Genomic DNA, 72,089 nt, shown 5'->3' with positions numbered 1-72,089 from the left:
TTTCCAAATTATTAGTGGTTTACAAAGAAAAAAGATGTGCTAGTGAAAAATATATTTTAAAAGGAAAATTGTACTATACCTTTTGGTGTCACAATCCTGAAGCCATTTATACTGTTATAGAATATTGAATAGTCATACCTCAATCCTGGGAATTATACCCCAAATCAATACATGCTTAGCTAAGCAGCCATTAATTTACCCCCCAAAATCAAGTGTGATAGTTCTGATTCTTTCTTTCCCCATATCCCATGTTCTCTATGCTAGGTAATATAATTTGCCATTATCTACTTTAACTTTCACATGATGTCTTATACCTTACTAAATATGTATTGGAATCTGCAGGAATTTCAGTAGGATATTTCAAATCAAAGAAGGATTCTAGGACATTGTTGATTCTACTGCTGGTGTCTTCCACCTTGGTATGCTGAGCAGCAGAGTTAGTAGTAACAGTAAAGTAAAATTGGAAGGGACCTTGGAAGTCATCTAGTCCAACCCCCTGCTCAGGCAGGAAACCCTATACCATTTCGGACAAATGGCTGTCCAGTCTCTTCTTAAAAACTTCCAGTGTTGGAGCATTCACCGCTTCTGGAGGCAGGTTGTTCCACTGATTAATTGTTCTCCCTATCAGGAAGTTTCTCCTTAGTTCTAGGTTGCTTCTCTCTTCGGTTAGTTTCCACCTGTTGCTTCTTGTCCTGCCTTCAGGAGCTTTGGAAAATAGCTTGACTCCTTCTTCTTTGTGGCAGCCCCTAAGATATTGGAACACTGCTATCATGTCCCCCCTGGTCCTTCTCTTCATTAAACTAGACATACCCAATTCCAGCAGCCGTTCTTTATATATTTTAGCCCCCAGTCCCCTAATCATCTTCGTTGCTCTTCTCTGTACTCTTTCTAGAGTCACAACATCTTTTTTACATCGTGGTGACCAAAACTGGATGCAGTACTCCAAGTGTGGCCTTACCAAGACATTGTAAAGTGGTATTAACACTTCACGTGATCTTGATTCTATCCCTCTGTTAATGCAGCCTAGCACTGTGTTGGCCTTTTTGGCAGCTGCAGCACACTGTTGAGCAAGGTGCCACCTTTGTTGTACTTGTGCATTTGGTTTTTCTTGCCTAAATGTAGAACCTTGCTTTTTTCACCATTGAATTTCATTTTGTTAGATAGTGCCCAGTGTTCAAGGCTGTCCAAATCCTTCTGTATCTTAAGCCTGTCTTCTTGAGTGTTGTATTCCTGCCAGCTTGGTGTCATCTGCAAATTTGATGAGTTCCCCATTTATCCCCTTGTCCAAATCATTGATGAAGATGTTGAAGAGCATTGGGTCCAGAACAGAGCCCTGGGGCACCCGCTACACACTTCCCTCCATGTAGATGCAGTTCCATTGAGGACCACTTGCTGAGTACAGCCAGTCAGCCAGCTACAGATCTATCTAGTGGTGATGCTGTCTACCCCACATTTTTCTATCTTATCAAGTAGTAGGTTGTGATTTACTTTATCAAATGCCTTGCTGAAATCCAAGTAAATTATGTCCACAGCATTCCTCTAATCCACTAATTTTGTCACTTGGTCAAAGAATGCAATAAGATTTGTCTAGCATGATCTATTTTTGACAAGCCCATGTTGGCTTTTAGTAATGACTTTGTTTGCCTCTAGGTGTTTGTTGATTCGTTGTCTACTTGTATTTATTTGCATGAAGGTAAATTTCACCACCTAGGGAACCTTGTTTTCTTAGCGGGAATGTTTTCATTCATGTTGACCACCAAGGGAAACAAATGCAACATTGTTTGCAGCCCTGACATATTATCCTTTGATATGCTGCCTCAAGTCTGAAGATAATATTAAATCTTGAAAATAGCACTTGGTAAAACACCATGAATTTATTCAGTCCCCTTTCAAAGCCATCCAAATTAGTGCTATGACCTAATTTTATGGTAGTCAGTTCCACAACTCAATAATGGGCTGTGCTGCCTTTCTTATTTTTTTAACCTTCTTCCAGGCAGCTTTATCAAATGATTAGAAGTACTAGTATTTTGGAAGCGGTGAAAAAAAAAATCCTTATCCTCTTTTCCATTGCCATAGACCTTGTGGTTCTCTGTGGTCTTTTAATTTTTTTACAAACTCAAGAATCCCAAATGGTCCAGCTTCTTATTATAGAAAAAATTATCTCCCATTTATTTTGGTTGCTGAATTTCTTTCCAGGTGACTTATATCATTTTTAGTGTGGTGTCTCCAACTATATACCCTATTCCAGATATTAATGCATTATAGATTTATAAAGTATTATAACTATGCTAACTCTTTTGTTTTCTGTCCCATTCCTAATGATTTCTAGAGTGGAATCTGGTGCATCTTGGCAATTATTTTTTTTCACATAAAGAAAAATGATATTAGCCTTAGTTGGACCCTACCTTATACAACTCCCTGCTTATAGTAAAGGCCAAATACCAATCATGTTTGACACAATTTGACCAATCTTCTGTGTGTGCAATCAAACCCAGTTTTGCTCTAAAGATTTTCATAATATCTATGCAAGCTAGAACCTGTAATCTAGAGTCCACCTTGTAAATTAATATATCATTTCCTACATTCCACCAACTAGGACATACTTGCAAGTGGTCTGTCTTGCAAGACTGAGAAATTCATGGTTGGATGGAGCTAATCAGATTCTCAAAAGAAGAGAGATGTTTAAAGAACAAGATGCAATATTTGAAGCAGTATATAGATGTAGTGGAAGTAAAGATGGTTTCAAGGATAGAAAGGCATGGAGAGTTATACTAAATAGTGTTGCTTTAAATTTAGGATTGGGCTAATATTATTTTTGACTTTAATTTATTTTACTTCTATTTCTTATTCTCTTTTTGTGTTATGTGTAATATTGGAAAATGATGCAGTGAATAGACTAAAATTAAAATTAGGACTATAAAGTAGTAAAAAATGCTATAGAAATGATAAGAAGAAAAAATGTGATATACAAATACCAATGGATTTAAAGAAAGCAGCACACTTCTGTAAAATCTACAAAGGATGGGTGATGTCATAAATGTATTGTGATACATGTTCACAAACCTCCTAAACTTCCTTAATGAGGATTTTGCTTTGAATCTAAAAGTTATTTTGTTAAGGTAATGATATAAAACAGCTTTAAATGATACTAAAATATCATGTTGGATGCTTCCATGAGTTTTTCCATAAGATTCAAGACTGACTGAACCACCACTATTAAAAATTATTTCATTTGTCTTTCGGTATTTGTACTTCTCAAATGAAGTATTGTGTTTCCTTCCCAAATGAAGCCTCAAGGGCCTGTTATCTATTATCTGCTATAACACTGTTTTCTAAACAAAAAGCAATGTAAACAACAAAAGGATAAACAATCTGTAAAAAGCTCGCATTAATAACAATTACTAATCACATACAAATTAACATAATGTAATTTAATACAACTATGCTTCCCTTACAGACCTATCTACCCATTTTACAACATTCTGTGGATTCTTGGTCAACCATTTTTATGGATCAAATATTATATTTGCAGATATTTCAGCAAAATCATTTTTGATTCTAGATTCTAGATGTCACAAAATCATTTCCAAGTTTATTTCCTTATTTTTCATGATACTCCGTATATTTTTTAAAAACACTGATGATCCTCACAGGCATCCTTCCCCAATATTCTTCCATATAGTTAAGTTCTTATAAATATTGGCATGGCATTATGGCAGGATACTTGGTGAGAATGGACAAAATGGTGATCATTAAATTAAAGAATTATACTCCCAATGGCAATACATAGTTATGGTCTAGTGTAATTAAGGAATAAAATACTATTAAGTTCATGCATGATGTCTAAAATTGGAATTGCTTTATTTGCCATTCATTTGGAAAATAATGGCACTTCAAATTAAACATAATCAGAAACATTCAATATGTGGATCGTCAGACATTACTGAACTTCAGCTTTTATCATCATTCATCACTTGCTAGCAACAGAGGGAGTTGGAAACCAACAATATTTTCAGGACCACACAATATCCATCATTGATGGAGTTTGTTAACAGAATAAATACTGGTCATTCTGTAAATATAGGAAATCATTCCAGATTGGGGAACCCTTTGGTATTATTGGTCTCGTCCGTACTGCTGCATTTTTATAGAATATACAATGCCTAATGAGGATATGGGGGACCAAATGCAAAAAAGTACTTCTATACATGTGGAATGTGATAATTACATCTGCTCTCAGAATTAACTCCTAAACGAACCTGGCAATTTAACCCAAGACTTAAACTAAATAGTTTTCATATTTAAAGAATTATTTCATTTTTTTTAAAAAAAACATCCAGATTATCTCAGGGAATGTAATTATTCATCTTTCACTCTTCAGAAGGGTGGGGCATTTTTTTTCCAGGTTTGAACTGACTGGATGTCACCAAGTGGGAGTGTTCTGTATTTGCTAAAAACAAAGTCAACATGAGTTAACAGGTAGTTTTCTAGGAGCAGCCATGATAACATTCAAATGTTCCAATGGGTGCAGTGATTAGTATCAAAGACATGTTTGTCTGACAAATGGCTGATAAAAAAGGTGTGGGTTGCTGAAACTGGGATTAGGGTGTGGTTTTCCGACAAAGAACATGCCATATGAATTTGAATGTACAGCACAGTAACTGTTGCAGGATCCAGAACAATTCCTATCTGCAAGGGTAACTTCAAAATGAGACTCTTCCACCCTCACTCTTCCTATAATTTGTTAACTGGAACTCAGAATGAAGAGTACCTTGTTACTTAACTGTCACTGTTTTCTAATAAGAGTTTTTACATATACTTTGATTTAACTTTACAGAATGCCTATTTTGCATAGGAAACAACTTAGTGTTAAATCTGACCATGGAGACCATAAAATAGAATTGTCTCAGCAAAAGGATAAAATAATCAGATATCAAATGAGCATCCCTTACTGCACATCTTTCTCCTGTGATCTCAAACATGGGCTATCTGCAGCTCTTCCACAGTCTCGTTCCAAGTCCATTTAAGTCCAGTCAGATCTGCGTATAATATTATTTACAGTCTTTCACCAAGTTTCAATAACAGAATGTATTGTTTAAACATTAAAAGTTAAGATGAATCCTTTTCACCTTCAAAATTGAAAGGACAATTTGTTTCTGTACCTGCTTCCTTCCAATAAAGCACAGAGTTTAATGCCTGGCAACAGATATTTGAACAGTAGAATTGGCTACGAAAATGTTTGTAATTTACACTAAAAAGTTTTGTTTTGACTAGTCATCCACCCACTGTTGCTGATGTTAGCGCATGGTATTCTATTATTTTAGAGCTATGTTCTTCTCCCTTGATTAGGTTTTCTTATGGTCTTATTCATCAACACCATCATAATTAGGTTTTACATAAGCTTTCACATAATTTGTTATTTTGTAACAAATAGCAATAGTACTTAGGTTTATATACCACTTCACAGTGCTTTACAGCCTTCTGTAAACAGTTTACAGAGTCAGCATATTGCCTCCAACAATCTGGGCTCTCATTTTACTGACCTCAGAAGGATGGAAGGCTGAGTCAAATTTGAGCTCAGGATCAAACTGCTGGCAGTTGGCAGAATTAGCCTGCAATACTGCATTCTAATCACTGTGCCAGAAAGCATTCACAGAAAGATTAAAATTGTCCTCTGATAAATATAAGTTTTTGAATGACTAAGACCATTTTTTGGTTGTATCCAACACATATTCTCAAAATTTCAAATAGCCCCAAAATTTGTCTACCTTAAAAAATAGCCATATGAGTACATTAAATATGCTTTTATTGGGTTCTCCTCTAAGAATTTATTTCAACCGTTTTTTACCAAGATTTATTGATTCTCACATGCTTTAACATTTAAACTAGTATTTGTTAAAGACAAGATTAAGAACCATGTGGCTGGGTGGGTCCATTTCCTCTTACATGTGGCTAGATAGCCATTTAATTTGAGATATATGCAAAAAAGGTTAAGATCTGACAATGGTTCATTTGGAAATAATAAGAGGATCCACTACCATTTCACTAGGTTCATATATTCATACAGTGACTGCCCATCTCAGTTAGTTCTGGTTAGTTTACAACAGTTAAAAACAACCGCCAAATAAAACAAGTTATGTATTTATGTATCACAATTATAAACACTTAGCCTCAAGAGCTGGATTTGTTTCTGGGTCAGAGTTGAAGCACTGGAGTACAGATGAGCTGAAATCCAAGGGTAGGGGAGGCCTTTAACTCACCTCAAAGCTGTTTGACAAATTTATGTCAACTTGAAGAGCTACTTACTGAGGAAAAGAAATAGACTTCATGTCCTAATTCCTATATCTTTATGTTTTTTCAAAGAAGTCTTTATATAAAGATTTCTTTCTCAATACATGTGAGAGAATTTCTCATTCAGGCCAATGACATATGATGTGTCAGTAATTCATCTGTGGCTTTATATATCTATATTTATGGAACTATGGACAAATCATGTAGTTGTGCATATTTTTTATTTTCCAGTTATATGATGTTGGCATTAAAATCCATGTGAGAATTCATCTGCTGAACAGAAAAAGAATTCTAAGATCTTCCTTTAAAAATCACACAAAAATAAAATAAAATAGCAAAAAGGGAGTACCTGATCAGAGTCATTTTCCAGTGCTCTATAATCCATGGTTTATAAACATGTAGTCTGAATATATGTCAAAATACATTCAGTTATTATTACTACCATAATATAGTTGAGTTACTATGGCAATTTTCTGATGTCTTTATATGTTAAATTTCTTTAGTCTGAATCACAAAAACCCATTTCAAGTCAACCCTCTCCCATGCAGCCTCATTGGGTGACTTTGGACCAATCACTATTTGTCAGGCTAAGTTATTTAGAGAGTGTTGTGGACAAGAATTGGAAGAGAGAATGCTTTGTATGCAATCAAATTGGGCAGTATCTTACCCCAGTAACCTTGAGGTAAGATACTGTCCCATTTGAATCAATCAAGTAATCAGCAGGTACAATTGTTTCTGAAGAGCTAGTTTAGTGTAGCAGTTAAGGTACCAAGGTTGAGACTGGTTGATTGTGAGTTATAAAACTAGCTGAGATTGCTCAGCCCTAGGAAGAAGGCAACAGTTAACCAATTCCAAAAAGTCATGTCAAGAAAATGGCAGGAACTTATCCAGGCAATTGCCAGGAATAAATGCTAACTCAAAGTAATCTCTCCACCATAGGTTTTATTATTAATTTTTAATTAAATACTAGATAATTTAATTTCATTTTGAATAGGTACAATGTTACACTTCACAAAGAATAAAAACACTCTCAAAGCAATTCTAACCATGCACACAATATTAGGAACAGAAATGAATAAAAGCAGCAGGGAACATTAAACATATATTGAGTTCGGTAAAAGTGCTAAAGTCTAGCATCTAATTACAGATTATTTTGTAAATTCAGTAGAAAAGCTAAGTGAATGCCATGGAAAATAAATAATTTAGAATTTTAAAAAAGCAATTAGTTAATGAGGCTTCCCCTATCTTTGCTTTAAAATTGCTCTTTCTATCAGGCTGACCAGCCAAGTTTCTTTCATGGGGAGGGAATGTTAGTAAGGTTTTGGGTGCTGGTTTCAAAATGTAAGTAAACCACTATGGGAGAAAATTGTTTTTAAAGTAATTTATTTAAAATTAATCCCAGAATTTTAACAAGCCATGCAACTAATACAATGAAGGCTAATCACATGAGTCTATTATTTAGAGCTCATTAATATCTGCATTTTGCATTAAGTTACAGTTTCCAAAGTGACTAAAACATGGTTCAGTCTGAATGTCATGAACATACTGATAACTTAGATAAGGCAAACGCTGTACAGACAGGACTACAGTTAAATAACTAATCATAACTAATAGAAAGTACTTCTGACTATTTTTCGAGGTGAAAATCAGAGACTGTTTTATAATGATTTTAAATGCCTTCCAGACACTTACCATATGCAACCTGATCTTACTGAATGAGATCAATTGAAGGAATTATGGGATTGTGTAGGCATGAGATTTTTGTGGACCATAGGCACTTTTGCTTTCATGGGCAGCATTCTCCATAAATAGAATAGTATTAAAATTATACTTCATATGATTTTCTATATTCTCTTGGGAGCATTTAATATATGATTGAGCTCTTGGAATTATTATTTATTAGTATTTTATGTATCTGTATTCTATATATGTTTATATTTTCAATGCTGAAAGGCAAGGCATGAAATTAAATAGCTCAAATAGCTACTTAATTTTCATTCTTTCTGACTTAAGCAAATTAAAGTATTTTCCTGGGTCTTAGATACTGTGCTTATTGTGCCTGATAGAAATGTCAGCCCTAGTTGGAATACTCTCATGATCAAATGTCCTAACTGTTCAGCACGCCTACACAAGAGCAGCTATTGACACGTTAATGTTTAATTTCAGAATGTGCTTATCAAATGTTGCAGATGTGATGCCAATGAGAATAATTATAGCACAGTAGTGCTCTATGGGTGGGAAATTTGTGAATAAGCTTAGGGGAACTCCTAAATGGTTTGTTATACAGATGACTTTCCTTATTTAAAATAAGTTGTAAACTCCAACATATCAAGTTACCCTACACCCAGTATCTCCATCTTTTTGCAATTATTTTTATTGAAATCGTTTGTTTTTCATGTTTTTATGAGCTGCTGAGGATTGTGGTTCATAATATGATCAGCTACAGTATATAATTCTTATAAATGCATAAATAAAATTAAAACTCATTTTTTCATTGTTCAATGTTACATCAATGTAATTATACCACTCTAATTTAAGAATAATTCCCAAGATCCTAAATCACTCAATTTCTTTAATGTGGATTAGAGACTGTTTCACCCAAATAAGTCTCCCAAAACATCAAACTGCACATTATTTAACAGTTAATAACATGGACATAATGTTAAATTACAATGCTTTATAAAAGTAGAATAAGGCAAAACAAAATTAGGTTTTAATAACATTATTGAGAAAGATCATTATAACAAAAATGAGCATAAATATATTGTTCTTATCTCTTTTGTCATAATAATCTAATTCATATTGTGTCAGACTCATGATGCTAAACAAAAAAATTCAGTAGGTGTATGTATAATGAGTCTACAAAACACTTTATCAGAGAAAGTTGCCTATCAGTTGATCTAGATGGACTATTGGAGGAAATAGTAAGAAAAGTTCTAGTTTCTAGTCTAGCGCCACCAGCCTGAGACATTCAACACTTTCACCAGGAGTGAAACTGCTTTATCTTGTAAAAACAGGTTGAGCAAACAAAACTTATTAATGGCAACTGTTTGATAAGGGCTGCCACAATCACAATTTGCTAGTACAGTGAAGGGGACTTTGGCATTACCTTAAGCTTTGGTAGCAGAAGGAAATATGTCTACCACACTTTGTCAAGTGATGGGCTTTTTTGTCGCAGCCCTTGGGTTTGCGGGCTGTATTGTAGCCACAGCGATGGATCCATGGAGCACCCAGGATTTATACAATAACCCAGTGACATCGTTATTCCTGTATCAAGGCCTTTGGAGGACTTGTGTGAGTCAGAGTTCAGGTCTTACTGAGTGTCGGCCTTATTATACAATTCTTGGGCTTCCAGGTATGGCCAAAATTACCGCAGACATAAAATGAAAGCAAACGCTTTTTGTAACCTGGCAAATACAATATTTTAAACAGCTTGCTTATACTGTATAAATGAGCATGATATTGACTACAATAAGTAGATAGGTGTACTTATAAGGGTATGGTTGTCATTACAAAACTAGCGCATAGAAAATACTAATGTTTAAACCTAGTTACTATTACAAAGAAGAAGTCAAAAATGTTAAAGTTGTTAGGTTTCTTTCTGGGCCTGTTTTAATTTGTTATGTTAAGATTAATTTAATATATTATTGAATTATTATCTACTTATTTGAATAAAATGCATCAACTTTCTCCCTCCCAGGATAGTCTGATATTTTCCACTGTGAAAAGTAGATTGCTGGCCTTAAAATATTAGAGAATAAAACAATGTTATTTTAATTTTTTAAAACTTCTAAAGTTTTATCAGAATTTATCATGGTATTAATGTGCCTAACTCATGAGGATATGTACTTGACGGAAGTTAGATATACACACACATCAGTTATGAAAAAAGAACTTGATCTAACATTTGAGTTGTACAAATACCCTAGACATTATAAAACAACTCTGAGATCAATAAACTTTTAGAAAAAGCTCAATGAAATGCATCTATTAGAATAATTTTGTTTTTGTCTGGCATGTTTTTTTCTTCCTATGGGCGCATATCTCTTTTTTGCGGACTGTTCTTTTTTATTGTTCTAGATTTTTATTGTACAAAGTACCCTCAGTGGATGATTCTCATTATAAATATATGTATTTACATACATGTTAGGAATTTTAACTTGAAATTTAAATTACAAATCTAATTTACAGAAAGTCTTCTAGTGGTCTTATTTAAGTGCTAACATAAAATCAGTGTGATTTGGTTTTAGTTTAGTATGATACACTTTGTTTCATATTACTAGTTTTTATTTATTTATTTACTTATTTATTTATTATTTATTTTGCTGGATGTATTTGTTTTCTCATCAGAAAGATATTGTGTACTTGGAATTATTGGACAGGAGTATGATGAATAAAGTAGTTGTGAGCTAGACTGAGATTCTATTAATCTTAATGTTAGTGATTTACTAACAAATGTTATAATGGTTCCCTTTTTCAAATACATTTTGAGATTTAATAGGTTAGTTTTGCAGTAAACATTTCTATAAATAATAATTCTGAAATTCATCACAGCCCTATTTATTGAAAAGGATGCAAACCCCACAAAATATTATTTTGGTATCACAAAATGAATTTAGAAATGGCAGAGAGGGAATAACAATATATGCTGAAATGAAGTTCTACATCATTTTGGTTCTAAGTATACTTCTAAATAATAATTATCAAACAACAACATAATCTGTATAAAATGCAGTAAGTTTCTTATGTAATTCTATGTAAAAAGTATCAATTTTACTTGGTTGTTTACAATAATATCACAATACAATACAATAATTATTAAAAGAAAACAAACTATTGTATTAGGCACTGAGAAGTTAGAAGTTATTTTTAGCAAATGAGTTATATATTTTTTCTTTGTGAAGGAACAAATAAATCAATAGTAAAGATCTTTCATAACAGGAAGAATGGGAATAATATGAGTTCTTGATAAATATGCCTTCCAGAATTACTAGAGTCATCATCTCAACATTTATAAGCTATGCAAATCTAACTCTGGCCTTCTATTAATTTTAAACATTGAACTGTTACTGAAGCAACAGGAAAGAAGAAAGGAAGTCAACCCAAACTGAATTAAATTATGTTCATAACAGACAATTTACACATTATAATTTTGAAAAAATAGCACATAAACATGCAACTCATCTAGTGATTAACAAAGTATGCCAGAAAACTTCTGTTTTTTAGTTCTTGTTTGAATATGTTTTATTTCTGAATTTACAGTCCCGTGTTATACATGTCTTTACAGAAGTAGGATCCAATGCTTATAATTCCCCCTCAATTAAGTATATGCATGACTATGGTATGGCAGAACAGTCCAAAATTGGATTAAAAGAAGAGCAAAACAGTAGAACTTTTGCTTCTTTTCCAGTGTATGGAAGCAATAGGCCAGAAAATGCTTTTTATCTGGCAGATATATTTCCAGTTTTCCAGTTTTCATATTAGCAGTAATGATACAAAAGCTGAAGCTTGTGAGGTATGTACCCCTGATTTTTATGTCCCAGAAAGAGAAAGAGATTTTACAAATTAGGGACTAATGGCAAGATTTCCAAGGTCAGGAAAAAAAACAGCTAAATACCAGTTAAACTGAAAATGTGGAAGGAAGTTGTATTGGATTTATCTCTGCACGCTTTCCTATGTGCTGCTAGATGTACAACATTTTCATTTGAGAACTGTACTGGTTACTAATTGGCTTCAGTAGAATTCAAGGGGTTGGTTGTTGCCTTTACAGAACTTCAGGGTTCCAGCCCTGGATAATTGAAATATTAATATAAATATAACATTATATAAATGATTATTTAATCACCAAATAATTTGATTTTTTGGAGGAGAAAAGCATTGTAAAGCTGATATGATATAAGACTCCAAATGTGGTTATGCCAGGTTGCTACAAGTTGGAAAATAACAATAATAAAAACCAAGGGACATTTCAGGTTCCAGGTGCTATATGCAAACATAAAATTGATAAGAGATACACGTACAGACTTACAATCTAACTGTTGTTCTACCAGGAAAAATGGATACACCTGAAAAGAAGTTATGAATGTGAACATTGTTGAAAGAGACTTGGCATTTGCTTCCTAAGTCTAGCTGTTTCCTTCTTTCCTATGAATATTCTACACTAGCTTTGCCTAAATTTCAGCCTAGATCAGCATCTAGCTGCTGACCATTATGACCATTATGGCTATGACAGATACTTCCAGGGAATTAACATTCAGATACTTCTAGATACAAAAATCTCATGTGTGTGTGTGTGTGTTTAAAAATTAATTTGACATATTTTGTATCTTTTTTTGATGGTCACCACTCATAGTTACTTTTCATGAGATGGGCACACATATAAATTTGATAATTAAATAAATACATGCTTTGTTAGATAGTTCAAGGCAGCAGAGATTCTGCTTGTCAGCCTACCAGCAGCTGACATTCATTGAGAAAAGGCCTTTGAAGATGATAATAGTGAATAGTTTTCCTGAATTTATCTACTCTCTCCTTTGAAATTCCTCAACACTAATGTCCATTATCGTTGTGACAGCAAACTGATTATTCAGTTTTCTCTAAAGTAATTCCTACCAGTCCTGAGTCTATGGTAAAAGAACTTCATTGTTATCTTCAGAATTTTGAACAATTTTTTAATGTATTCATTCACTTGAAACTTTTTTTCTCCATGTTTTCTCTACTATTTTCTTCTTCTTTTTGATAGCTATGCTCCAGGCTGTAAGAGCACTGATGATCGTAGGCATTGTGCTGGGTGCTTTTGGTCTCTTGGTGGCTACTTTTTCCCTGAAATGTTTACGGATGGGCAACATGGAAGACTCTGCAAAGGCAAGCATGACTTTGGCTGCTGGAGTCATGTGCATTGTGTCTGGTGAGTTAGAGTTTCCATTGGGCTCAAAGATGCCATCTATTTTTAAAGAGGTATTTGAAATTAAGAGGTGGTGAACATTTTAAAATGTTTTAAGTAGTCTCAAGGACTGTTAGTTAACCATATCCCCCCCCCCGTTTCCCAATCACTAAAAATTGCATAAGGTTCCTATAAACTTACGTTAGCAGGCCAGTTTTCATATCCATTTCAAATAGGCATTTACGGCTTTAGTAATGAATCATCATTGGTCTTATGAGAACCATATCAGACGATCACATCTCAGACACCTTCTCATATTTGAGGCTGCAGAGAATTGCAATGAAAAAGATTTTTTGTGAAAAGGTCATCACATGTACTGACACCCACCCCTTCAGCTACAAATGCTGACCAAACTACCATCATCGCACCCTCCATTCACTGCTAGCCCATTGTGAAGATTTCAGGGAAGGGGGTAGAGAGGATTGTTGCCTGCTATTTCCTATATTGCTGTGTATCTTGCTTATAATGATTTCAATCAATTTCACAGTCTGTTTTAAAGTATTTATTGAGAAAATGACTGACAGAATTCCCCTGGATGTTCTAAATGCAGTACAATATCAGAGGATGCAAGAGTTAGAAGGGACTTTGAAAATCGTCTAGTTCAATCTTGTGCTGAGTACAGGAATCCACTATTATGCATGCCAAATAGAAGACCATTTAGACTCTACTTTAATAACTCTTTGGAAGATGACTTTATAATCCCTCAGTGCAGTCTATTTTACTTACTTCTTCTCAGGAAGTAAGATGTCCTGATGTCTAGCTCAATTTTTTTTAATGCAAGTCCATTGTTCAATGTTTTTATTTCCTTTTGGAACAACTCTGTACAATTGTGTCCATCTTGTGCATGATAGCTGTTCAGTACTTGAAGATAGGTCTAATGTCTTCTTGAATTCTTCTTAGTTGCTACCCTCTGAACACACTCCAGTTGTCATTGTCCTTCCTAAAATGTGGTGCCCAGTACTGGATGATAAATTCTAGGTCCAATTTGACCAACACAGAATAGAAGGGAACAATAATTTAATGTTTGGTTTCTAGCAAAACTCAGGGTAATGGTACTGATGTGATTCAAGGACAGCTGCATTTGCTCCTATGTAGTACTTCAGTGTATAGTGTATAATTAGAAATCTAGTGAACTGGACACCTTTTCATTCACTTGTGTTATAAATTGATAAAAGGTGTTCTTTGCTGGATTGGATCCATAGTTTATCTATATATCATTACCCAATTCAGTAATTGATAAGCAAAGCCCCCTGGGACTCTCATAAACAGAGTATGAAGATAATTGGTCACTGTTCCTTCCTAGCTATAGATGATCATGGTTTGAGGATAGACTATGTGACTAATAGCATGACTAATTTGTAAAAAAAAAAAATTGCTGGAACTCATGTATAGCTCTGGCTCCAGTCGAAAGCCCTTTACAGAGTGGGGGAGAGCTTTAGGGAGCTTCCAATGTACAGATCACGTGAGTAGCATCCGCTGACTGATGCCATTGCTGCGGCTTTTGAGAGGCTGCTTGTTTGGAGCCAACATGTCTTCGTTCTCCTCTGCCTCTGATGACCCAGAGGCTTCCTCCAGAGCCAGAGTGACCAAGGCGGTGGTGCTGCTGCTTTGAGAGCATGCCTGGTCACTCAAAGAGATTTGCTCCAGGAGTCAGTCTTAGTCCCTGGTGGCCAACATGGGGGTGAGGACAGGCAATGGTGGTGAGGGTGGCCCCATGAACCAAGGCAGAGATGAGGGTCTGCTTTCAGGGCATGAAAGTGTTTCCAGGTCGACCTTCAATGCCCCTGATTTTCCCGGGCAGCTTCCTTTTACCAAGCTAGAGCTTTACTCGTGCTGGCAGCTTAGAAGGAGCCAGTTCTTCCCTTCAAAGAAAGAATAGCTATGCTATTCTTAAACTTCACAAACATTGCAATGAAGTAAACTTGCCCAAAATAAATTGTGTCAGCATATTTCCTGAGAAATAGAGCTTTAATCTAGTAAAGTAAGTGGAGGTTAAAAAAAAATCAGTTGCATGATCATGCCCTGTTTGTAATTACATAGTAAATAAAAAAGGTTTTTAAAGTTTTGATAAGCTACAGAGTCGTTGGACCTAATACTAAGGATCTCTGTTCTTTTTGATAGGTATCTGTGCTATCTGTGGAGTATCTGTTTTCGCCAACATGCTTGTCACAGACTACTGGATGTCAACAGCTAATATGTACCAACCAGGAATGATGCAGTCACTCTCAGTAAGGTAATTTCAGCCCACAGTGCTTAGAAGGAAAATGTTGTTGCTGTTTTCCTAATATCAGCACTGAAATAGTAAGCTCATTTTAATAATCTTTTCACTCTCCGTGTAATGGGCTGTGAGAATAACCTCGAGGAACAGGAAGAAGAACCGCAATCAGGACTACAATCAGATAAATGAAATTTCCAAAGCAAAATTGTAATTCATCTATTAAGCCTTGGCTTTTCCCCCAGGCATTTGGACCCAGACTTGACAAGGCAGTGCCTTTTGGTCATCATTTTATATTTTATATATTGAAGTTTTATTAACATTGCATGGTTACTTTTTTTTCCTGTGTATTCTTTGTTTCTCTTATATGTTGCCCAGAGTCAATGCTTGAGTTTGGAAGCCCTAACAAACACATATTAAAATTATCTATTTAAACCCCATTAACATGATTAATATATGTAATATTTTTTTCTACCCTCTCATGTTAGAAATTATAATTTGGTAGCATTTGGGGAAGAGATTCTGGGAGTCACATTCAAGTTAATCAGGAGCTGCATACGATGTATGGGGGAGGGGCTGCTTTAGTCATATTGCAGCTAGTAGGGTAAATTAGACATCCCAGATTTAAGCCCATCTGATTTCAGTGGAATTAATCCAGAACTATTTTAGTTTGGCCCAGTTTATTTAGAAAATTAAGTCCTGCCTTTTAATTTTGCAGATACACATTTGGTGCTGCTCTCTTTGTGGGATGGGTTGCTGGAGGCCTGGCCTTTGTGGGAGGCATTTTGATGTGTGTTGCTTGCCGAGGACTGGTACCCGAGGAGACCCAGTGAGTGCCTATTCTTATATGTTGTATGTTGTGTAACAAAGGACTATGGAAGATTCTTTTCAGTTATTCTATCTTTTTTTAAAAAAAATATGATCCACTTCTACAGAAAGAGGAGAAAAAGTAGTTCTCAGCAATAATAATCAACAAGCAATGTTTAAAATCAGAAGCAGGAGATAATCAAGACAGTACTTAAATGACAGTTCTGGAAAAAACTACGGCATATAAATTTGTTTCAGTATTAACTGTCCGTATATTGCTTTTTCCTTCTAGTTGATTTCTTTAGTAGATATCCAGTAAAGGCCAACTTTTATAAACTCCTAGAAAGTCACATTTAATGTGGGAAAAAGATCAGATTATTAATATGTTTTCAAATGTAATTCAGGTAGATAACCCATTCAGATGGACAATGAGGTTGCTTATACAAATGAAGTTTTAGGCATGCAAATTTCTCCCACAATAACATCACAATAAGACCAGCTCTTTAGTGATGAAGCTTGACTTTATATGGCTAAGCCACCCTATTCCCTGTAAAGCTTGCAAAGCTCCAAAAAAACACCCCATTCTCCTCTCCTTTTCCAGTTGATTATCTATCATTTTAGTGTTGGAACATTTTGTTATTTTCATTGACTTTTTTCATTTTCATGTAATGCTTGGAGCAATGTTATGTTGGGCAAATGGGGCAATGTTAGAAAATTAAAGTAGTGAGTAGCTACTTGGCATTGGCATTGTTGCCCAAGCCTGTGAACAAGGATGGGACAAATTGTGACATTAGTGTGGAGTCTCTCAGTTGGGTGGAGATAATTGATTGCCTAGTTCTAAATAGGTATATAAAGCCTACATAGTTTTAATTTATTGTGACTGAGAGAGAATACTGGTAAGTAAGAAAGACCTTGGGAGACTGGACAAAGAGATGTTGCCAAAGAAAGGCAGATAAAAGACAGATTAACTTGTAACTCAGAAAAGACTCTACCTAGTTTCCTTGCTATAAAGGAGACAGGCAGAGAGAAATGTACTTTCAGATTTGCAAGATTCTGTCAAAAAAATTTGGAATAAAGTAAAATTAGATCATCTGGCTGTATGGTTTACCGTGGGAAGCTGACAGAGGGCCATTAATATTATATTTGTTATGTAGACCCTGGATATTTATGAAATGTAGAGAACTGTACTGAAAAGAACAGTGCAGATGTTGTTGTTGTTGTTATTGTTAATAATAATAATAATAATAATAATAATAATAATAATAATAATAATAATAATAATGTTGGAAGGGATCTTGTAGGTCTTCTAGTCCAACCCCCTGTTCAGGCAGGAAACCCTATACCATTTCAGACAAATGGTTATTCAGACAGATAACTCCAGGATAGGCTTCCACTTCCACTAAATGACACCTTGATTTACTTCTCTTTCAGTTACAAGGCAGTCTCCTACAAGTCTGCTGGGTATAAATCTGGAACTGCTTATGAAACCAAGAAGACTCCTGTAATGGATAATAATACTGTCAAAAGTGATGAAGGAAGACGTTCCTACCCTTCAAAATATGACTATGTATAGAAATTGCCTGTTATTATATGGCTCCACACTCAATTTGTTAAAACTTTAGCTTTAGTCCAAACTAAGAGCAAAGTGCTAATGGTACTGCTCATCTCTCTTTGAATTATTCTTGAGTTTGTCTTTATGATGCTGGAAATCTCTTCTCTAGTTGTTTATTAATGTTTGCTTTATGACTGTAAATATTGTGGTAAGCTTGAAATGAATTGATTATATCCCCCTGAAAATAATTGCTTTCTTTTCAAAGAGAGTTGAAAACACTCCATTGACAATTTACTATATTTTAAATAGGTGTAACTATATAGTAAAAAACCGGAGCATCATTGCAGTGTACAATATTGAATCTATTACAGGTTCATGCTTTGAGACTTTATAACAGTGTTTTTCAAAGTTTTAAAGTTTTGGGAACTTTAAGATTCATGGACTTCAACTCACAAATTCCCATGTTGGCTAAGGAATTCTAGGTGTTAAAGTCCACATATTTTAAAGTTCCCAAGCTTGAAAAACACAGCTTTACAGTTTTGGACATACTTTGATAAACTACTTGGATGTTTTTCCTAAATCGTTCAAAATTCAATCCAAGTTAAGAAAAATATTTTATTTTAATTTCTAAAAATAATATATAACATTAGAATTAATTTAGGGTGAATATGAAGTAGGATTAATTGCTAAAACAAATACCCTTGCTCTATTTCAACAAATATTATGTCCTAGTGTGTTTTCTTCTTATTTCATTCATTCTTAAAAAAACCTGATATAATAAGATGTCAATTGTTCTAGCTTGCTTATAGCAAATGTTTCCTTTATTTTTGAATACACTTTCAGCCATGCATCTTGTATGATACAATTATCTTGTCATTCTTACACTTGAGTCTTGAATACTCTACTGACAAAATAAATTTGCAACATTAGTATCACATCATATTTTCTTGAGAGTGTATTACTAAGGTAACATTGGTCTGCATCATCCTATCTTCTTGTTTAGGATGCTACAGATGGAAAATAGCAAACTCAAAAGTTAGACCATTTCTTATCCCCTGATAGTATTTTGGATGTATAGGTGTTTTTTTTTTTTTTTTTTGCTAAATTTCTCTTTTGAATTAAGTTGCAAATGTTTATAATCAGCAGAAACTTCAAAGAAATCTAGAGACTTGTATTCATGCTTATGTTTTCTAGTGCAGTTTTCCTTTCCCACATAATTTTGGAGGCATTTTTAATAGAATATATTTTGTGAGTTTGTTTTTTCCAATATACACTTTTTAACATTGTTTTATATTACTTCATTTTAAAACTGGCTTAAGTGTTCACATGGTTTTTTCTACATTTTATGACGGTTCAAGATCTGTATAATCATTCAGACATTCCGATGGGCCATATTTCTCACTCTATTCTAATGATCATCAACTTTCTTCAATAGCTAGTAGTTTTGAGTTTAAGTGCACATAAAATATAAAGGCAAAATAACTAAAATAAATGTTTTGAATTTGGGTTGTTTAACATGCATAGAATTGTAACTTAGTTAAAATTCTTTTGATAGATATTATCTTAATAGTTATTAATTTGACAAATGTTAATGCTACTGTTTTGTGTTCCATTTCCAATAATAAAACTTCATTATTGCCATTATTCCAAAAATATTGACTGCCACCTGTTGTGTTTAAAATTAATAACATGTCTGAAAATTGTGCAGTTCTATTATTTTCATAATGCAAATCAAACTTTACAGAATTTTCCATAAGAAGTTAAAAATCTGAGTGTCCATCTGATTTTTGAAGGAATGATGTGAGAGAGGTCTACAGTATGTGACTTCATCAAAATTACATTATATTCAATTTTGTCAAAAGAAAACAAAGCAAATGAACTCTTGATGGCCACTAAAGTTGCAGGAAGAAAGAATAGTGCTGTTAGTTTCTCTGTTGAAACTATGGACTGAAGGAATAAAACATGTTCCATAACTCATGGATTATCCAACACAAATCATATTATAGTAGAAAAATATAGGTATACTTTTTGAACTACTCTTTTAGTATCTCTTAATTAATGTAACAGCCTTTCAACATACATTAATTAATGTAACAGCTTTTCTTCTTCCAGCATTTCTTCTTCCAGTGCAGGCATGTCAAACTGCTGGCCTGCGGCCAGATGCGTCATGCAGAAACAGCGCCCACTCCATTGCCAGCAATTGGGAAAAAGTCATGATATGTCACGCAACATCATGTGACATCGCGAGTTTGACATGCCTTAGTTTCACTTTTTCTTACTCTTAACTTAGGGAGTCCAAAGCATAGTCATACTCATTCCAACTCATCCATTTAGTCTAATGTAATAGTTTAGCATTATATAATGAGTTGTGAATCTATGCTGGCAGTCATTTAGTGGTCTTTAGTCAAGTGACTTATGCTGACAGGATCTTTTATTATTTTATTAATACATTTCATATTGACTTATTTCCACAAAATTGATTATATAGGTCTCTTTGTATGTTAAAAATATTGAATGTTTGCTTACTATATTACTTTAAGAATCTATATTAGTGTTTCTTCTTTCTGAGCTAAACCAGCACTTTTTTTTTCTCTCTCTCTCTCTGTGTATGTGTGTTACTATTGTTATAGTCATGCATTTTGTACTACAGTAAAAAGGGAAGGAAATTTGCTTTTGTTCTTTGTGTCTTCCTTTAAAATTACTATAAAGTTCTTTATACAATGCAAATAATGGGACTCCAAGTTTTGGCAGTCATTGTTTGGCAGTATTAATTTTAAAAAATCTGAGGATTCTTGATCCCATAAGAAAACAAATATGTTGGATAATAGTAGAAATGTGGGCTTCCAAGCTTCGGTTTTCCTAGAATTTTTCTGAAGCGGCTGAAATAGTTTCAAGTTTAACAATAGGAATGCTTCTGCTGCATTTTGACATGCAGTAATAATAACCCTTTAAAATACTCATACTTCACTGTTTTGTTCCCCTTTAGGGAGCTCTAAACAGTAGCCTACTGAGAATCTGAGCATTCAGCCAATTACACTATGCACATTCCTCCTAGGATGTTACAAAAGAGATAACATGCTTATATTTTTGTCTTTAGCACTACAGATTTGCCATGGCACTGTTTGAGATACACTAGCTAGGTGCCAATAATAATCTCAATTCTGAGAAGTCAATTTCCCCTTCTTAAGGGTTACTAAAATGCTTTCTAACAATTAAGTGGAACCTCCAGCTTGTCTAGTCTTTTTTCTTTTTCCTTTCCTTTCCTTTCCTTTCCTTTCCTTTCCTTTCCTTTCCTTTCCTTTCCTTTCCTTTCCTTTCCTTTCCTTTCCTTTCCTCTCCTTTCCTCTCCTCTCCTCTCCTCTCCTCTCCTATCTCCTCCTCTCCTCTCCTCTTTCTGCTTTCTTTTTTCCTGCTTTCAGTCTATGTCAACTGCCTGACTAGTCCCTAAAGTTTTCTTGGCAAGATTTTTAGAATTTTTTTGCCGTTGCCTTCTTCCTTAGCTAGAAGTAACTGGCCCAAAGTCACCCAGCTGGCTTTGCGTCTAAGGCAGGATTAGAACTCACAGTCTCCCAATTTCTAGGCTGGTGCCTTCACCATTAGACAGACTGATTCATCTGTTGTACCTGTTATATCAGGACTGGTAATTAGATTTTATCTAGTTACCAATCCTGACATAAACAGGTACAACAGATGATAGTTTTTACAACTGAACAACTGGAAGAATTATATAGACCAGTGGTTCTCAACCTTTTTAATGCTGCGACCCCAACCAGTCATAAGTCGAGGACTACCCAACTGGTCATAAGTCGAGGACTACCCAACTGGTCGTAAGTTGAGGATTTTCCCTACCTGGGAGTGCCGCGCATGCGTGGTGCTGCCCCCTGCGCCGGCCGAGGTGTAGCTGGCAAGTGGCAGAGACGGCGCAGGCCGACCACCAGCTGGGCCACCAGCTGGCCCAGCCCAAGGGAGGTAAGGCACCTGCCGGGCCCCACACGTGCCAGCAACCCTCCCTGCGCCCGCTGGCCTCCCACCTCCCACCCCTGGCTCTCTTTTACTTACATTTTTAGTAGTTCCTCAGCAGGGAGGGGTGGAAACTTCCAAACAGCTTGCCTTCGCTGCAGACAACTTGCAGCACCGTTTGCAGAATGGGACTTTTGGCGGGCTCAGCAGGGCAGAGACAGCCTGCACAATTCCTATTGGCTTTTGAAAGCCAATAGAATTAGACTCTATTCAAGAGAGTCTATTCTATTGGCTTTCAAAAGCCAATAGAATAAAAGGGAGTAGCACAGCCAAGGAAAAGTGGAAAAAAAATGGCGGACTGCGTTGTTTGGCGACCCCCGTGAAATGGTTGTTTGACCCCAAATGGGATCCCGACCCACAGGTTTAGAACCACCGGTATAGACATATAGAGATTATATTCAGAAACAGAGACTTAGGGCATATACCATAGTCAGCCATTTTTGCTTAATTATTCTTACAGTAAGAAAATTGTAATTCAAAGATACTGCAAAATCCTGAAGTGAAAAAATAAGCATCTCAAAACAGAAGAGTGCATTAAATCATACAAAGCTCTATTTTGCTTTCTTAATGTAAACATAACTTGCTTCCTTTCCCCAGATTTAGAGAACACTGTTTGAGCCAGCAGTAAGCATGTAAAGTTGTTCTGCTTTTTTCTGCAGTATTGTGGGAATACAGTTTCCTAATTTGCTTGGAGTTTTGTAGCATCCACTTTCTCTCTGTTCTGTTCAAAAAGAGAATCAGTGTTCTTTTGACTTACTACATTCATGGATAGGGAGTTCTGGCAATTTATACCATACAAAAATCAAATCCAAAGATTCCAGATAACAGTTTTCTGAACATCGTTGAATAAAGAATGTATACAAGACATATTATATATTAATATCCCTATTTGAATAAAATGCATCTTCACATTGGGCACAGACCTACCCTAATCCCAATGGTATAAGCTGGTAATAGGATTTCATTGTCTTGGTTTGTTTTCAAGTCTCATCTTTGCAAAAAGAAAAAAAAAATCATTTGGGATTAAGCTTTTATTCATTTCTATTTCTCTTGTGGGAAGGCTAAATTTGTTGTCTCGTGTCATTACAAACAAATCTTTGTGTCAAAGAATTATCAGGGTACCTGTTTCTCAATTCAACTTGATTAAAAAATAAGTTCCCTCCCTTTAATGTCAATTTTAAAAAAACATTGTCTGCAATGGATTTACACATTTATCGTGCTAATTCTGTATTCTCTTTGTTTTCTTCCTTTTCTCAGAAGTATTACTAGCGAGCAATACACTAAGAACATGAAATAATTTAAATATATTTTTTTAAAAGCTGCAGTATTGAGTTTTCAAACATAAACAGTATTCAGTTCAGTTCATAAAGCAACAAAAATAGGATGATGAAAATATTAAATACATATAAAAAAATCCTAATAGTTGCCTCTAGTTTAAGTCAAACACAACCAAATTTAGGCTTCCTCCTGATCCTGTCCCTTTTTGTGGGTTTACAGGCCACCTATTACTGAGAGGTTGCATCCATAATAATAAAAGCAGAGATGCTTAAGGGGATATATTGATACTATAAGGCAGATTGCTAAGGAAAGAAGATCAAAATGTTTTAATTGGACTTTTTATGTAAGGTGTTATTTTCATATATTTTCACTTCTGTTGCATTGTCTCATTATCCTATTCTTTTAAATATTTTTAACATAATAAATACTGATATGTGCATCATTTCACAATGTGAATTTTGACCAAACTATATATTTCAATATGATTTCCCTCTGGTTAAATGAGTGTTACCTTTCAAAGTATCCATCCACACATTAGCCTTAGATAATTGGCCTGGGGGGTGGGTGGGAATGACTCAATACCCATATTGAAAAAACTGCAGACAAGATACAGAATGAATTTGAAAAGCTCATTGCTGAGATTTAGGAAGTTACAAGGGCATGCAATTAATCATGCTTGCCTAGTAGATTCTATCAGTTACACATGTGTATCTTCAAATAAAAAGACTATATCTCCACTCCTTCTGAACTTTAAGCCTCTCTTCTCACAAAGAAACAGTTGTTGTATTTGGAACTTCCTACCAATCAAGAAGGTTTGAGTGGGCTCTCATGTTGCTGACAAGCACACAGTTGAAGAGATTTCACATGGCATTACTGGCCTTAGTGCTGTTCAGTACTGATGAGGTGACTGAAGAATCAATTCAGCACATCATGAGTTGAATAGCAAACTGAATACATGTGTTGAAAGAAAAATCTTCATCAGGGTCCAGTCCAGGCTGGGAATAATCAAAATGGAGACTGCTTTAGAAAGAAGGTTGTAGTTTATTGAAGAGGAGAGCCAGACAGAAAGATGGCTCTGGGAAAGCTGACCACATGTAGCAGGGAGTGGCAGGTTTTTATACCTTCTTGAACTTTTGTTTGGAGTTGTTCCTGTGGCAGGAACTTTGACCTGAGTCTGAGTGTGCTTTTCTGGTATTCTGGTAGTGGTGGGTTAATCCTATTATGTCCCAAAGGTCATATCCTGCTTCCCTGAGAGTGTGGCTGATAACTATGTCCTGTATTGGATTTTTTGTGTGTGAGGGATTGTTAATTCTAGGGAACTTTGTCTTTCTGATCCCATCAGCTCTAAGCTTCCAGGTGCCAGTCTTTCTGAAAGGATTATATTTGCATTTCTACAGAGCTGGTTTCTGCATGGGGGAGGGAGACTTGGGGCTATTAAGAAAAACCGGTCATGCTTTTCTGCCTTTTTAAGATTCTTTGAAGAAATATATTCTGCCTTTTTAATATTTCCCAAAATATTTCTTTCTTTGGATTCTTTCCACATATGCTTCCTCTTTGTGGCCCTTTTTTTAATCATTCAAAAGAAAATCAGCAGGGAAGGTTACTGACAAGGGTGAAAGGTAGTGTCTGGAAGGCCTATTTGCAGAATTGCACATGGACAAGAGGTTCAGTTACTTCACCCTGACTTTTGAACTTTACTTGCTTCTGTACAAATTGTATAATCGGACAGACTGAAAATCCCAATTTGGCTTGTTATTCTTAATTTGAAAAGGCAGGCAGTACAAGTGGGTGAAAAATCTTGGAGTTGCCAGAATTGCCGTTACATACTTAAAGCCTGCCTTAGAAAATATTTCTGTATGGATTCAATAGCATACACTTTAACTGAATGAATGGCTAAATGCTCGTTCTGCATCAAGTAAACTTTAAAGGAAGTTAAATAGTATGGCAGTGAAAATCCAGCACGGGTATGGTTGGCATGCATATTTAATTTTTAATAAGAAAGTGGACTGGGCTTTCAAATCACATATTTTGAGGAGTGCCTTACTTCGAGTTTGGAAAAAGTATTATTATAGGTTAAACTATAAAATACCTATCTGGGGGATTCCTAGACATGCAATTGAGGGGATTTCTAAGGGGATGAACTTTGATAAAATTTCATATAAAGAATTATTAACTTGGTCAGGTTCGGATTGGCATTTAAAATCTCTAGATGTATTAAGGCAAGAAAATATTCTACAGTCATGGTTTCAATATTTACAAATAGTGGACAGGTGGACTGTAGATAAGAAAGAAGGAATAACACTAGAAGATGGAAATCTGGTTATTCAGATTAAAGATCAGAGTCAGGCCCATATAAAAAGAATTTACAATGCTTTAATAGAATTAGACTCTGAAACAGAATTGGTTAAAGAATGTATGATTAAATGGGCTCAGAATATCCAGGATCCTATCCCATTGGACTTATGGGAGACAATTTGGATTAGAAATGTTAAATTTACACAAGCTCAAAATTTGAGGGAAAATTTTTATAAAATGTTTTACAGATGGCATTTACATCCTAAAAAATTATCTTGTATGTATCCAAATTTACAACCCAAATGTTGGAGATGTGGTAATACGGATGCGACATATTTTCATGTTTGGTGGAATTGTAAAAAGGTAAAGGCTTTTTGGATTATAATTTGGTGGAACATTCAAAAGATTTTTAAAAGGAAGATAAAGTTCACCCCTCAATTATTCCTATTGGGTATCTTTGTGGATTTAAATGACAAAGAAACTACTTTAATGTTGAATTTATTAACTGCAGCAAGGTTATTAGTAGGCTCGTATTGGAAGAAGGACTCATTGCCTACTTTAGAAGAATGGATATTTAAAGTTTCTAACTTTGCAGAAATGGCAAAAATTTCTACTTATTTGAACGATCATACACAAGAAAGATATATTATTATATGGAGAAGATGGATAGATTATATTCAGAAAAAATATGGGACTATAAAGTTTCATTTATTTTATGAGTAAATTTTATAGTAACTGTTGTAGAGATTTGTTTACATGACTTAATTTAAGGGGAGTTAAAGGTTAAGTATGATGTTTTTTTTCGCTTTTTTCTTTTTTCTTTCTTCTTTTCTTTTTTTTATTATAGTTAACTTTCTTATTAATAACCCTGTACTCTGCTCTGGGAAGCGAGGGGGGGAGGGTTGAGGGAGGGGGTGGGTGAGTGGGTGGGTAATGATAATATAGTCATGGTAAATGCTTGGGCATTTCCCCTATGCTGCGTTCATGTGTGTGAGAGGGATGAGTGGGGAGGAAGGAGTAGGGAGGAAGTAGGATGGTTAGAGGAGAAGGGGAGGGGAAGAGAGTAGGAGGGGAGGAGACAAAGAGGAGGGAAGTAGGGAAGGATTAGAGAGGGTGGACGCAACCTGGGGGGAATGGGCAGGCGGTACCAATGGTTAGGAATTTATTTTAATTGAATTGTATTTTGTATGAATAAATGGAAAATAAAAACTTTTTAATTAAAAAAAAAATCCAGCACGGGGAAAAAAAACCCGTTTTTTTGAGATGCCAAACTAACATGCATTCACATGCCTCCAATCCCCTTGCTTGCTGCAAAGCCAGATTGAAGTCCTTGAGCTGCTCCTTCCAAAAGTAAAGGGAATTGTTCCCATCCCACCCGATCGCTGTGGGGCTTCATTTCCAAAGACCCTCTGCACAGGCTCCGGACAAAACTCCAGGACTAAAAAAGCAGCAACGGGATTGAAGGGTTGTTCAAAGGAAGAGGAAGAAGTAGAAAGTGGGAGAAGTCACTACTGAACAGGAGAGGCACGATGGGCATGGTAGGCCTGGCTGCGGGGGCCCTTTGGCATGGTAAGCAGTTACAAGGTGCATGGGGCAGCTCCCCCCTCCAACTGCCTCATGGCAGTGACCCCCTGCCTCCCCCCTGCAGAAAACCTGTTGATAAATTATTTGAATCCCACTACTAGTCTGGAGGCTACAGAATTTGAGCTTCCAGGTTGCCTATATATTTCATACTAAGGAAAATTGAAATTGAGAGTTGAAACAAGTCACTCCAGATTTGACCAATGCTGATTCAGTGTTCTGGATAATCCTTAAGTAGCAATGAATGTATCTGAGTTATTTCTATGCGTTCATCATTATGTTGCATCTAACTATGAAACTCAGAACAATTGATGCATATTGAGTTGCTTCTTAATCAAAACATATTTTGTTTATTAGTTGCAAGAGAGATAGCCAGTGATAACATCTGGCTTTTTGCTCTAATCAACTGTAGTGTAGCCCAATCTCTTTAACATCTGTTATGTATTGTTTTCTGGTTTAGAAATTAGTGTTCAGAGGTGTCATACTTATTTGTTTTGATCTGAAGGAATGAATATTGCGACCCTTTGTGGCATTTAATTAATGTAGTGCCTCATTCCCTGGGAAATCTATACATGAAAGAGTGTTCACATTATTATTATTGTATTGTTATTATTTAAATTTAATTTAGCCAATTTGAATTTGAGAGATTCATAATTCTTGAATCACAGCCTCATTCATGCTTCCAAAGTGGGGACATTATTCATCATCAATAACAACTGTTCACCTGTTTGTGAAGTTAATAAAGCTAGTGTGGAATAATCTTATAAACTTATAAGGCTTTTTCTAATAGTTTAAAAAAAAGAGAGGTTATGCTTTAATGGCATGCAAAAAAACAAACAGGGCTGAGACAAAAAAACAAATTTAAATAGAGTTACCTTGATGAGGGTGAAAGTTCATTCTCCGAGCTTGTGGGTTGGTTTCTGAATGTTTCATTACCAGGCTAGGTAACATCATCATCAGAGTTTAGGGGATGTCAGTGTTCCTCTGTTTTTAAGGGCATCAGGTATGGGTGTGTCAAGTGAGGGTCTGTGATGGGGTCTTGTGATGGATCAGGTGTGAGTCATCAGTGAGTCTTGTGATGGATCTTATGATGGGGAGGTTACATCAGGTCAAGATCATTGGGAGATGAACTGCTGGTAGGAGGGAGGGCTTGCGCGGGTTGGTTGAGGGTTGTTTTCTGGTTGGCTGTGCAGTTGATTTGGATTCTGAGGGATTCATAGGCTGGTTATAGGTCGATGTGTCTATTGATGGAATTGCTTATGGAGCATCAGGCTTCGATGAACTCACAAGCATGGTAGGTAGTAGTGTGGCCAATAATTTTTGTGTTGCTCCAATCAAACTGGTGCTGTTTGGTGCCAGCGTGGGTAGAGATTAAGGATTTGGGATCATGGCATTTGATCATGGATACTGTTTTTTTAATTGACATGATGTTTGTTCCACATAGAATTGGTTGCAATAGTTACAGTTGATTTTGTAGATTACATTATTTCTTTCATCCTTCCATTTTTTGTCTTTGGTTCTGGATAATTCCTGCTTCTGGAGGCAAGTTGTTCTACTGGTTAATTGTTCTAACTTTCAGGAAGTTTCTCCTTAGTTCTAGGTTGGTCAGTTTCCATTCGTTGCTTGTCTTGCCTTCAGGTGCTTTGGAGAATAGCTTGACTCCCTCTTCTTTCTGGCATATCGAAACACTGCTATCAGATCACCCCTCATCCTTCTCTTCATTAAACTAGACATACCCAATTCAAGCAACCGTTCCTTATGTTTTAGCCTCCAGCCCCCTAATCATCTTTGTTGCTCTTCTCTGTACTCTTTCTAGAGTCTCAACATCTTTTTTACATTGTGGTGACCAAAACTGGATGCAGTACTCCAAGTGTGGCCTTACCAAGGCATTGTAAAGTGGTATTAACACTTCACATGATCTTTATTCTGTCCTTTTGTTAATGCAGTCTAGCACTGTGTTGGCTTTTTTTGGCAGCTGCCCCACACTGCTGGCTCATATTTAAGTGATTGTCCAGTAGGACACAGAGATCCCTTTCACAGTTACTACTATTGAGCAAGGAACCACCTATACTATACCCGTGCATTTGGTTTTTCTTTCCTAAATGTAGAACCTTACTTTTTTCACTATTGAATTTCATTTTGTTAGATAACACCCAGCATTCAAGTCTCCCAGTGTGTTTTCTGGAGTGTTGGCTATTCCTGCCAGCTTGGTGTTGTCTGCAAATTTGATGATTTCCCCATCTATCCCTTCATCCAGATCATTGATGAAGATGTTGAAGAGCACTGGGCCCAGAACAGAACCCTGGGGTACCCCATTACACACTTCCCTCCATGTAGATGCAGTTCCATTGAGGACCACACGCTGAGTATGGCCGGTCAGCCAGCTACGAATCCACCTGGTGGTGGTGCTGTCTAACCCACATTTTTCTATCATAGTAGGTTGTGATCTACTTTATTAAATGCCTTATTGAAGTCCAAGCAAATTATATCCACAGCATTCCTGTGGTCCACTAATTTTGTCACTTGGTCAAAGAATGCAATAAGATTTGTCTGGCATGATCTATTTTGACAAACCTATGTTGGATTTTGGTAATGACTTTGTTTGCCTCTAGGTGTTTGCTGATTCGTTGTTTGATTATCTTTTCCAGAATCTTTACAATCATAGTGTATGAGAAAAATAAAAATCAGCTGACCTTCAGAACATAGGACACACCCAGGTCTTACTTAGACAAAGAAGCAAGAGACAAAGAACAAATAAAAACTCTCCCCTCCCAAAGATCTCCAGGTATTTTACAGGACTAGGAGCCCTTTTACTTTGTATTCCACTCCCTCATTTTACTTATGGCATAACAAATATGCATAAGAAACTATTGATGATACAAATACAGTATAGCTTTAATCTTTCATATAAATATGATGTCACTGCAGTTGCATGGGTATACAAAGATAAGTTAGAACAGTTTATGCAGCATTTTGTATACATTTTGTATTAATATTTTAATCCAAACATTACCTCACTGTGAAATTTATTTTGTATAGGATGAAACCAGGAATCTACCAGATATGCAAATAATTTGTAATTTTTTACCCTGCCTTTCTTCATTAGAAATATTCCAAAAATTACATATTTCTGTACCTAATTTTACATTAGGAAAAAAAGCAAACATAGTAAAAAGGTAGATGATATTTATCTTCCTTTTCTCAGAAACACTGTCTAGTACTTTACAGTCTCAAGAATTTATAAATATTGTTTAATAATATTCACTTATAGACATTAGCTCTGTGACTGAAAAATATTAGAATCTATTAGGATATGGTTATGATCTCATTTTCTCTCCCCCCCCAAATAAAGATAAATTGTCATATGCATAAGACATTCAATATTTCATGTCATAGTATGAAACATTTTGATTTACATTATAGTATGTAAAGAAAAAACAACAATTATTTTATATTTATTTGCATTACTTCAAGTATAGCCTCTGAACATTTTCCAAAGATTTCTAGGTGCAATTGGATTTTTTTCCCCATTTTTTTTTCAGTTCAACAATTTTGAGAAATCTAGTTATGCTTAAAATTTGCAAGTCCTCGGGTATTCTTGGGACATGTTGTTTTGAGCAAATGTCTAAAATTGACCTCAGTAAGAAAAAGCATATTAAGGATGGGAGAAAATAGAATCAAGCAAAACTTTCATTTCAATTTAGACACATGTATAGGATGGCTTATTATTTACTATTACTCCTTTGGGTGTTCTACATGCTTTGCTTTAGGGGGAAAATCTTTTTCTTATTGCAAATTTCATTTGCAAAGTCTAAAAAAAGATAACATTGCATGTTTCTTCAGATATGGTGCCATCAAGTGGCAATTCCCAGCATTTTTTCAGTTTCATATATATTTTCTAGTCTAGAGCTTCTCTAATTAATTTGTAATTTATGGGCCAGCCTGAGCAAGATTCTTGAAGGGTCCACATTTTAAGAATAGGACCCAGGACCCAGAAAAATACCTGCACAAGTGGGGATTCCTGAAAAACTTATATGTTCATATCAGCTTGACTTATTCAAGCCAAAAGATATCTCATTCCCTAACTCTCCATGAATGAAGATAGCAAAAGGTCCGAACATTTGTTTGCTTGCTGAACGGTGAGATTAGCAGGAATATTTTTGGGATGAAGGAGAAGGCAGGGAATAATCAATTACATTGCAACAATTACCCAGGAATGATCATAATCAGACAAGATGACATAAACCTCCAAGTATCTTCCCTGGGATAATAAGAAGCTTCTGTACAGGTATTCCAGCTCTCATCCTCATTCATTTCACATCACGGAGGACTGATGCATCATTGGAAGCCAATGTAACTGTAAGTCAATTCCTAATAGAAATAGTTTAGGAGAACAATACTTAAGAAAGGTGATTCATCCTTTCTTTTGCTTGAAAAAGCATACAGCATTTCTGTATGTTTATAAAACATATAAATTTTAATTTTTAAAATTTATGTGGCTGTTTATTTTAAATGGATAATCTTGTATACCACACAACAAATCCCAGAAAATACTTTTTTTAAAAAAAAAAATCTGTAAACAACCATTATATATCAACCAAGGTATCATAATAAAATTGCCAAAATAACTGCATCTACAGTATATTGGGTGCAACCAACATCTCAGCCAGTTCCTGGTAGAAGAGCTAGGTCTTTACAGTGAAGGCTTTCTGAATCAGGAGTAGTTGTTCCAATGGGAGATTCTAGAGTAGAGAAGGCACATCTTCTAGACCCAGGGTGATCTGGATTGTGCTCATCCTGTCAGATGTGGTGGGATGGACAATCCTTGGAAAGTTGTGATCCTGCAAGTAACCTTTCCTGGTACCATGCCTAAAGTCACCATGAGTTCTCATGACTGAGGATGGACCTGAATCTAGATCTCTCCAGTCCTACTCCAACTGCTTAATTATTATCCTTAAGTGGCTATCATTAATTTTCAACATTTTAAGTTGTGGTCCATGAATCATAGTTCATGATATTGTCAACCCTTCAAGATAGGAAAGTTATGAAACAGGAGCAATATGGACTCCAGGAATGCTCAGTATTGTTGTAGGGTAGAATAACAGAATCTTGAAAGCCACTCAGATTTTCTCTCTGTCGCATCTTACATCAAATAAAATTGAGGGTGGTGGTGGTATATTTTGAGTTTTCATTTTCTGAAGATATACTTATTTAATTTTGAAATACTTTTAGCATTTTCAATGTGATTCTATTTAAATATAATAGAAACATACTTTGAAAATGCTAAATGTATTTCAGAATTAAATAAGTACTCTGCACTATGCTGAAGTGCAATCAAGCTAAGAATGAAACTGAAGGCTGATGGGATACAAAATGTTTGAAGCCTCTCCATTTTATTTACTTTTATGGCTATAAACAAACTTATGAAAAATAGAAGAAAGTTGCATCCATCACAGTATTAGAAAGGAAAAATTGCCTAATTGCACAAACAATTCAGAAACATTTTTCTAATAGTAGGTTATGTATCACAGCACAATGCATCAAAAGCCCTTTTTTCTGTTAAGTAGACCACAAGAATTATACATCTTTCTCTCTTGTAGTTGCTGAAATTCACTTATCCTTAAAGCAACAGTGAAAGGTGTACTGTAAACTTCTTTATAGCCCACAAATGAGGCTAGAATGCCATGGTTGCTGTTTGATTCAGCCTTATATCTATTGCCGCATTTATATACTGTACTAATATGTGTTTTGTTTTAGTAATATAATGCTAAATCAAATTCAATGGTACATGAAGGCTGGGTTCACATACTGTATACTGCACTAAGTCAGATCCAAGTGCACAACATTGTGGTTGTGCATGATATGAGAATCACGCTTGTGTCTTCTGGATAAAAATTAATTTATAATGTCATGTCAAGATTGACTTTCAGCTATTTTTAGTATTATTGTTTAATTATATTATTTTTGGTTTTTAATTTGTTAATATTTATTTTGAAAAGGAGTTAAAATATGCTATGGATTTGATTGTTAGTAGAGTTGGGTAATGTTAGTTAGATTATGATGGCTTATTTGTAACCCTGTAATCAGCTCTGGGAAGTGGGGGAGGGGGGAGGGATTTGGGTTATATACTGTAAGAAATTTTTAAAACTTTTAATAAAAAAAAGATTGACTTTCAGCAAAAGAATAAAGTAGTCTTTTCCTTCTCCTGAGGCGCACTAGAAAACCTTGTGTTAATTAAATGTTTCCTTTGAAACTTTATACCTAGAACCTTGAATGTGATACTTTCGGTTTTTGGTGCTGTGTTTTTGTTTATTCTTTTGATTATCAAATTTAATCTGATTTCTCTGTCATGGGATGCTCTTCCATCTCTGCTAGGTTCTATACTCATCTAACCATGGAATCACCAGACCCCAGTTTTTGTGCTGCTGGAAGTCCAGATACTGGTGCCCCGCAATGCAGTGGAGCTCCCACTAACTTTTGGCCCTTGGGGCTTCTTTATCTTAGTTTCAGGTTCCAGGTGCTGGCTGATTTCCTCCAAGGAAGAAATCTCCAAGTCACTATCCTCCTCATAGGCAAACTACATCAGGAAGAAAAGAAAGACGAAGTGAGAGCAAGTGATGGAAACTTGCAAACATTGGATGCACCAAGAAATGCATGAATAATTTGATACTTGTGAATAAAAAACATTTGATTCGCAGTTACCCTTCAGATTTTATGTTTCACTGAATTTTTATAAAATATAGATTTAGAAACATATCCACTTAAACAGAACATTTTAACTAAGATGAGTTTGTAAAAACTTGTTAAAATATGTATGTGTATATATATATATATATATATATATATATATATATATATATATATTTCTAAAAACCTTTTCTAAACAATTTTTATGCTGTTAGACATTGCACGTGAGTGTCTAAATAAGAATGACTTATCAATGAATTCATACAAAATTCACCCAATTTAGGTAGGCCATCATACAGAGGTGGACAACCTTTAGCTCCAAGTCCCTTTCTTGTTGTCCCTTGAAGCACTTCAAAATTTACCAGGCTTCCCATGATGTTGAGGTTAGAAATAAATGAAACTGAATTGTAAGCCTACAGGCCTAGCACAATGTAAAAAACAAAGTCCTTTCCTCAGCTCATGGATGAAAATCACTGTTCAGCTTTAATGGCTGCTGTGGCCCAGCATTTCATATCATTTCCCTGCCTCATTTTTGTTACTGGCCCTTCAGGTAAAAATTAAAACTAATTTTGTCTCTAGCTATTAAAAGTATCTACTTCTGATTATATGCCAGTAAGTCTTAACTCTTAACAACCACATAAATAAATCTTGTCCGTGTCTACCTTGCCTTGCATATTCACAAATTATTTGCAGCAGTCCTTCTCTTTCTGATGCTCTCTATCTGTGCTGGCAATCTAAGGAGCCTTTGGTCCTGGGAAGTTGTATTTCCAGTGTTATGGAGGGCACTAAATGTTGCTATTCAATGTATGTGTGTTTATAAATTATAATTAATGTCACAGAAAACAAATATGGGTTCTAGAAACCTATTAAATTCAGATATATCAAACACATTAAGCTCAATATTTCACTCAAAGCTTTAATACCTGAGAGTTTATAAAGTAGGATTACCAGATCCAAGCTACAGCAATCTAGATAACTGCTACATGGTATCCAAATATCTTCTGTATCTCTTTTCTGCTGTGTGTTAGCCATCTGATATTTTTTTTTTTTTTTTTTTTTTTTGGCAGTTGAGATGTGGTAGATCTCATAATCTTTAGGCAACCTAACCACATTCTGGATTAATACAATGAACAATCCTTTTGTTGGCAACATATTGACTACTTCTGAAGTACTCGCTATCTTGACCTTTTACTTTTTGTAAATAATCTTAAACCCATTTATTACTATGGCCTACAGAATAAAACGTAACTTTCTTAGAAACCTGCAGATCATGCTACTAGTGAATCAGTTATGAACAAGATCTGTACTGTTAAGAAGCAAAATTAAGAGGCTACTACCAACTACCTTCTTAAATTAACACCAATACCTGAAGCTTTTTTGTGGGATGATTGGTTTTAGCATCTTCTTTGCTTTGGACGGCAAAGAGCTTCACGCCACCTGGAGGCTTCTTTCCAGGTATGTTCAGTTTCTTCTCCAAATTTTTAGCCATTGACTGCACTAGTGTTTCTAAGTGAAGAAGAAATCTGTTAGGCTCAGGGTTATGGTCACCTGTGATTGTACTAGCCTTTCAGCATATTGCTAGGCCCCATAGGAAATGGTTATTATATTTGAAAGGTTATTTAGCCTAAACAACTATTAATTCATGTTTTCTTACTGAATTTTATAAAAACAATCATGTATGTTTTATAGCTTGTAGCATAGCAACACACCCTGGCAAATCTCCATAGTAGTATTTAATTCAGCTATAAACATTGGTATTGACATAGCAACTACCAAATTTCAATTGTCTGTCATTTAAGCCCATCAAATATATATATATATAACAAGATAAATGTTGTTCCAGCTCATAGTAATCATTTGATTGCTGAAGTAGTTGATACATATCTTAGTATTTGATTGTATTTTTTTTACTTCTTTGACACTGACATTTGTGTACATTATGACAATAATAAACCCAATTAAATGATAGTCACCTGAATGAGTTCCTGCTACAACTGGGGAACTCTTTCCTGTATCAATTTTCTCTTTAGAAAAGTCTGTGTCAGATGAATCCCACTCACTCTCTTCCACCTGTGCTGCTCTGGGAACAGGTTTGCTCTGTTTTGGTTCTGCCTTGAGGGATGTGTATTTTGGAGAGCTCATGTTTGTTTGTTCCTCAGACTCTTCAGTCTCAGAGCTGAAAGGTGAAGTACTGAAGGAGAGAAACACAATAGAAGGGAAAAATGGGAAAAGAATATTATGAACCCTTTTATACTGTATCTTATTGTATTTTATTTTATTGTGTTGCATTGTATCTTGTTTCATTATGTTTTGAGCTGCCCAGAATCAATCTGGAGTCAGGAAGTGTCCAAACTGAATAAAATCAATAAACACTTATTATAGAGAGCTTGCTTTGTGAGATTCTAAAAATGCTGAAAGTTTACAACTTCTCTAATAGAATCTGAAGTACTTTCAGAGTAGCCTAGCTAGGGAATGCAAATCAATGACCTATTTGTAAAAATGTGTCTCATCTTTCTTTCAAAGGTAAACTCAAACAGTTTACAAACAAACACCCAGTATACCTCAGAAAAAAATCAGTGTAGCAGACTGACTGAGCTTGTACGGGAGAAAGCAGGTTGCCTCAAGCCACCATTTCCAGAAGCCCCATCTCCGACTGGGAAGAAGTGGCTTGGTAATGCTTGTTAAAATCATTTATCTTCCAAGGGATGCCATTTCTGGCATTCTTCTAAGTGTGTGAAAGAAAAGGCCATTATAACCTGTGCTGTTTCTGGCAATTACATGGTAAAAATGCAACTTTGTGATCACCTAGCATCGAGGCATTTGATTAGATGATTCACCCTCTTCCCTTTCTTGGGAGATAGACCAATCCAATCATGGATAACAAAAATTATTTTAAAATAGTTGATGAAAAAGAGGACAAATTGCAAAAGCTATTCTGAAAAGGGAAGCACAGTGCTTCAGACAGACCACAGGAAGGTACAAAATAGAAGAAAATTAGAATGTTTTCTGGTAACATCTTTGGAGAGATGCTGTAGGGTTTTTTTCTTTTACAGATCACAAAAACAACTAATACTGTGATACTCTACATGAAGAAGTGCTAAAGATTGGAATTACACAGAATTCACTAACTTGCACAGAGAAATACAGAGTTTCAATTTGAGTAGGTAACAGACAGAAAAAAGGAAAAAAGTTAAAGCAAATTTATATTTTTTCCAAAATACTAATTTTTATAGCAAAAATTCATTTGCTTTATTTAGTGAGAATTTCTCCAGGATTCTGTAAATTCTATTTTAACTAGAGGCTGTTAAAAAGCTATGTTATAAATTCTCCTCTTTTCCAATCTCCATCCAGAAACTTACTTCATTTTTAAAAGGAAATTTTAAACTTTTGTTATTTCTAGCAGAGAAGAGAAATGCAGTATTCTCAGTCTGTATACACAAGGAGTCATATTGCATTCCTGAATGTGGAATTTATGTCTGCAGTTGCCTATCAAATGAGCTGGGTCTGTGAATATCAACGTTTTTTATAAGCTTTTTTGTTGACTATTTTGCACATTCACAATGATTAGTTAAGCTTCCTAAGTCTCATGCAAATGAATGGGTGACTATATAAACTCAATAAGTAAATAAATAAATAAATCACTTTAATTATAAAAAGATCAAGCACAGGTTAAAACATCAAATCAGGGAAATCCAATTATAATCCAGAACTCACCTGGGGAAGTGGACAGCAGATTGTTGAAGAGAAGGTGAGCTGCTTCTAATTTGATTTGGAGATGGTACCTTTGGAATCTCTATTGAACTAGTCATGGAACTAACTTTGCTCCGAGGAGCTGGTTTGGGTGTGTCCAGGGCATAATATTGTACTTCTACTGGTTGTGTTCCAATCTTCAAAGGTGTAACCTGGAGTGGAAAATGCTGGTCTCTTTGGGTTTTTTCTGAAGGAAAAGATAGAAAACATTTGATTAAAAAACAACAACAATCTGACTGGTATTTAATCTGGATCTCAAAGATCACTGTTAAAGAGTTCCACATCAAAACAATTACAACTGAACCACTGAGCATTTCACAGCATTTTTAAAATGCAACTTTTATATCTCTTTTGCTTTGTCAATAACCTCTAATAGCATTAAGGCAGGTACAAAAGCAGGATTTGCAGTTCTAACATGACAAAAGTTTTGTTTGCCCCAGAAACCAAATGAAGCAAGAAGCCTAAGTAAAAATCCTCTTAGTGACTCGGCTTCAATTATCTAGCTGACTCAAACATTACACAGAAATTGTATTGGTCTATTTGCCTCTTACATGTTCATAACTGGGTCACTGATGGTTCCCGAATAATCACACAATAAGTATCTCCTCACTATTCTTGCCTTTTCATACACTTGATCCACAGATTTATTATTAAAGATAGAATCTCGGGTTATGCAACTGCAGACACATGTACATATACACAAACCTTTGGTGATTGCTTATGACTCACCCCTGTTGCAGAAAAATGTCTTGGATTAAATGAATTTAAATGTTTATCTCCCAATCTTCATGAAAGGCTACAACCCATCTTTTTAAGCATGATTTTAATAGCACACAGAATAGTAAATATTCTTCTGTATGCTACAAAAGTCATGCTTAAAAAGATGGGTTGCAGCCTTTCGTGAAGATTGGGAGAAGAATATTTACTCTATGGATTTTTTTTTTAAATTTTGCTTTCACCACCATATTTACCCAATGCATGGATCAGAGTTAAAGTATGTTTTTCCTTGGATTACCAATATTAAGAAGTGTGGGAAACAGTATAGGCTAAACAATTACCAAGAACCCTGAAAAAGTCTTTAGTTAAGGATTTATTCCCATTTAGTTCTTTATGATAATTTGTACTTTTGTACAATTGGTACTTTTAGAGTATTTTATTTGTATTATATACATGTTTTGTACAGTTTTATTCTTTTTAACACTGTAAGCCATCTAGACTTACCCTGGGGTAAGATAAGTGGCAAACAAATTTAATAAAATAAAATAAAATGATATTAGTTAAGTAATTTCTTATCAATTAGTTCTATTTATATAAATAGCCTTTTGCACAGAAGTTACTGAATATACTTAAAATTTAGGATAGCTCAAGATTATAAGTGTTCTTTTATATCTCTCACAATTATTTCTGTGTCAATTTTATTTCTATTATGTTTTATTAATTATTAGGCCTGGATAGTAGTTCAGATTCAAAGGAGAAAAACTTTTTGGGAGTGCAAAGGAGTCCTCCATAGCACCAATCTAGAACTTGTGTGATTAGAACCTGAATATTTCCCTTCCTCATTCTTCTTTTAGCAATTTTATTCACACTATTTGGTTTATACTTATGGCAAGTGACAGCATATGGCAACTGGGCTTGTAAACTAAGCAGGGTCAGGTTAGTTAGTATTTGGATAAGAGAATTTGAGGGAATACCAGGCCTAAAAGCTAGATTCAAAAATCAAAAACATCACAGAAGAAGGCAATGTGAATCCACTTCCATACACCTGTCAAGAAAATCACACAAAACACATCCATGAAGTCACTGTAATTTATCTTGGAGATTGTATTGAATACTTTATTACCTGATACAGTATATGTGTTGTGCTCCTAAACTTTGCCGCTGTCATAATCTGAGTGATTAAAGTCTATACAAAGACTACCTATGGGATAATATAGTTCATCTGCTGTAAAAGTAGCCATGATTTTTTTTTAAGCAGGGTTCTTTCATGTACATATATAAACTTGAATTTACAAATTAGTCTTTAGATTAATTTAATCCTATCTTGAAAAAAATGTAAAACCAAAAGATATAACGTTAGAGTCAGGGAGCACAGTGTCATTTAAGCATTACATTTGTTAGTCTTTAAGACATTTTAAGATGTGCTAGTTTTACATGAAATGATAAAATATAAATCAAATCAAATAAATGTTGCGTTTCTAGATAATATAACTGAGCATCATACCTAAGATTGGAGAAAACAGCAAGGACATATTCTCTTCATCCTTCTGAACCACTTTCTTCTGCACTTCTTTTTCAAGTTTATCTCTCAAGTTTAGCAGACCTGGAAATGTTTTAGCCTTCTGCTGCTGCTGTTTTTTAATCAAAGTTCTCAAATGTTTATAGGTTTGAGCTGGGATACCTTTTGTACCCTATAAAACAGAACAAATGTTTCTAATCAGTATAAATGTGTGCATGAGCCCTGCTCTCATCATTCATGCAGCAAATAAGTTCCTGAGATCTCAACCTCTTCAAATTAAACACGGAATTCCTCATGTTAGGCTAAATGTATATTACTGGAATGCTCTATTCAGGTGGACAACTTGGTATCCCTCATTTGAAAAGTTGCTGCTGAATTAAAAAGGATGAAAACAATGAGAAATAAACTGCTGTACAACTCAGTATTCCAATCTTAAATCCATTACAAAAGGAACATAATTATCATCTGATCTCCCAGATAGATGAGCTGTGTCTGGAGTCGATAAGCTAAGTGTGAGAAAATAGCTGGGAATGAAATAGATAAGTTTTCACACAGAAAGTGGGATTAGGAAGGAAACTGAAATAGACTAAGTGGCTCGTAGAAAAAGAGTTGTGGATAGTCTCATAGAGAGAAAAAGAAGATGGCCAGCAAAAGTCAATAGGATTCAGGCAGTTTTGGCTGCCAAAAATATGCCAATTTCAGATGGATTGAGGACCACTGAAGAAGCTCCCTGAGTATAGGAAAGATTACTAAAGATTAACAAGGATTATGTTTTGAGGAATAGTGTAACCTGTGCAGAATTTGGGAGAAAGAAGAGGATCTGAAGGTGATCATTTTACTAGCTATGAGAGGATGCCAACTAAGTTAATGTAAACCAATCTATTAATTCTAAAGGGCATTAGATATAGCTATGCAATTTAAGACCAGTGCTTTCAAAAGAAACATTACTTTGCACTAGGGAAATAATTAATTACTGACAGCAGACCATTAAAGCCATAAAGTGTTTTAATATTTTTACTGCAGTCTAGCTTTTCTATGCAGTTAAGTCAAAAGAAAAGAGGGGGACTTGAAGACACATTATTTGCTTTCGATACATGTTACTGATAGATCTATCCAGTGGTGGGATTCAAACCAGTTCTCTGTGTGGATGCCACTTCCAGAAGTCTATTCTGGGCCTGGGCAACAAAAAATTAGCTACCGCTTCTGCTGAAGTAGTGCGAACTGGCTGAATCCCACCACTAGATCTATCTAGTTGTGAAAGCAAAACTGTGAGACAATCCAGAAGTTTGTTTTAAATTTTTCAATATTGCAGTTAAATAGAAATGATAGAGTTTCATGATAGAGTTATTGTCTATTGTCTATATTTCCACAATCCCTGAGATAGCTCCATTGCACAAGATTACATGTCAAGCAAGAATGTGTTTCTTCCAAATATATTTGTCTCATTTCCTTGTCTTTTACTGGATTGATGCAATATACTTAGACAAAGAAGTCAAGAATGAATCTTAAAAGAATGTTCTTTAATTAACATTTCATGATTTTTGGAGGCAAAAGAAAAAGCAGTTCCTTGGCAAGCCATTTTCCTGAAAAAGTTTTAGAGGAGGAAGAGGAGGAGAGGAAGAGTCTGATGCTAGAGTACTTTTCAATTTTCTGTCAAGCATGTGAATGTGTTGAACAGGTATTCAAAGATGAGTATAATTTTATGTCACTTTTTTGCCAGACAAATTAATATACATCACAATCCTCAAAATTGCATCCAACTGAAATTCAAAGTAAGTCTAGTGGATAAAAAATGAAAAATGTTCCCTTTCTACTACTGAGCCGTGATGGTACAATGGTTAGAATGAAGTACTGCAGCCCAGTTCTGCTGACTGCTGGTTGCCAGAGGTTTGGCAGTTTGATTCTTATTGGCTCAAGGTTGACTCATCCTTCTATCCTTCCGAGGTTGGTAAAATAAGGATCCAGATTGTTGAGGACAATATGCTGACTCGATAAACCACTTAGAGAGGGCTAAAAAGCATTGTGAAGTGGTATATAACTCTCAGTGCTATTGCTATTTTCTTCTCATAGGACTTACTCGTTTCACTCCCATGGTCTCCAGTTTATCTTCAAGTGTCTCTTCCAGAATTGGCCGGAATTGTTTCAACAAATTGGGATCCTTCCGCAGTATTTCCAGAACTCTATTCTTCCTGTCCAAAGTATCATCTAGTTCTACCAAAACCAATGAGTAGGATAGTTAAAAATTCTCATTCTGGAATGTTTAACATTTATACCCTACCCCAAAACTGCCACTTAAACATTTTTTTTGGGGGGGGGATCTTCATCCAACTTCAATTTAATCTGCCATTGAAGGAGATGATTTCTGTAAAATTCAAGAAAATAGTCCTAACTCCTTCATTTATTCCAGGACAGCAGAGACAACCCAATACAAATATAATGATCTAATGTAGTGCTTGATTTAGTCCTAATCAGGATCTAATATAGTCCCAATCCATGAGTAGAACTCTGTAACACTATAACTATCAATTTGTACACTGCCATCCTCTGGAATTAATTATGACATTAATCTAAAAACCAAAGTAAATGACTAACCACTGTCTTTTCCTGACCTACAAGAGTTTATCAGCATCTCGGAAAATAACATGGAGTAGTCAGACTCTCTCTCAGTAATAGAAATATTTAGCATATAAGAATGCCAGGTGACATTTATAAAATATACCTTCTTCACTGGATTCTTCCAGCTTTTCTGTCTTGGGTACCTGTTGGATTTCTGGAAATTAAAAGCAGACTTTTTTTAAAAAAGGCCTATATTCATATTCCAAAACACAACCACATCTTTGATATTCTCATGGCATTAACATGACAAGTTAGCCATTATTTTAATGGGAACTAAGTGTAACCCAGTTTGGATCCAGCCCAGCTCTTTTAAAAGGAAAGGGGAAGCAATTTGAAGCAAATAGCACCATGGAACTATTCCATTAAGAATACTGATGGGAAAAAATGGGCCAGATGAAAAGTATTATCACCTGAACTCCCTGTAAAGTCCATGAATCAGCATTTTACACTATGTGATATATCTTATCTGGATGGATAAAGTGAAGAGAGAAGAGAAAGAAAGAATAACAGGTAAACGAACCTTAGATTTTTGTACAGGTTTAAATGCATTACCATACCCCTTTATAAGTTGTTGAGCAAATCTAAGCATGGCAATGAAATATCTGCATATTGTTTTTCTGTTTCTCTCTTTCTTTTGCCTTCTCTTGTTGTCACATGGAATTTCATAATTTACTAGACATCCTACAATCCACTGGGTCATTTCAGAAATATTTCCTTATCTAAACAGAGAAACAGAATGACCATGGGTGGGCAAAAAAAACAATGGGAGCAGGAGTGATTTCTGACTTCCTGCTGGCTTCTCCACTGACTTCTCTTATGGGAAGCAATGGAAATTATGATTATGTGATTGCAATACTGTAGCACCCACAACTTTGCCAAATTTAAATCCCATGGGAGTAATGGGGCCTAGATTTTGGATGCATATTTTAAGTTAGCCTATTTGAAGTATGTTGGTTCAAAAATTGTTGCCTTATGAGCAGGGCTTTTTTTTCTCATAGAACGCCCAGAACAGAGTTCCAGCACCTTTTTGGGATGGAACCTTGTAGGGTAGGCAAGGTGGGCTGTATGTGTGAGTTCTAGCACCTTTTTTTTTTTTTTTTAGAAAAAAGCACTGCTTATGAGGCACCATTTCACCCAATTTAAGATTACAAACAGGAGAGTTTCATTAATATATAGATGTTCCTCACCACAAGGATTAGTCTTCTTGAGCTTTGTAAAATGCTTAGCAGACGTAACGACAGCAACAATAACAACAACATTAAAAGCTTCATTATTTGCACACTGATCAAATGGAAAGGGAGCTAAAAAAACTTTGAGTAAGTCAGTAGTTAGTATTGACTATTAAACCTGTAGAACAAATTAAGATTTCTTCCCTCACAGTAGCAATAGGATGATTAAATATAGAAATTCACATCTCTCCACACAGAGAAATGCTTTAAATTTTGCCTAATGTAAAGATAAACCACATTTACATATCATTCAAAAGAGACAATAAAAAGCTAAGAAAGAAACAAAAAGACCAGAACACATCTTCTAAAACTACCAATATTCAGGTGAGCATAGATTAACACCAGACAAACAAATATATAGAAAACAATACCAAAATCAAGGCACTACCAATGAGAAAAGACACTCCCACCAACACTGGCAGGGCAAGCTATTGTATATAAACAGAGAACAAACCCAACACTCAGTAGTGCTGATGATGTTACCTAGTCTGGTAATGAAACATCTACAATCAAGCAACCAAGCTCAGAGAGCACCAAGGACTCCACAGATTAAAAAGTGTTCTGCAATGGATCCTACTGGGCATTATTAATATTTTAGTTATAAAGGATCCATGATCTAGAAAAAAATCTAGCTATCTCAATCTTTCTCTGGGAGAGAAAAACCAGTGGGCGCAGAATGGAGTTGTATTTGTTTCCAACTTAATGAAATACCTGAGAAATCTGTTCTACTTTTCTTTTTTTTAAGTGTTGAGACTGGCAGATTTACACCAGCTCTAGGCTCTTTAAAAATAAGAGTTTTCCCTGACTCTTCTGGATAGGCCATGTGACTGTATGCTTCTGGATGAAGAAGCATGGCTATAACATTCTATAGTTTTGTCAAAAGAGAAAGAAAATCTACTGTAACCATGGACAGTTATTCAATATAGGGATTGGTCATTACCTCTGGGTTTGCTGGAAGTCAGAAGCTTAATCTGAAAGGTAATGTAAGTATATAAAATAAGTCAGCTATTATTTACAAGGCGTAATAAGTATTTAGCTGCTATGCCTGGTACATAATAATGTAAATCAATTCACAAAGTTACTATTCACATTTCGAAATAAAATGTGTTTCACATGTTTCATATGTCTTTTCTAGTACCAAGAAGGAAGTGGACATAGCAAGAGGAGATGCTTACCTGGCACTTTACACCAGCCAGAAAAGGAGCATTTACAGAGAATTTTCTCTGCTGATCTCTCCTAGGTATAAGTTACTACTTAGATGAAGAATTAAAGGAAAGCTCATTTTGACCTCTTTCCCTTAATGCAGGGATCAAGAATCATGAAACATTATTTAGGCAGAACACAATGAAGGGAGGATCAATATGACTCCAAATGGATATTAATATAACCTTAAAATTCAACATTTTATTCTGCCATTGCCTAAAATTTATTTGTTATCCTCATCTCCCCTTTTAATCTATATGCCTGAGTGCAGGACCAGTCATTTGTTTCTAATATATCAAGTCACTTTAGGGGTGTAAAGTAAGTAAAGCAAAACTACGTTCTGGTGTAAGCCATATATATTGTAGGGTGAAAGTTTCTCATCAGCAAAGCAATTAGATTATCTGGACAATGAATTGGATACAAGGCAAAGTGTGATTTGGAGCATATGTAGTATACAGGTAGCATCTGCATTTATTACCTTAAAATGGCTATGTCTTTTTCAAGTGATTATTTCCACAACTGATGCATAATCCAGGGAAAATGCATTTCATTTAAGGTATTCTCAACATCACACATCCTCCAAATCACATTTTGCTCTTTAAATCTGTATCACACTTATCCCAACTAATTAAGTGTTTGGAATAAGGGAACATTAAGTCATGCAGTTTCCTTATAAAATATGAAATGGTGTTATAGTCCTAAAAATGCTGCCTCATAGGAGTCTACTATCAGTACAGTTTGATTCTCAGAATACACTGCGGTGTTTCCCAAACTTGACAATTTTAAGGCATGAGGACTTCAACTCCCAGAATTCCACATGCCTTAAAATTGTCAAGTTTGGGAAACACTGGAATACAGGAGCATTGGGGTTTGAAAACAAACACAGGCTCATTTCTAAATTGAACTTCTCAGAAGAACTGTATTCAGCTTACTGTATTCTCCTGAGATTGGATGACACCGGCTTGCTCTCTGAGTTGTGTGGTAAGGGAAGCAAGTTGTTTCTTGTTATATTCAGCCATTTTCCATTGGTCAGAAGACAAGGAAGCCTTCAGTTTTTCATTCTCATTCTTCAGCTAAGACACACAAACAAACAAAAAAAACACATTTGGGTGTAAAGACTATTCCATTCTATTAAACACTTCATTTATAGAGACAAAAGATTAGAAATGCAATTATGAAGGCTGCAACTTAATGGGCTGGTTGTCTAATGTCTCTGGAATCTGATTTCACAATGAAGGTATACAATCTTATCTATCTATCTATCTATCTATCTATCTATCTATCTATCTATCTATCTATCTATCTATCTATCATCTATCTATCTATTTATCTATGGCAAAATGATACCTGTTTTCAGGTGTGAGCTGCATTATTCTGAATCTTATGGCTTAGTTATACTTATACCATAAAAAAAATTGCACTGAAATACAATTCAGATACAAGTGTGGAGGGAATGGGATAGTATCTCTAGATTTGCTTTCCTTCATGAACATGCAGTGTAATGTATATGCAGCATTTATATTTAAAGTATCTACACATACTATGTCAAACATAGATAGAGGGAGGTAGATCCTTCAGTCTTGCTTTGGCTACTAGAATCCTCTTAATACCAGGGTGGAGGGTGTATCATCAGTTAATCTCCTTGTCTCTAATGGATAACAAAGATATTTAATTTCTTCTCCATGATGGTTCCTTCTGCCCCCTCTACCCTAAATGAATAGGCATGGCTGGCTTAATTAAAGAATACTCATTTTTCTATTAGCAGAAAAAGTTGCAAAAATTTAGAGTGTACTCACTTTTTCTTTCTCCTTCTCCTTCTCCTTCTGAAATTTCTTAAGTTTCCACTCCCACTCGGTTTTCTGATAAATATTGTAAAAAGTACCCAGCCTTATTTAGTTATCTTGCCAGTTATCTATCACAAATTATTTGAGTCTCAGCAAAGATGTTGGTCTTCACATTTTCTAATAATTCAGAGTGCCAACTGTCATAAAGCAAGAATGGGGAATTGTATTCACTCCCATAATGCCTTGTTTCACCAAGGAATCTGTAAACCCATTTTAGTTTATACAAGTATTTCCCAACCTGATGCTCTCCTGGTGAGTATTCCTAGATACATAATTTGGGAATTTAGGATTAGTTAGGAATGCTGGAAGTCATGATCAAGATACCTGGAGAATACCAGATTAAAAAGAACTAATATGGGATGATCCTATCATATTATTAAAAAGATGAGTTTTGCAGGATTCATCAATAGATATATCTTGCTTTGTAACTATATATGTATACCAGGCTTTTTTTTCTCCTAGAACGCCCAGAACGGAGTTCCGGCACCTTTTTTGGATGGAACCTTATAGGGTAGGCAAGGTGGGTTGTATGATGTGTATGAGTTCTCGCACCTTTTTTTTTTTTTTTAGAAAAAAAGCACTGTATGTATATATGTGTGTGTATGTATGTATAGGTAATATGTGTGTATACATACATATGGTTTTAAATTGCAGCTTGTATAAGTTTACTGATTAAAAATTATTGTCTCAGAAACATCAATATAAATAAGTTCAGAACAGTCTGTTCACTATGGTTCTGATAATGTTCTTCAACAGATAGAGTTCAAATTAACTATTGAATCCAAAGGACTCTAAACAAAAGATACTAGTTTTAAGTGGTAAGTGGATCTATTGTTACACAATAGATCAAAATTATAATTTCCAGAAGAATGAATCAGTATAGTCATGGCTGAGTTGGTTGGGAATTCTTGGAGCTGTTGTCTCAATATGACTGAAAGACAATAGATGGAAAAGGCTGCAATATTCCTTTAGATTCCCCCACCTGTTGTTCAATCCTTGCCTTCATCCCTTGTAATTCTTTCTGAGTCTTAGTCCACTGTTGTTTCTCAAAAGAATCATCATCTTGCAATGTCCCAAGATGTGAGGCTACTGCATTCTTGACTTGTAGTTCCTGAAGTTTCTGCAGAAGGAATATGTGATCTATGACAAAGTGCCACAGTCTGCAGCTGCCAGAAAAATCAAAAATATTTCTCTATATAACATATAACATTTTCCATTTAACACATATACTTATATGCAGCACCCTAACTGAAGTATGAGTATATGTAAGGAGGGTCAGAATTCCCAATTACATCTTGCTTTAAATCTCTGATCAAGGTTTTATCTTGATTGGGAAAATACTGATCTAAATATTATCACAATCACTCATATGACAACCTATTGTCTGCCATAAGAAGAACTCTAGAGTAGAGAAAAATATGTTTATAGGGTTTCTTATTGTTGCTTTACTCTTTGTCACAGGTAATAAAGCTGCTCATCCTTCCTTGGGTCTATCAATAACCCATCCACATATGATAGGAAGAATAGAGGAAAGCATGCACTTGAATTCCATTTAATGATGGAGGAAACTGAAACACAATCTTTGATATCAAATGTCTATTGCTTAGAACATCTCTATCATATCAAGGAGCTGCATGGCCTCCTATTATTCTTGTAATATTGGTAATGTTTTCATAAAGCTTCAAATATTTGGCGTAAGCTACCTTCAGTCAGAATAACTGTTTTTTACTCCTAGCCATGTCTGCTCTTATCCATTTTGCTATCTGCAGCAAAGGACAAGAATGCACCTTTTCATCATTTTATGTTAAACTAAAAATGTTGGGATTAGTAGCTGATGGATATCATCCTGCATCCTTAGTCACTAACTTAGTTTAAGGCATTCAGGAGTAAATCATATGATGCTCTGTTTTCCAACATTTTTCTAGGAATTAGATCTTTATCCCTTTGATGTATAAATTAGGCAGCAATACTTATTATCAATACATCTCACGTCTTCACTTCAAGAATAGAGATGTGTCCATGCTCAATTAATGATGGTAAACATGTTGAGTATTCAAGAAAATAGGAACATTGCAAGCCATATCTTTTCCTTACTCCTTCCAAGGCAGAATTTTTGTTGGAAAAGTCCTTGATTTCCGTGAGGAAAAGTTGCCTCAGCTCTTCCATTTCTGTGTGAAACTTTGCTCTCTCCTCTTCCTTCCATCTTTCAAACTTCCTCCTTTCCTCATCTTCCCTTTGACGAAGACGCTCTGCTTCCTATAAGAAAAGAATTATCCCCAAATGGAAGATATGTTATGGGGCTAAGCTAAGATTCAGGAAGTTGAAACATTTTCGGAAATTTTAGCACGCAATCAAACTAAACAAATATTCTGAACAAAAAACTGAATGAGGATTCTTAAAATGGCTGAGGTTGAGAAACACTGATAGAGCAAGGGATAAACTGAATGACAGTAACTTGCAGAGACAGTTTGTACTATCACATACATTTGCAGTGCAATCAATGTCACACTAAACTTATTGGGATTTCATTTCAGTCTTGCAGAGCCTAATACTATCATGCCAAGTCTGACTTATGGTTATTGCACAAACAACTGTTTACTATTTTGACCTACTTGTAGATATTTGAGAGTAAGATGATGGCATTATCATTATGTAATTTAGTCACAGATGACCTTGAGAGTTACAGTATATCTCGATGATCAGTTGTTTTCTGATCTTGTTTGAGATAGGCAATAATAATAATAAATCTTTATTGATTAGCCCTTGAGCCATATCAAAGTGCAAAGTTCCAGCAACAAATTATTACTAAAGTTTGATAAAATCAATTTAAAATGAAATTTGATAAAATACAGTTTAACATGGAACTAGAGTAAAATATGACTTAAAATGAAATTGGAGTAAAATACAGACTAAAATGAAATTAAAATAGAGTACAGTAATTTAAAATATAGATAAAATATGATAAAATTATATCTTGGAGTCACCCTTGCAATCTACCCCAATCAGTCCCACATACAGTATGCAGATCTCAACCAAACCATTTTGTTTAAATATTGTGCTGCGTTAAATGTTATTTTCAAGTTCTGGCCACACATAAGGTAAATTGTTTTGATTTGGGGAGTAATACTTATTTAGCTTGTGGATTAGTATGTCCTCTAACTTCGACTGGGAATTCTGGGTTGGTAATCAAATACATCTATATGACAACAGGCTGAGAAATTTACTTTATAATAGCATTATCAACAGAGAAGGATCCATTACTATTCTGGCCATCCCACTAGAGCAGATAATCCAGCAAAATTGTTCTCTGACACAACAGTTAAAATTTCAATTAATAAAGTAATAAAACAGTATTTTATTACTTTGCTTTATAAAAATTACTTTTATTTCTTCATGGGTTGCTTTTTTTACATTATAGGTTCTTTATTGCTGCCTTAAGTACTATCCAACTTCATGTGCTTACTGGTAGATTCTGGGTGAATTTGCATGGTTAGAAAATAAGCTTCTGATTGTATTAGTTATGAAGGAAAATGTAAGGCTTTGCATCAGTATTGTTCAGGCAAACACACTGAAATAAAAAGGCTAGGACATTATAGCTAGAAAAGCCTCACATTTAGTCACTGTTTTCAAACAATATCTGGAGAGGAAACAGATACTCTGTAATGATTATTCTGAAGGAATAAACATACCTGAGTTGTTTGATTTTGTTTTACCTGTGAAAATAAACTGGACCCACCACTGTAGAAGAAAGGACATCCCCTTCAAGTTGAGCTCAATTCCTGGTAAATTTATGGATGCGTCTAAGTAATTGATGGCCAGTAATACAGAAGCCTTCTGCTGCTATTTTTTTTAATTTTTCTAAATTATTATTGAAGAATGGAGATGCATTTTACCAATTTAATCTACAGTCCTAATATTCCTCAGAGGACTTCTATTAAAATACTAATTAAGAATGAGCCTATTTAGCTTCTGGGCCCAGAGAAGATTGGCCTGTAGCTGTATCATAGCTGACATTTTTGACAGAGTGTGAATTATTTCCATTTTGTCTACATATAATTAGTTTTCACCTTGACAAAATGCATTTGACTTTTGCTTTCCTTTTTATTCATATTCTTACCAATTCATACCTGAACCCTTTGCTGACTCTCAGCCTCTAGCTGGACATGGGTCTCCTTCAACTTGACCTTCAGTTCTTCAATCTCACTTTCCATTTGCTGCACCTGTTTCTTTTTCGACTTCTCTTTGAGTCGATTCAAAAAGAGGCAATGTTAGAGATGGCCACAACTAAAAACTGAAGCTGTATATAGAAACTAAAATAGGAATTCAACTTTTTACTAGATTTTTATGCTAAATTATTTCTCAAGAATGGAGATGCATTCTGTAACAAAGGTTGCAAACTTTTAGCCAGTTTGGTTAGTGGTTAGGGCACCAAGCTAGAAAGCAGGACACCACGAGTTCTAATTCCACCTTAGCCATGACAGCCAGCTGGGTGACCTTGAGCCAGTCATGCTTTTTCAGTCCAACTACCTCATATGGTTGCTGTTGTGGGAAAAATAGGAGGAGAAAGGTTTGTTGGGTATGTTCGCCACCTTGAGTTATTTATAAAAATAATAAAGGCGGAATACAAATTGGTAATAAGAGATAATAGATAATAGATATTAATAGATAATAGGTAATTCACAATGCAGAGAAAGCAAAGATAAATTGTAATTTTGAACCAGGTTCATTTTTTCAAAAATGAATTGGTATCTTCTATTTCAAGACAAAAGAAGTTAAGTATATAGCCACTGAAATAAAAAAAAATAAAAAAAATATTCATGGCAAATAATAATAGAATAGAATAGAATAGAATAGAATAACACAGTTGGAAGGGACCAACTTAAACGTAAGTCTCCAAAATTTGACAAGACGCTGCAAACAACAGTCTAAATTTCCAAACTTTAATTTACATTTTAAATTACAAATAAAAATTGTGATGAGAATATAGTGATTCAAAAAGTTTACAAATATTTCCTACTCAGGGCCACATCAGGTCCATTTTACCTTTATGTAAAGATAGATGCACAGTGGTTTGGGCATTATGGCAGTATCAGATTCATTGCAAATGCTTTGTTACATTCAAATCTACCTTAATTTAGCTTTACACAATGTATCTCCTCTCTGTATTCTGAAAGTGGATATAAACAAACCTCTCTCTCTCTTTCCCTCTCTCTCTCTCTCTCTCTCTCCCTCCCTCCCTCCTCCCTCTCCCCCCCCCAACCCTAAACCTTTGGAATTCCCTCCATAGGAGAAAGATTCAGGCAAACTTAGTGCTTACCCAGTGCAGTGGCCTCAGGATGCCTACGCTCCATGTGGCCTTGTAGAAAGGAATAATTCATGAAAGTCTTGTCACAGAGCTGGCACTAAGAAACAACAGAAAAATCATCTAAAAACAGATTTAAGCATGTGATCCGATGGTAGAAAAATTTCTCCAAGTACTCACTCTCTACTCCATTTATTTATCTTTCCTAGTGCTATAAAACACATATGGGACAAGAATACAGGTAATCCTTGATTTACAACTATTCATTTAGTGACCATTCAAAGTTACAACAATACTGAAAAAAATGGCTTATGACCATTTTTCACACTTATGACAGTTGCAGCATCCTCAAGGTCACATGGGCAAAATTCAGATGCTCAGCAACTGGTTCATATTTATGACGGTTGCAGTGTCCTGGGGGTCACATGATCACCATTTGTGACTTTATGACAAGCAAAATCAATGGAGAAGTGAAATTCAGTCAAAAACTGTGCTACTAACTTAACAACTGCAGTGATTCACTTAACAACTATAGCAAGAAAGGTCATAAAATGGTGTAAAACTCATTTAACAAATGTCTTGCTTAGTGACATAAATTTTGGGCCCAATTGTGGTTGTAGGTCAAGGACTACCGGTTTTTAGTTCAACTCCAACCATAACCTAGGATCATATTTGCTATACACTTGAAATAGCTCTGAATCTTGGATTAATAGGGTAATTTGAAGCTTTTTATCCAAACTGATATTCCCAATCTTTGAAGCAGTGGAAGAAAAACAAAGTTTTTTTTTTTTATATTTCCTGGAATAATGCAATTGCATTTGTTTCAGATGTCATTATTATTTAGGACAGTTCGTATTTTTCAAATGTCAATCTCTAATAAACGGTTATTAGGGATTTTAATCAATTTTATCTTTTATAGGTCCTTTAAAAAGAATTTTAAATATATTTTTTCTATCAATAACTGCTCAAATTGTAATATTGTTCTATGTATTCAAAGACTGCACTCTTACACCACTGCATAATAATGGTCAGAAGCATGTGCTATTCAACACAATCTTAACTGTGAAAACAGGGTGCTAAATGGGCCTAAATGTGACTTTATTTACATCTGTGAACTTCTGAAAGTTTAAATAAATGTACTGGGATATGCTAAAAAAGTTAGATTGAAATGAGAGCAGAAAACTAAGAACCAATCCACATGAAGGATAAGATTAGAACAAGCTCTGTGGGTATTAGGGAAACTAACTATGATAAGGAATTTCAGCATCAACTGGGAAGAAGATAATGGCAAACCTTTTCTGTATGGTTGCAAAGAAAATTGTATACACATAATTGCCACATTTGGGTACTTCATAAGGTTGTTCTGTTCTGTGACATTCAGAAGGCAATAGGGGGTTCCCTAATTTCTAGGGCAAAGTTGTTCCAAAAGAGGGAATTCCACAAAGAATGTTTGCTTCATGACTCTTTCTGATATGATTGTACCACACAACAGTGAGGACTTTCAGCAGATACTCTGTTGCTTTGATCAGACAGGCAGACAGCATTATTCCACTCAGAAGCAAAGTTGGTACTTATTCAGAAATAAGAGGTTAAATAGAATAGAGGAAAGAACCAACCTCTGTGGTTCCTCATAATGAAGTGCATTTTCAATGATGTATGCATTTTTCTATGGCTTTTTTTCCTCCATTGGAAGAATTGAGAACTTAAGAGAAATTGCCAAATTTCAGTGCATCTCTGAAAAATTAGGCACATTTTCTGTTAAAATACAGACTGAATAAATTTCTCATGTAGTTGCTGTACCTACACCTCACCTTGTGGTAGTTGTTGGCCCCAGCTTGCAAGAGCAGCTGTTGGGTGGCAATCATTTTTTTCCGTCTCCTGCTCTCTTCCTTCACCCCCTTTAATTCTTCTGCTTGCTTATCCAGGTCATACTTGATACGCTTGCAGTCTTCAAGGACTGCCTGGTGCTGCTCCTCTTGGAGTGCCAAGTTCATACTTAAGAACTCCTGAGAGTGCAACAAATATTCGATGGTCAGTTGGGCCATCTTCAGAACCTTAAGGAGAACAGGGTCTACTGGCTGCTGACAATAGGGGCACTTTTCCGCATCAAGGTTACAAAAGGTGACACCATTGATATTTTCCTGAAGAGTGCCAATATCCAGCTCACGAGTTACCCGTTCCACATCAATGGCACTGAATCGCCTCCAGTCAATGGTTTCTCGCCGCAGCTGGAATTTAAAGGCTGGGATTACAGAAGGGTTGGCTAGCATGTTGCCCGAAAAATCACAGGTGCGCTGGAAGTTCACAGGAAACGTGGAACCTGGCATATCTATCCAATAATGTCGAGATGTAGGCAGCGGAAATGGGTAATAAATATTAGATACAAAAGGCTAGGAAAAACAAGAAGATACAAGTGAATCAGAACGGAAAGAAAGTAACAGTAACATATTTACTTGAAGATATGTAGTTCTTGTTTAATGACCACTCATATGATTACGATCTGGGCACTTATCAACTGGCTCAGATTTCATCTTAGCATGCGACAGTCATGTGAACACGAGTTATGCCTTTCTTACCAGCTTCCACAAGCAAAGTCAAAGAAGTTGGCAGGAAAGTTAAAGTCATGGTCATTTGAAATCCTCACTTAATGATAATAACTGGGTACTGCCAGAACTGCCATTGATAATAGGCACAGTCACGTGACTACCAGAACTGCGCCTTGCTAAGAAGCACAGTCACACTTTATGACTGCATCAATCAGCAATGGAAATTGATTACCATTAAGGACTACCTGTACTTGAAATGTGTATACTGAACTGGACATTACAAAATTGGCTTATTTTTACTTTTATTCCATACTAATATTCAAACAACAAGTCTATTAGCATTTGCATGTTAAATTACATCATAGCACAAATATATACTCAAAAGTCAACTGTAACTCAATTAATATAAGAGTAAGATAAATATGTGACTTAATTCACTTAATTATTACATAATTCATTTTCTAATTAATTCACTAACAATTCAAATATAACACGAGTTATCAATAGAAATGTTTCAGATTTCAGACTGAAAAAACATACAATATCTATATGCTGAAAGGCATACAGATATTATTCAGAATTTATACATAGCTTTCTCAGACAAAGGGCTCCAAAAGTGTACATATTGTAACTACAGATAGAAAATAAAAGTGCTACTGAACTCCCTATAGTGAAAAATCAATCTAAGACATGTATTTGCAGACCCATAAGCTTGATAATGAAAATTTCAGTAATAACCAAAAAGCAGCTGTATTGACCACATAGGCACATAAACACTTCAGAACTGAGTATGTGACTTAGAAGGGAATATTTCAAAGATACTGCCCAAGTCGGAAACAGTAACTACTTAATATTATATGAAAAGTTTACATTACAGAGAACATGTTACCTTAATATATTATGTGAGAGTAATAGCTTTTTAGAACATAAACATAATTTAGCCTTAGTAATATATTGAGTTTTCTGTTTACCATAGAATAAAATGATGGGTTTTCACTATTTTTAAGATATTATCATTTTCATATAAAAAGTATATGTTTATATATTGTTCTGTATATAATTGGCCAAGGATGAAGCTAGATACATTGAGGTCTGCTTATGAAAACCTAAATAATTTCAAGTAATGTTTATTATTCAGTAAAGTTTGAGATATTATTAGCATATTATTAAAAACACTCCATAAAATCTGAAAATAATTTAAACAAGGGCATGCAAAATTGTTTGTAAATATTACACTATCTTTCACAGCACAATTAAAACTATTTCCCTCCATAAATTCAACGGAAGTAGTGTACATATAAGTCTATACAGGATTGAAATCATAGGATATATTTCTCCTAATGCTAACAGAGAAATCATTTTTGCAATACTCAAAATGTTTTCTCTAGGATTCAGGCAAAAGAGGGAGAAACTGCTTGCAAAAAGATACATACCATGATTTCAACACAGAATAGCTGTTATAATCAACTTGGTTCTCTTACTCATCTGCAATGGGACAGTTGTGTTGAGCAACAGTGCGTTACCAGGTGTGTCTTGTGTAATGGTAACAAGACTCCAACGTTCTGCCAAAAGCAGTACAAATATACTCTGGTCCAGTGGAATGTTCTCTCAATGGTAAAAGATAGCCCTTATTGTCATTTTTTACTGTGAGCACACTGGCCCCCATTAAAAATGAAATTCTGTTGCCTGCTCTCAAAAAAAAGTATATATCTACCTATAGACATATATAACACACGTATACACATTAACATATAAATATTAATCACTGTCCATTTTGAATTCATTTTTCAAGAGGAAACTTGAGAGTTCACAAGGTTGATGCAAACAAAACTGTGATTGAGTCTGTACACTTTCACTAATGAGACTTGAGCATAGCTATAGTGATAGCTATGCTACTTTTCTTTTCTTGTAGGAATGAATGGCATCCACTTATTGGAGGTTGTATTTTAGGCAATTGATTTATATCATTCAGGTCACCTAATGGTCATCTGAAATCCCATCTTTGGGATGGGGGAAATAGTGGTTTTTGGGGCTGGAAGCAAACAATTTGAATTTCTGGCAAAACCATGTATGACCATTACAAAGCCTGCATATGTTAATTAAGTTTTAGAAATAGTAATTCTAAGCAAGAAACATGGTTTTGGGTCATGCCCACTTTGTGTGATTAACCTATAAAATCTGATTTCAATGTAGGGGACATGGATTTCCTACAAGAGCTGAACAACAACCAGCCTTGCCCTGAAGCAATCCCATCAGAAATTTATTTATGTATTTATTTATTGAATTTATTTGCCACCCATCTCACAGTAAATGAGTTCAGGGGGCTAAAATAATGTTGAATCATTTATTGATTGATTGATTGTTGCTGTTGTTAGTTGCAAAGTCGTGTCCGACCCATTGCGACCTCATGGACATTCCTCCAGGCCTCCTGTCCTCTACCATCTTCTGGAGTCCATATAAGCTCATGCTTACTGCTTCAGTGATTCCATCCAGCCACCTCATTCTCTGTTGTCCCGTTCTTCTATTGCTCTCAATCTTTCCCAGCATTAGGCTGTTCTCCAGTGAGTCCTTCCTTCTCATTAGGTAGCCAAAGTATTTGAGTTTCAACTTCAGGATCTGGCCTTCTAAAGAGAAGTCAAGGTTGATCTTCTCTAGGACTGAACAGTTTGATTGCCTTGCAGTCCTGGGGACTCGTAGGAGTCTTCTCCAGCACCATAGTTCAAAGGCCTCAATTCTTTGGCGTTCAGCCTTTCTTATGGTCCAACTTTCACAGCCATACATTGCAACTGGGAAAACCATGGCCTTGACTATACGTACTTTTGTTGGCAGGATGATGTCTCTGCTTTTTAGTATGCTGTCTAGATTTGCCATAGCTTTCCTCCCTAGGAGCAAGCGTCTTTTAATTTCTTGGCTGCAGTCCCCATCTGTGGTGATTTTGGAGTCCAGGAAGATAAAATCTGTCACTACCTCCATTTCTTCCCCATCTATTTGTCAGGAATTGAGAAGGCCAGATGCCATGATCTTGGTTTTCTTAATGTTGAGTTTCAAGACAACTTTTGCACTCTCCTTTACCCGCATCAAGAGGCTCTTTAGTTCCTCTTCACTTTCTGCCATTAGAGTAGTATCATTTGCATATCTTAGGTTGTTGATATTTCTCCCAGAAATCTTATTTCCAACTTTTGATTCATCTAGTCCTGCCTTTCTCACGATGTGTTCTGCATATAATTTAAATAGGCATGGCGACAGAATACAGCCTTGCCAGACTCCTTTCCCAATTTTGAACCAATCAGTGGTTCTGTGTCCAGTTCTCACTGTTGCTTTTTGACCCGCATATAGGTTTCTCAAGAGACAAATAAGATGGTCTTTATTAATTGATGGATATGTCCAAAACAACTGTTACCTCTCCTTTCATTTAAGAATGACAATCCCAGTGTTTCTCAATTGTAGCAACTTTAAAATGGGAAAATGAGTGAACTTCAACTTCCAGAATTCCACATCCACCCATCCTGGATGGGAATTTGGGGAACTGAATTCCACACATCTTAAAGTTGTCAAAGTTGAAAAACAGTGGACCATCTTGTGCGAATCTCTCCTTGTGATCAACACAAAGCTCTCATCTTTATTAAATGAAAGAGAGCTATTCAGAGCACATTATATGCAATTAACATTTTTCATTCATTAAGTGCTATGCTGTTTACGAGGATTCCTTTCCAATACAATTCAGAGGTGTAAGAGCTATGCACCTCAATTAGCAAAACTGAAAAAGGGGGAAGAGGGACACAAATGTAGCAACACTTTAGACCAGCACGGAGTCTTTCCAAGTTTCCACAAAACTTGTGCAACCAAAAAGAAAGCACAACTTTTGAAATGATGTAGATCAGGGGTCCCCAACCCCCAGTCTGTGGACCAGTACTGGGCTGCAGCATGCCAGCAACCGGTTCACATAAAACAAAGCTCCATCTACAGGGTGTAGGCAGCACACAAAACTACATCCCCTCCAGTCCGTGGAAAAATCTCTCTCCATGTAACTTCTGATGTAGATAGGTGTTAAGACTCACTCCTGTGTACTCCCAGGAGCGTACTTCCCTGTGTACTTCCCTTTGGAAATTGAACCTAAAGTCCTACATAGCTCAAATATTCACCCAAAAAGGTGAAACATACGTGCAAGGGCTAGGCAGGCTTTGAAAACAATTCAGAGTTGCTTGGGACATCATACGAGGATGGAAACTAATCAAGGAGAGAAGCAACCTGGAATGAAGGAGAAACTTCCTATCCTAACAGTAAGGAAAATTGTGGAACAGTTTGCTGTGAGAAGTTGTGGGTGCTTCTGGAGGTTTTTAATGAAAGACTGGACTGTCACTTATCTGAAATGGTTATAGGTTCTCCTGCTTGAGCAGGAGGTTGTACTAGAAGACCTCCAAGGTACCTTCCAGCTTTATTCTGATTAATACACTACTCATTAAAAGGTTGTCTCTTTATTCAGGCTTCCTCATTGAAGTTAATGCCGTTTTTAAACTATCTATGCTCTTACAGGTCTGAAGCACATCTGAATCAAACCTATGGAAAGCTCTACCTTTCCCAGGCTTTCAGTTGACATTTTCATTAGAGAACCCTGCAATCCTAATGCTCCTTTTGATCACACTGGCTGATGCCAATTCTACCTGGTTTGGAAAGGAATTAATTTTTCAGGTTTAAACTGACAGGATTCTCAGCACAATGAAAACATGATAAAATTCCAGCTTTCATTATTTTTTGGCAGAAAACAGGACAGGAACAGTGTGGTAGGTGCTACTAAAAGTGTGCCTTTGGATGTGAAAATAATAAGCATGTTCTGATCCCTCTGTTTTGACCTGACTCAGGTCAACCTGAAAGAATTCTAGTATACAACCCACGAGGGTTAAGTATTTAGCTCACAAGATGCTTAGATCTGTCCATTTCCCTCTCTGAATGCAGGCTACAATCTGTCCAACTCTACGGGATCTCTTGTCCTCATAAAAAAAGAACCAATTTATGATCAGCCTTTCCTTTGCAACTGGAAACGCGAGCCAATTTCGAGACCTTCAGAAATGCTAAAGCCTCAACAGCTACAAACAGGCAACGGGCCCCGATTGACCGATCAAACATCTTGTTCCAAGTCATGGAACTTCTCGAGGCCAGCAGCCTCCCACACGCGGCTTCAGACTGGGCAAGGAGCGCCCTTCGAGAATTCGGACAGCCGCTTTGTTACTTAAACCGTATCTGACGCACCGCCTCGGTTTCCCTTCACCCCTCTCCCGTTTATAAGCCACGTATTGTCCAGGGGCCTCGCATTCTTCGGGCCTAAGGAGGTTGCAAAGGAAACGGCTTTCGAAGAAAAAGTTGGGCTGGGGAAAACGGATCGCAGAGGGAGATCATTTCGTTCCCTGTTCAGTAGCCACAATATTATTATTCAGATATGCTAGACTCGCTCAGCCATTAACAAAGCTGGCAATGGTTAACCGAGAAAGCGATGCAAACATGGGAAGAGTGAGCAAGGCGTAGTCCCACCTCCTCCTCCTCTCCCTCCTCTCCCTCCCCTTCTCCCGTCTCCAGCTTTTTTTGGTATTAAAGCACAGGACTATATTTCCAACAAAGCAAATCCTTACCTGCCCGCAGGAAGCATATTTTGTGAAGCAGAACTGTATGTATGGTGATTGTGATTGTGTGCCTGCACTCGCGCTTAAAAAGGCCGATGCGAACAGCGCGGGTTGGAGACAAAACTCGGCGTTGAAATCCTCCGTCTCTCCCCTCCCACCCAGGAAATTCAACACCACCCAGGCAAAGATCCCATCGCCGGTTCCCCACAGCAACGAATCACTTTCTCGGCCCGAAATTTGCAACGTCAGAGGTGAAGCCTGAAAGCAATTCCGAGGCTCTACTGCGCCTCCGGAGCTTCTCCCAGGAGGGCTGGAAACAGCTGGTAAACCGTCCCCCAAGCCAAGCTGTTGCTGTAGTAATTTATGAAAACACGGCACCTGATTGCTTTCTCTTGCTTGTTTAAGCTTCATTCCGGCTGTAATCTATCCACAGTGTACAACGAGGGAGGATCGGGCAATCACAGTTTACTAAAATATTGGTCCTCGGGGGTCTGTTAAAGGCTTCGCTTGTTGAATAACAAAGCTGTCTCTCCGTTTCTGGTTTGGTGTCTCATCACCACCAGCAGAGAGGACACAAGGCCAAAGGTTGGGGCTGCTTTCTGCTGAGAGCTTCAGTTGTATCCGTGTGTGCAGCGCTAAACGGTCAAAATGCCCCTGAATGGGGGAAAGAGATCCCTTAATTTGTGATTGGGGTCTCCAAAGAAAGCCGAAGTAGCAACCCAGGGGGTCTACATTTCAAGAGGATGGAAAACGAGGCATCACTTAATAAACCTCAGAGAATAAGTGAAGCCTTCCAAAATTATCAGGCATTGATGAGAGAAAGCTGGAAAGTTCCTTTCTTTTTGCATTTTTAAAGTTTGCTTAACTAAATAGTGAAAGAAGGAAGAAGTCCCTTTCTGGGTATAGAACATATCAAACAATTCTGGTCAGGTTCCAGAAAAGACAAATGCTGACCTTTTTATGTCACATAGGTCTTAAAATACAAACACAAAGTAGAGAATACAGAAAACCTCTTCCTACAGTGTGGGGGGCTAAGCTTATATTAACCGGGAAGCGGTTTCATCATCAGGCCCAGCCACAGAATAAACTCAGGCTTCGTCAGTGTACAATTGAGGGCTCATAGATCAGCTTGAGACTTTTTCCTATTAAAGTGTGATAACATTCTGTAATTGAATCGAAACCAAGTCTAATTCACATCTATCCATACATTAGCATGTATCTCGTTCCTGAAATTCATTCTTTTATTTCTCTTAAAATAAACTTGTGATTTATTTTTCTAAACCTGAAGCAGAAATATAATCGTCTACCTCCATCCTTGTTCTCAGAAGAGGCCATTATTAAATTGTATTAGATTAGTCGCAGTGTTTCTCAATCTTGACAATTTTAAGGCATGTGGACTTCAACTCCCAGAATTCTGGGAATTGAAGTCCACATGCCTTAAAATTGTCAAGGTTGAGAAACACTGGATTAGTGTTTCTCAATCTTGGTGTGTGGATTTCAACTTCAGAAATGCTGGCTGGGGAATTCTTGGACTTGAAATCCACATAGCTAAAAGTTTCCAAGATTGAGAAACATTGCAGTAGATTCTTTGGATTTTACTTAGTTTTATCATTAAGCAATCTTAATGCATGTCCAAAGTTAACATTTCTACATACATTAATAAAGTGGCACTTTGGTACTCAATTAATTTGAAAGTCATCGAATTTGGTACTTAATGCATTTTGACACAAAAGTTTTGTCCCAGTTCTCATTGTTTGTTTTGTATTCAACACACAGACTAGAATTTGTCAGTGTCTTTTGACTCACTGTATTATTCCTTATGGGAAAAATTTGCCTAGTAGTCATTATTTTGGGTACTCATCAGACCTCCTGGAACCAATTGACAATGAATCTATACTTTAGTTTGTTTCTATACGTGTCTATTTGGAGTAATACATTAGGATTAGTCCCTGGTTAGTAAGAATAAAATCACACCTTTAGACAAATTTGTTACATCTTGAGGCATTCAACTGGTCACTGAAAAATGAATAAGAAATGTATCCATAACACAGTATACACAACACTGAGAAAATCTTGTATACTTTAGTGATGTGTACTTCAATAATTATAAATGACATCCTTATACAGCAAATGATTTTTTTTTAAAAAAGCTAGTTTCATTTCACATTATCGTTACATTCATTCAGTTCATCTATTCATTTCATTATTTATTGCTACCAAAATGTTACATTCCAAAACTATCGGTGCTGTATTTACAACTTTTTAAAGCCCCCATTGCACAGCAACATTTCTGATATTATCACAACTGCAGTACTGGCCAGTTATAAAGTTGCCGGCAAACATAGGTGAATAAAGTCAGAAAATGTCTACTGACATTTTTCTCATTCTTTCTCCCTTATTTCCCTTTTCTTTGCTAGCTCTGCATCAGAGGAGACTGTTGTAGGATCACTTTGCTAATTATTGGGTTTGGGTTTGCCTTACAAAGATTATTACATAGTGCCTGAGAATTTAAGCTTATTTTGCCAAACATTAAAAATAGTTTTCAGCATAATTTATTATAAATGAAAACACATATAAACTTCAGAAGATGCAAGAAGAACATGAAAGAGTGGAGAGCAACCAGTTCATGTTTCTGAACAGAGAAGACCCACCAGCTAAGCCAGTGAGCTTGGTTCCAAGAGAGATGTGTGCATGTGTATATTGCATAGTTTTACTTGAAATGGGAAACTGGCTGAACAAATTGCAAAGGAGACCATATGGGATATTCTTCCTAGTAAGTATGATCTTGTTCATGGAGAGACTTGGTGCAGCAGATTTGCTATTAGGAATGTAGTGCTCTATTAAGTGCCAACTAGAATAGTTCCATGTGAAAGAGCATGTTTCAACAGTGTTTAAGTGCCCTATTGGAGAAAGTATTGAGGTTACAGATAAAAATAAACCTGCTGTGGATAATATATATTCCATTCCTGCTCTTTTTCCTTAATGTTAAACATATATTCATTTGATATGAAGCTATCACAAGTTACTAGCTTCTAAATTTCTTTATTGTTACTGTTTTCAGCTAAAAGCAATAGTAAATATGAAATTATTTTTTTCATAGCCAGAGATAACATCTTATCAGTAATGATAATTTCATAAACTTTCATCAAGGACAATTGATAAAAGAAACATTTCATAGGTTGCTGTTAAGAGGAATAGAAATAAATTACATGTAAATTCATAGTTGGTGCTCCAAGCACAAATCAATCTTTAAGGAGTCCCCATATTGTGTCCTCATTGCTACCTCGAAGTCATGAGTAGTTTTACAGAGGTACTAGAAACTATGATAAAAGGTTATCATCTCATCTCTGATTTGCAACTTATCATCCCTATTCAAACACAAGCTCCCATAAAAATATTTGCTTAACAATAAAATATCAATAACATACATTTAAAAGTATTAGTTTTATTTTGTTTTAAAAATAACAAACCTCTGTTCTTAGCAAATTTAGGCTATGGCTATTGCATGTGACTGCTTCCCATATAGCATTGGGGTCTGCCATCACTACAACACAGACTTTAGTTTTCTAGTGTGAAATGAAAATGGCGAAAAGATTTACCTTTGGAAAAGCCTAAAAAAAAGTTGTATATTTCCTGGGCGCAGACAGAGGTTCTATGTATATTACTCATTCAGTCCCTGTTTCTGAAAGTGTTAAATATTATCTTTGAAGATTGCTAAATTAATATTTGAAGGATTGCTGAGTTTCAAACCATAGTTGTGATATGCTGGAATTATAGAAAAAACTCAAGGTAGGATTAGAGTCTTCCTGTTTGGTAGAGAAGAGAAAAGTTTCACTCCTGTTTTATATTTCTGAGCAGACGAGTGGCTGGTCAAAACCCCCACTGAGTGTCAGTAGCATGATGGATGGGGGGGGGAGGGGAAGGGAAGGGAGCCTTAACTTGCTTTGATTCTTTCTGTCTCCTCCCACCCAGAATTTACTGTTTTCTTTTTATTTATTTATTTTTTATTTTATTTTTAACCAACAAAACAAAACAAAGCAAAACATAACACACATACACACAAAGTATATACTCCCCCCCCCTCTTTTTAACAGCGATTACGTAACGGTAATCTTCTATTATTTACATTTCCCCCCTTATTCTTCTTTAGAATATTTGTCCTTATTGCCCCGTTGTTTCTTATTTACATTTTTCTTCCTTCATATTCTACTTCTTACTAAGAATAATTCATATTATTATTATTATACATTATTATACACATATTTTCACTTTTGACCTTTCCATATTTATTCTCCTCTATTATTTCTAGTCTCCAACCAGTCATACCACTTGTTCCATGTTATATAATACTCTGTGTCTTCCTTTTCTTTTATCTCTTTTGTTAATTTGTCCATCTCAGCACAATCCAGGATTTTTCTTATCACTTCTTCCCCTGATGGTATATTCTCATTTTTCCAGCACTGTGCATATACTATTCTTGCTTTCTTATGGTTTTTGGAGGTCTTGATTTCCTGGCCTTTCAAATATTCAGCATCAGAGACTGGAATAAAAAGAAAGGAAGGGATTCCCAAGGTTCTTGGAGAACTATTACAAAAGCAACCGGATTACAACCTTAATTAGTTTTATTTTGGGGCAACTGTGTCTTGTGTAGCTCGAATCTATATGTACTCGGACAATATGTTCTGAACAAGTTTTCCACAAGTGTGTGGCTTCCAATGGTCATATTCTTTTTCTTTTTCTGGTTCATGAAGTTCCATAAGTGCAAAGCATAGGAATGATTGAACTCTGGCTTTGTGATCCATACTTCATAGTACTTTTCCCATGTTTTAAAAGGAATGGGATAGAAACGTTGAGGGTGCAAAAAGGAAATATTGTAGCATATGTGGTCTTCCACATTCTCAAAATTTCTAAGATTGCATTGCTTCTTTAGTATTCTTGTAAATAAGTAAGGTCCCTGATTTCCCCAGATGTCTCCATTGTAATTATGAACAAAATCATTCATGCAATCCCAGATGAACCAATGATGATGCTGAAAACCAAAGACCCCATTGCTGGAGAACTGGGAAGACTGAGCTGCCAAAAAATTAACTGCTGGGATAGGTTTGATGGAAATAACATCAGTGTCCATATAAATTCCTCCATATTTCCACATTACTGCGAGTCTGATTGCATCAGAAATAATATAGGTCCAATATTTCTCCTTTGTTGTATTGACCTGAAAAAATTCAAAATTGATATATAAGCAAGAAATAACAACTAGCTAAGCTAAAGCAATATTTCTTGTATTTCCAGTGAAGAAATCATATCCGTATAGTACAACTTAACTAAGATGTTATAGATTCAAGTTCTGGATGTGATATGCTAAATTGTATATGTAAGCTTTATCCCTGAGATTCTGACTTAATCAAGATATTGCATGATGTGTCTGTGATGTGTTTGTGTACACTCCCACATATACATGTGTGTGTGTATTTGTGCTAACCAAAGTAGGCTTTTAAAAATATATTTATTTCCCAATGGATTCACTAATATAAGTTATACTGATAATTTCTGCATTTTTTTAATATACTCGGAAAGCTTTAAGTAACAAAACGTATTGTGATCAGTACATAAATACTGCTACAACTTGTTCAGAATGCAAGTCTTAAAGGCAATATTTTACATAGGGTGAAAACTGTGCCCAAATAAAAATACGTTAAGCAAAAGTTCAAAGACTTCAGGAAAAATGTTCATATTGCTCTTTTAATGTCACTACCAAGGTATAACATAATATTAAAAAAAAAAAATTCATCCTTAGTGTGGATAGCTTTTTCCAAGCACATGTAGAATATCTCAAATGCAATTGTTATCTCCTTTTAAATGAGTCAGAAATTAGATCATGCTTAACCCTCCTTCCTAAAAATCTGCAGAGCTGCTGCTGTATAGATTAATAGCCTGACCTGGTGATGGCCTTTGTTCTTAGAGAATAATTTTTCAAAGGGTAGAGAGCCAATGTGGTTATTTCCTGATATGTTGTATTAATTTTGCAGAGTTCAGGCAACCTCTTAACTTTATTTCTTTACTCTTCAAGAGAGCAGTGAAGATCAAGTAAAATCCTTTCCATCTAACTTTTATGTTTGGGAAAGTATTCTGAATCAAGATTGACTTTTTTTTTTTTAGAAGCAGTCTCATAATCATTCCTGGAAGTGCTGTGGATAAGCTAGACTAGAGTCTTACTGAATAATCCCACTGCACTATGAGGACAAGGTACACTTAATGTTAAAGAAAAGAAAACAGAAAGTTTCCTGTAGCATGTCATATAGTACATTGTGTGTAATATTCTTTTTGCCATATCCAAATTGATTTTTTTATTTGATCTATATTTTTTTTCCATTTTCTCTTCTGGTAAATACTTAAGATTGCTAGCAAAATGTATAATATAGAATATAAAGAATTAAAGATGTGGAATACAATCAAGACTCCATAAGTAGTAAAACCATGTGACAGTTGAAAATCTAAGGAAGATCCTTGAATATTGAGTGAATGGGACTGGAGTCAAACACAACTCCCAAAGGAGAATGTTTCTTCAGATAAATGAAAAAGTAATAACAGAATCAACAGAACAGGTCAGCTGGAATTAATGTTGCCCTTTTCTCTGGCTATTCAGAGCCATCTTACCTGAAGATACCATGACAATAGAGGCGTGTCCTGGAATAAAATGTCCTCCTGAAGAGGGAAAAGGAAAACATTCTTCATAGTTGATAAGAAGTAAAGTGAGGGGTAAGAAGATTTTATATCTGGCAATGTGTTGTTGTCCAGTCCTTTCATAAAGAAAATGATGGGCCTGTCTGGATAAACTCTGGCAGCAGATTCCACAGAACATAAAACAAGTGGGGAAGATTGCAGATGATCCGTTGTTTCCAGGAAGATGATACTTCTGCCCTGGGTCATGACATCTTTGGGCCTCAGGAAATGTTTGGAAATTGGATTGCAGAAAAAGAAGCAAACTGGTTCTTGAGACAGTTCATAAACTATTCCAAATGCAAATAGAAAGGTGACACACAAGCACATCTGGATTTCTTTCATCTTGTTGACTGCTTCTTAGGCTCTTGATATGAGTGAAAACAATGTGTATTAGTCATGCATTTTCTACCACCACCACAACTACTGCACACACAAAAAATTATTTTCCTATTGCTAGTAAAATTCTTCAGCTACTCTTCTCCTAGGCAGAAAGGCATAACTCTTTATAGGTGTTCCACAGTGATATATAGTAAGAATATGTGCTAAGAGCCCTTTTGAGTAGAACTAAGCTGATTTCTTCTCAAAAACATTTCCCTGGGGAAAACGCTGATCATTCCTTTATGGGCTCTCTAGAAATGGAAGACAATCACATACTCTCCACCTCAAAATGCATTTAGAATTATGTAGTGTAAGCTATTAACCAGACCACCAACCAGCCTGCTGCCACCCTTTCAGAAACAATGCTATAAAACAAGCATAACAATCTCTTAATAGTAGAAGATCCAACAACAACACATACCTAATTATATTTATTTAAGGGAAAAGTCAAGGTTTTTTTGAGCTGGGTTTATTTCCAGATAAATATGTATTGCACAGCTGCCTGAATCTTGGGAATGCTTGTTTTTTTCTCGAGATCACCACTGTATATCTCCACCCATGCCAAAGTGTGTGAAAAATTCATAAAATCCAGAAATAATTCTGTAAATTTGAGAAAGACTGTAACATATATATTCTAGAATGCAGCAGCTGTATATATAACATGCAGAAATAAAAATAAAATTCCATCCTTTACCAGAAAAATACAGATTTCTTTCCCTGAGCCACCTTGTGGCCGTTTTTGGCATTTTTCTTATAATTGCAATTAGATGCAAGAATTGCTGATGAAGATACTGCCTTTCTGTTAAATATCAATGCATATTTTAAAACAATTCTCTAAATAGATCTCCTCTATCAACAGACGTCATTTTAGACTACAACTCTGTTAGAACTGTGGTGCTTCTGAGCATCTCTATTGGAATTATCGATGAAGTTTTGAAGTGATGGGAATGACTGAATTACTCTAGTGGAGCAACACTAGAGATGGATGAGAGATCCATGATGTTTCTTCATAAAGACCCTAGGATCGAATATATTTAAACTTTTTACTTAGGAAATCCTTCTTTTGGGGGAAAAATCCCAACTTTCCAAGCAATAACATAATGTTTGACAGATTACCTGATTTTGTGGCTATATTTTGATGAAATCAGGAGATGCTTGCAATGTTTTAAGTCAGCTGTCTCAACAGGAGATTCCAGGAAGATGCAGTAGCGGAATATCTTCTCAGTATCCAGAGTATTCATGTTGTTGTTTAACATTAGTTTCCATGTGACTGATAGAAATTAAAAGTTGGCATCCTATGGCTGCTGGTACCTTGGAACATCAACTGATTTTGAACTGTCTTTCCCACAGCTTTCATATTTTACATTAGAAAAATGACCATGAGAGAGCTGGTAGTTTTCTTCCAAATTTCTTTAGGAATATATATTTTAAAAAAACTTGCTCTTGCAGACTTTCCCGAGTAAAATTTTGGTTTCAGTGACGGCTGCTTAATAAGTACTATCCATTTGTCTTTCTGTTTTCCTTTTGAAATGAGAACCTGGACTTCGATACTTTACTGAAAAGCATTGGAGTCATCTCAATGCTGCACTTTTGCAAAAAGGCTGTAAACACTTAAGTGAAATGAATTATTAAATGTTTTAGCAAGTCTGTTCTCTCTTCCCCACCATGGTTTAGCTCTGGAAAAGGTGAGGAATGTATTATAAACATCCCTTCACAGATTAATCACCTGTCTGTTTTATCCACAACTGAAGGAACTGAAAAGAAATTTTGATTGTATAAACATATGGGTTTGTTTTTTTATTTAAACAATGTTGGGGTTTGTAACTATAATATCTAAATTTCCCAATTCTTTGGAACGATCAAATGCAAAAGCAAAAAACATCTGTATTTGAAGACGAAGGAAGACAAACAAGTTACTGTTGGATGGGATCTCAGTGAGAAACAAAAAGAGATACTGGCATGCAGGGCACTGAGAGTGAAATCAGAAAAGTGAGATCTGCCTTGATTTTCTGATTTCACTTTCAGTTTCTAGAGATACTATATGCCAGTATCTCTTTTTGTTTCTCAGTGAGATCCCATCCAACAATAACTTGATTAGTCAGATAGCATATTTATATTAATAGCTACAATCTGCAGGTATCTTTCATAGAAATAAACATGTAAGTTATCGAGAATGTTTCTAGAACAGTGGTTCTCAACCTTTCTAATGCCGTGACCCCATAATACAGTTCCCCATGTTGTGGTGACCCCCAAGTGGGTGTGGCCACCAATAAGAGGGAGTAGGACAGCTAGGGAAAAGGGAAAAAAATGGCGGACAGCCTTGTTTGGCGACCCCCGTGAAATGGTCATTCGACCCCAAATGGGGTCCTGACCCACAGGTTGAGAACCACTGTTCTAGAAGTTATTTCAGTATTCATATTATCATACACTTTTCTTTCTTTGAGTGATTGAAATTCCCAGTGGAAGTGCTTTGTGATTTAACTTCTTCCCAGACAGGAGGAAAATATTGACTAATAGGAAAGGGTTTTGTAGACTATCTTATCCAAGTCCAGTTTAGCCCAGGAAATTCAGAATGGTAGGTTCTTCAACAAATAGCTGTTCCTGAATTGCATCTGAAGGAAATCTTCAACGAGAGAATTTATAACACGATGTAGCTGACTTTTTTTTTTTGTCAAACTGCTTTCATTATGAAAAATTTTCTTTCACTTTGAGCTAAAACTGATCATCCTATTATCATCAAATCAATCAAATTAAACACTTTCTATGGGGTGATATAGAATTGCATCTTTCCTTGTTTGTCTTACAGCTATTCAGGCATTTGAAGGATTTTATTGTATCTTCCTTTCCTATCCCTCATTACAGGGCTTTTTTTAAAACTAAATTTGGGATGTTCTGTGACTCTCACGTGTCTGGGGAGAGAAGAACATGTGCATTTGGAATAAATAACATTCCCTTTAAAAATGTACTAGGAGTGTAACAAACAAGTAAAACACAGCTATATTCTTAAAGCCTTGTGGGAGCCATCTGAATTTCTGAGGGATGTTATTTCAGATGTTGTGAAAAAAATGATTTGCTTTTGGGGCCCCACCAGGTACCCTTGTTTAATAGAAGGGACTCAAGGCAGAAACCACTGGAGACAGGTAGCCCTATAGGCTCTATGCCATGAAGGGCTTCATAGCTGATAACCAGCATCTTGAACTGCATCTGGAAGCAAACTGGCAACCAATGAAGTTGTTAGAGAATTGATGACATATGCGTGTATCAAACTGCATCTGTCACTGTTGCACTGCTACATTTTGAACCAGCTGTTGCTTCCAAGTAATCTTTAAGGGCAACCCCCTGTATGGTATATTTCAATAGTCCAATTGTAGGTGATCGTGGTATGAGTCACTATGAGACACATATTGGTGTTTATATGCTTGGAGTATATATGCACTTGGAGGTGTTGACATTAGTTTACTCTATAATGGGTCTCCTTTGTAGCTACCCACAGTGAATCAAGTCAGGTGTGGTGGTGGTAGTAATTAAAGTGATTCCAATTCATTAGAATAACACCAACAGAATTGGAAGGGACCTTGGAGGTCTTCAAGCCCAATCCCCTGCTCAGTCAGCAAACCCATTGCTTAAGCAGAAAAATGATAATTAAAAAAAAAATTCCAAGAAGATATGTTAATGAAAAAGACCAATGAAGTAAAGACATCAAGCAATATCCAGGTGCTAGGAAATAGCACTTCTGACTAATATATCTTTCTGGAGAAAACAACTTTATGGAGAAAACTCATGTTGAAACCCAGTGAAGATTTCTTGCTCAGAAGCAGTGGGCAAAGGTTACATGCCATCTAGATTTATTTAAGTATAGGGTTAAGTAAAAAAAATGTGGGCAGTCAAATTTATGATGACATGGTTGAATCTCTGAATTGACTATCTGAATTAAATTGAAAAGTCAAAGTGAAACATCAAATTGAATGCTTCTGATTCTTTTCTGATCATTGTGATGCTTCTATATAAAATTGAAAATCCCACCCCCCCAAAAAACTGTATTAGTTAACAATTTATTTTGAATATCTGGACTGCATTAATGTTCAGATTTGATTCAATTTTTCTGAATTAAATTAATAATTCAAATAAATTTTGTCTGATAGCTTTGACATATTACTTAATATACTTGTTTTTATTTTGTTCAATTTCAGAAAGTTCAAGTAAAAAACAAAGCAAAATGCATTATTAGTTAATATTTATATACCTATATTCATATAAACCTAGCTGTAATCTGATCATATTTTCTTGGGAGTTAACCCAACTGGAGTCACTGAGATTTTCAGTATTTAATATTTTAAAATTATATATATATATATGAATCTTGCTTGCTCGCTTCGTACTTTCATTCTCTGCTGAACATTTAAACATTATTAACTGTTTCATTTATAAAAACAGGCATAGCTCTCTGTGAGTTTGAAGGTGCTATGCTAATTGTCCTAATGCACTAAACTAATGCACAGAAAACTCAAGAGTCTTTTAGAAAGATTTTTAATTTATGCAATGGATGCCTCATGATTTATTGATTTAAACTTCTATTGGAATGAACACAATTGATCTATCATCTACATTGCCCATGGCTTAAAAGAATATACATTTCCAAATAAAGTCTTACCTGTTTTGAAGAGTACTGCTAATAGTGCTAGGCCATACACTGAAAACAGATTATTATTTTTTTTAATAAAACTTACATTAGATTTGAGTGAATGTAAGCTTGAACGTAAATTTACTGGTCCTTTTATATCTTGGATATCACTCCAACTCCTAACTTTTAGAAGTGATGTTTGTACAGTACTTGCCATGAGATTAAAAAGAGGAAACAAAAGACTTAAAAAAAATATTAGTTGAGATGCAAACAGCAGTTACTACCTCTACAAGGTATATAAGAATTTGCTAATAGAAAACTACAGGTAAAACTTTAGAGTGTGCATGAGACACTACT

General features: G+C 35.6%; 3 protein-coding genes across 12 annotated transcripts in view; 1 reads left to right on the top strand and 2 right to left on the bottom strand.

Annotated features, from left to right (window-relative positions):
* Positions 1-19,461, top strand: part of CLDN18 (claudin 18) — a 22,996-nt gene extending 3,535 nt beyond the window's left edge. The window contains exons 1-5 of one of the 2 annotated variants that reach the window (XM_039364112.1): positions 9,427-9,646; positions 13,034-13,198; positions 15,356-15,467; positions 16,168-16,278; positions 17,688-19,461. In XM_039364112.1, coding sequence (XP_039220046.1) covers positions 9,427-9,646; positions 13,034-13,198; positions 15,356-15,467; positions 16,168-16,278; positions 17,688-17,829 — 750 coding nt within the window. In that variant the 3' untranslated portion in view covers positions 17,830-19,461. Of the gene's footprint in view, positions 1-9,426; positions 9,647-13,033; positions 13,199-15,355; positions 15,468-16,167; positions 16,279-17,687 lie in introns of those variants that run through there. The other variant, XM_039364119.1, reaches the window with a different exon arrangement.
* A 10,389-nt stretch (positions 19,462-29,850) lies between these two features.
* DZIP1L (DAZ interacting zinc finger protein 1 like) lies at positions 29,851-60,447 on the bottom strand. 2 transcript variants are annotated; one of them, XM_039364104.1, is made up of 16 exons: positions 60,020-60,447; positions 53,661-54,239; positions 51,865-51,949; positions 50,675-50,787; positions 48,642-48,803; positions 47,530-47,667; positions 46,500-46,562; positions 45,636-45,776; positions 44,441-44,471; positions 42,375-42,425; positions 41,733-41,866; positions 39,641-39,827; positions 37,384-37,606; positions 35,643-35,860; positions 35,036-35,175; positions 29,851-31,353 (listed from the first exon to the last, which is right to left on the bottom strand). In XM_039364104.1, exons 1-16 carry the CDS (start codon positions 60,419-60,421, stop codon positions 31,321-31,323), a joined length of 2,700 nt encoding a protein of 899 aa, XP_039220038.1. In that variant the 5' UTR covers positions 60,422-60,447; the 3' UTR covers positions 29,851-31,320. The 2 variants fall into 2 exon arrangements, with proteins under 2 accessions (XP_039220038.1, XP_039220029.1); XM_039364095.1 differs by having other exon boundaries at positions 29,851-33,559; positions 60,020-60,444.
* Positions 60,448-64,362: 3,915 nt separating this feature from the next.
* On the bottom strand, positions 64,363-71,889 carry A4GNT (alpha-1,4-N-acetylglucosaminyltransferase). Of its 8 annotated transcripts, none has more exons than XM_039364037.1 (4): positions 71,763-71,889; positions 68,228-68,865; positions 66,668-67,097; positions 64,363-65,225 (listed from the first exon to the last, which is right to left on the bottom strand). In XM_039364037.1, exons 3-4 carry the CDS (start codon positions 67,073-67,075, stop codon positions 64,623-64,625), a joined length of 1,011 nt encoding a protein of 336 aa, XP_039219971.1. In that variant the 5' UTR covers positions 67,076-67,097; positions 68,228-68,865; positions 71,763-71,889; the 3' UTR covers positions 64,363-64,622. The 8 variants fall into 8 exon arrangements, with proteins under 8 accessions (XP_039219971.1, XP_039219988.1, XP_039220006.1 ...); XM_039364054.1 differs by having other exon boundaries at positions 68,228-68,721; XM_039364072.1 differs by having other exon boundaries at positions 68,228-68,422; positions 71,763-71,861.
* Between the last annotated feature and the right edge of the window lie 200 nt (positions 71,890-72,089).

The sequence above is a fragment of the Crotalus tigris genome, unplaced genomic scaffold, assembly GCF_016545835.1.
Source record: "Crotalus tigris isolate CLP2741 ecotype Arizona unplaced genomic scaffold, ASM1654583v1 scf7180000017591.2836849, whole genome shotgun sequence".
NCBI classification, from domain to species: domain Eukaryota; kingdom Metazoa; phylum Chordata; class Lepidosauria; order Squamata; family Viperidae; genus Crotalus; species Crotalus tigris.
This window is presented reverse-complemented; position numbering and strand designations above follow the sequence as displayed.

Excerpts from the sequence above, each read along its gene's own strand:
- A4GNT (XM_039364037.1), bottom strand. The coding sequence starts at position 67,075 with ATGAAAGAAATCCAGATGTGCTTGTGTGTCACCTTTCTATTTGCATTT. Across the intron at positions 65,226-66,667 it reads TATTGTCATGGTATCTTCAG|GTCAATACAACAAAGGAGAA; the intron begins GTAAGATGGCTC and ends GAATTTTTTCAG.
- DZIP1L (XM_039364095.1), bottom strand. The coding sequence starts at position 60,421 with ATGAAGCTTAAACAAGCAAGAGAAAGCAATCAGGTGCCGTGTTTTCAT. Across the intron at positions 46,563-47,529 it reads AGGCAAGGATTGAACAACAG|AAAACCGAGTGGGAGTGGAA; the intron begins GTGGGGGAATCT and ends AATATTTATCAG. Across the intron at positions 39,828-41,732 it reads AGACCATGGGAGTGAAACGA|GGTACAAAAGGTATCCCAGC; the intron begins GTAAGTCCTATG and ends TCTGTTTTATAG.